Genomic DNA, 72089 nt, shown 5'->3' on the forward strand with positions numbered 1-72089 from the left:
ACGACGCAGGTAAGAAGAAAGACGAGGCATGACATTGGAACGCTAAAACATGTCACCGTGGAGACAGCTTTTTGATGTCGCACAGTAGAGCACATTTGACATTTTACACCTTCTTGACTTGGATTTTTCTTCCCCCCGTCGCCCTGTATCCTAATGTGGCAATCCGGAAATGACAGGTAGCGTTTGACGTATGAGCAGTGCTAACCTCTTGTCCCCCCTCAGCCACTCTCCGTCAAGAACTCTGTCCCCCCCACCCCCCACCCCCTCCACACCACACTCGCTGGCCTTTAGGTTGCCATGGTAACAGGTGCCAGAGCTAATATGAGGGCGCAGTCATTGATTTGATTTGGCGAAGATTAATATAGACATTGCCGGGAGTGCGCCGTAGGGAAACGGAAAGTCGACCCGATCTGTAGACTCCGTGGAGGTGACTTCAGTATCTCGTTGTGTCAGCCACGCGACACAATATTAGCTTATGATTTAATTAGTCCATGAGGCTTGTTGAATACGGAGACTGTGAGAAGGTGAAGGAGTAACGGATAAGTCAAGGGAAATCCCATTGCTGGTTTAATTGGTTTGCTTAATTTTCCTGACCAAATACCTTGGAAGTAATTATTAAAATCTGGCAGCACATGCCTTATCCGGACTAATTAAATAACTTGTGAATGGCTTGGTTTATGAATAAATAGTCCCACTTAGTTTTTTTTAGGATAAAATTCTGCTCTACAATATTATAAAAATGCACACAAATACTATATTTCACCTGGTTAATTTTATTTGAATGAAAGTATAATCAGTTTAAGCTTATTGTGCCTCTGGACCGCTTCTGGAATAATTACAAAAAAGCCCATCTACAAAGGCTCCAGGTGCCTTTGAAGAGCCTGCGATACACTTGTGTTTTACATGTGGGCTGAATAAGTCAGACAATGAAGTCATATTGTCACTCACCAAATACAACATCAAGTGCGGTGCACCACCAGTCTAAAATGTGGAGCTACTGGTGTGATTGGCTTTTTCAATCATAAGTGTTTATTTTATTGTCATTGTGTTTGTCTGTTTTAATAATGGATCATGGGTCTGGAATAAAGTTGAATTGATTGTAGACTTTGCATACCAAAATGTATAATGAGACCCTAAGGAAGCAGGAGAAAAATTGCTTTTCCAATATGAACAGCAATGTTTTGCTATGTTTTGTACTGAAGCATTAGAGGAAATCACTGGCGATCATAAAAGCACAGCCACAACAAAGAATGCGCCCCCCTCTGTCCCTCTGTCTTGAGTGTACTCTCGCCTTACGGGCTTAAACTGTCTTTTATTTAACAATGCGATTTTCTAACTCTGGTTAAATCAACAATTTGCGAGGCGACTGCTGTTGTGTTTTTGGGCTCTACAAAAATAAATAGAATTGAACAAAGGATGTGTTCACATTTGCACATGCACAAAACATCAAAATTGGGATTAAACTCAGAAATAAACGTGTATTAGACCATATTAAATTGTCATCAGTAAAAGCTATATTTGATTGTAACATGTACACAAATAGGTCAACTTTATGAAATTTAAAATCTAAAAGTTTCTTGGCAGAGGATTTTCAAAAGTACATTTTTGTTTTGTCTAATTGCTCCTCATCTGCCTTAAAAAGTTAATAGGCTTCTCTTGACCTTGATCAAGATTCTGATTAAGCTTCAGATCGGTGCTGATTCATAGCTGCCTACGTGGTCTAGCAGGTTTCCCAGCACAGGATGATAAATAACTTTAACAACTACAACACTCATCCACATCCTAACAATGGGTGATTTATTTGTATGGTTGAAAAATTTAAAAATTTCAGTAAATTAATTTGTTGAAACATCAGCAAAGACAGTATCAGTGCTTTGATCTCATAATCTGGATGCAGAACACTGGAAACGGTCACCAAAAGTTTGAGAAACATTTCTGCATTTGTTGTTACTCGCAATTGCAACAAAGCTGGCAAAGAATTCTTGCAGCCTCCATGTGATCTTTAAAATGTAAAAAAAACCCCCACATCTGATTGATTTGTTGCTTTGTGCATTCGAAATCCCCCATTTAAAAGTTCAAGTGAAGTTGGCGGCCCACACCAAAAGAATGATGAAACCCGTCGGAACCGCTCCTTCTAAGCCACTTTGCGATTACATGAATTGTCTATGACGCCACACCCTCGCTTCTTTAAATCAAAAAGCACCGAACTTCAAAGACCTCAACCCCAAAACTTTAGCTTCAAATTACCATAGAAATGACAAATCAGTGCTGAAAACTCCTGCAGTTTTCTACCAACAGACCCGGGGACATGAAGTGAATGCGAGAGTGTTTTAGCCGCGGGTCATAGTCTGATCGCAGCAGCCTTCAAAGGAAATCGCGGCAGAAGTTTAGGTAATTAGACAGAGAAGCTATCTACGGCAGGCATCATACAGTACTGCGCCATCGTCTCATCTGGCTAGCTCCCTTCTCGCTAGCTCATATCAAAGGGAATTTCAAGGGTGATTAAAAGTGAAAGTGGGTTCTTAAAGGGAGGTTTGGGCATACTTCACTCCAGCGCCCTACAGTAGCACACTTCATTAGTGCAAGAGGTGCCGTGGAGTTCAGGTGAACGTACTGTACTGTCCACACACGACTGAGCCAATAGTTATTTCAAATGGAGGTTCTGATGGTTAGAGACAGGAGGGGGAGTCTGTGAACTTAACAGGGGGGCAGAACTTCTGAGGGGGTTTTAAGTTACTGTGGGCACACGTTTTAGGTTCTGAATTTAAATGTTTTATTTTTTTTGTGAATAAAAAGTATAAATTTTTTTTAAATCTCCTAAATAAACTAGAAGCATCAACCTTGTCAGGATTTGCCTTAGTCCTGTGTGTTTTGTTCTATGTAACATTTCAACCAAAAATAGACTAAAATGAAAGCATGTTTTTTTATTTATTATTATTATTATTATTATTATTTGGTTGTTTTTATGACATGGAAAAACTTATGACATACACAACAAACTACATGTGTGAAAAAGCAACAGCGCACCCTACTGACGCAAGACATTACATAATTAATTAGTTTTAAACGAATTATGCAAAGAATGAACATAGTGTGTTAGCAGCATTGACTAAAATAAATATTTAAAGCTGATACATAAAACTGAGCTATACTTTAACTAAGAGTGTAAAATGAGTGTAGATTAAAAAAAAAATGTAATACTCTTAATTCAAAATGAAATTAAAAATTAAAGCCGCAATCTCCACAAACTCTCTTATTTGGCTTGGAGCAGGGTGACCTCCTGCTTCCATGGAAATGTTGTACCTCTTGTTATATCTTATCTTATATCTTCAACATTATGGCATAAAACATATATCCAATGGAACCATGCAGATAATGTATCACCTCCAGAATTTTACATACTGTACCTTAGACATCTTGAAATTGTTATAGATTTATTCACTAGTATTTTCTATGAAGTTTTGTGGCTTGTTGGTGGTTTTAGGGGAAAAAAGCAAAACAAAAAAAACTAAATGAAAGCCCTATATTTTGCTATATTCAGTTGTTTGCTTCGTCTCTGTCATAGTCCTCTTCAAGTTAACTACACCCAGTTAGGGGATCTACAAGAAATGTCAACAAAAAACATACTCAGTAATACAACTTGATCACTTCTTAGAAGAAAATGGCTAGAATGGGTTTATGACTCACTGCGCTGCTAAAAAATGAATTTGTTCAACTGCCCAGGCTTCCAGCTCTTAAGAAAATATGGGCTACTTATTTCAAACTTCTCAAAGGGCTTCATCAATTATTTCTGAACCTTTCCAAATCCAGCTGTGACTCAGAGTCACATATTCCTAGTTTACGCCGTCCTGCTTCACACGATCTTTACAGAAGCCTAAAAGACAAATATTCAGAATGTCAATCCCGTTTTGAGTAGTTAAACATTAAAATTTTGCCCTAGATTATTTGATTTCTTTCAAGATACTTCGACTGCTTTCTTTAACCCACTTGCAGTTCTTTCAGTTCTTACTCTATCAGCAGATATATTTGATGAATATAACTGTAAAGGAGTGCCATGTAACTTTTATAGAAGGGGTCTGCTACCTGCTCCTCTCCATGACAGCTGCTTGAAATGTTCCGCAGTATTACATCATACATATTTATCTTGCATTTACTCAATTGAAGTTTCATTACAGTATTTAAATATCCCTTGAAAAACACACATTGTCATGCACAGGGTGATCTCTCCACAGATCTGACAGATAAACTTGACCCAGTGGCGTCTCCTCCTTCACCCCACGGAAATACGTTTTATGCCATAATGTGGAATATTCTAGGCAAGTCCACCACATCTCCATGGAGACAAGCAATTAGCAGACCCTCCACAGGAAAAGTTCCACAATGCACCTTTAAATAAACAAATCCAAACTACATCAAAAGGAATATTCTGGATTTAAGTCACTTTTGTTTTGTGCTGTAAACATATCTTTGCTCTCATTTGCATCAAACCTTTCACTCTCTGCATGCCTTTGTGTCCAATAAAACCTTCTGGATAATAATTTCACAGAGGAGGGGTTGTGAACTATTTCCCCTCTTCGTTGTTACTCCTTCATGTCTTCATATCTATACCTGAGCTTGTATAGGTCCTTGCGTGTGTACAGAACTTGCATGCTTATATGGGCTGTGTTTGGACCTATTGCTGAGCTAACACCCCGCTGAGCTGCTGCGTTTCTGGTGTCACCATGATGAAAGGCACCTGCTGCTCTCAGCACAAACCGCGCTCCGGTCCGACATTGCTGACATCCTTCTCTGCATTATTCATGAGTGCTCCCCCCAGTGCGCGATCAGAATGGGGGAGTTTCAACCATCACATGAAGACGAGCATGTTCCGTTCAGTGTACATGTGAATACAGGGTTCACTGGGTACAGGATGACTTCATTGAAAGCATTTGATTGAAGTGCATGTCATGTATAGTGTAGGAGGTCACGTTTACCTATGGAGCTCAACAGTGACTGCCTGCTCCCCTTCATTTTTTCCATTGACTTTTTCAAAAACTTCAAATATTAAGAGTTCAAAGACATTGCGAAGGCTAACCAGCTGTGTGGTAACTAATATCCATAACGCAGTTGTTTTAAGTTTACAATGAAGGACTCAGCAAAATTTAATAACTTGGTGGTTTATAAAGTTTCAGAAACAGATTTTAAATAAAAAGGTCATTGTGGTCATTAGTTACCACAGAGCTGATTAGCCCTTAATCTTTTAGGCCCGAGCCCCTTAGGGCCTATTGCTTTTGCAACAATGATATGCATATTTTTTCTTGCTAATATATCAACAAGTCAATGAGCAAATATTGACAAAGGTACCGTGAAGCACACATGTTCCCAAACACACTCCTGGCACTGAGCCCTATCCAAGCACCATGCCAATTTCTGTTAGTACCTATCACGATCTGCGTGCAGCGAAGCCGCAAATTTCATCGTAATTTTTGCTATTTTCCAGTTTCTAAATTTGCTCCCACTTGTGCATACAAAGTCCGAGCTCTGGGCTCAAATTAAAAGTTGTTGTTTCTTGCCCAAACCTAATCACTGTGAAAATTGGCACGATAGCGCCCCCTACAGAATAACAAATACATTTGCATGGAGGGCAAAAAAATTGTTTTCCCAAATGTTACAACATTTGACACAAAATTCCATTTGGTCATCCCAATCAAAATGTCATAACTATATCCCATACAGGGATGTTAAGCTAACACATTTGCTATGGGATTCCCTAGGAGTTCAAGCACATACACTGATGATTGCATGTGTGAGCCCGTCGGACAGAAGCATAACCGAAACTTTAAGTGTACTACAGTTTGCGTCAAGAGAGCGACATCAGAAATCGTCTGCTATTGTCCAACAGTGCAGACAGAAATGGAACTACAATGCACTGGGACCTTTTGGAGGTTAAAGTGAGTGAGCTGGAGTTTCAAGTGCAAACCTTAAGAGAGCTTTTGAAAGACAAACAGTGAACTGCAAAAAGAACGAAAAGGATAAAGCCGGGGATGGTGAAAAGTGTAAACCAGCTGTGTGTAATTCTCCAGATAGGATGCCAGGGTATTTTAAATTGGTGGAGGAATCTGAAGTGCTATTGGCAGAAGTGGCGCCCTCTATTGCCGACAGTTTCTTCCAGAGGTGGCTGGAGAGATGGCACAAAAAGTTTAAAATGACTAACACATGCCAAAGCAGAAAAGAGGATAAAAAGGAGGAAACACAGTGAAGAAGCTCTGAAACTCAGATGCAAGGTAACAGGGGGTCACCAAAGAACACCTATTATTTTTTCTGATATTTAATAATAAACTCTTTGTAGGTAATCTCAAGATGAGGATCTTTTTAGAAAGATTATTTTACATTTCATTGTTACTCACAAAACTGATCTAAAATGACTTAAAGTGGGACTAAACACCTAAACTCCGCCCACAACCACATTTCAAATAGAGCTGTTAAACTGGACCTGGAGGCCTAAAGGGGACAGTGACGGGGGAGGAGGGGCAGGGTTTGGAGGTATAAGGAGCAGTGTGATTGGTCTAACATGTATCCACACTTCAAACTCCGCCCCTGCAGTCTGGTGTTTATAATCAGAAACACCTAGCTGTAATCAGAGCAGTCCTGTGTGATGTCACATAGTGCTTGAAATGGCAGTGGTCACTAAAGGCAGCACACTCACTCACTCAGTATACATTTTTGACCAGAAAGCTGCATGTTTATCTAGTTTGTCCTACTTTTGAAACATCAGGTACACCAGCTTTAAGTTCAGTTTTGACAGCAGTACTTGTAATTTTATAGTTTTTGCCATGTAACTGTACTTTTACTTAAATACAAATATTTGGTACTCTTTTAATGAGGAAAACCCTTTGCCCTTTCCTCTCATGTTTGTTAGTTTCTGCTAAGACAAACAATAGCCTTGACCCAGAGATGAAATCCAAAGAAGAATTTACTTAATCAACCAGTGAAGAGCAATACTTGTACAAGGAGTCTTTGCTTATACAATGAGTTCTAATTTATTTTTTATTTTCTGAAAGTCTTGGATGAATGGAAAATTTAGGGGGTGGGTGGTCACTGTTGATCTCCTTAGTAGTAAATTGAGTTTCATAAAAGGTCACGGTTTCACCTTTAAATAGGTTGTGTTCACTTGAGGTTGAGGGCCTCGTTTGTGGTTATATAGAATAATTTACATGAAGCAAACCCGGGTCATAGTTAAAGTAGAAACACGCACACATATCCATTTTTTTTTTCAACTAAACTGCATACATAGCCAAATCTCAGTGTGTGCTGCCTCAAGCGGACACTGCACTTTCAAGTACAACGTGACATCACATAAAACTGCAGTGATTACAAATGCCTGGCTGCACGGGGCAAAGTTTGAAGTGTGGATACCTGTTAGGCCAATCACACTGTTCCTCATATTTCCAGACCCCGCCCCTCCTCCCACCTCAGTCTTTTCTTTAGTCTTCTAGCACAATATTATCATGGCCTATGTACCGAAAATAAAATCAAACATTAGACCTTACAATTAGCCTACTTCTTTTTGTGTTTGCGAGTTGTTATTACGGGGGTCCGGCCTGAAAAAAAGTTCCGAAACACTGCATTCAATTACACCATCTATCTATCTGTGAAGAAATTTGTCCTCTGCCTTTAAACCGTTCAACTTTCTTAGCAACTTTCTTTGCTTAACACAACCCCACTGTCACCAGGATCATTTTCACTGTGTGGTAGTCTGCTCTGATTCACTACACAAGCCCCTCCAGTAGGCTTTCTCCAGCTCCGATTGCTGTCACCATCAAGCCCACCTCCTGTTTACTACCGTGTAGCTGACTGGTTGACAGACAAATATGTGGCACCATGGGCTTATTCTGGGACCAGGATCCTGAATAAGTTATGGCCTTCGTAGAATTGTATGACCGAATTGTGTCAAAAAGTTTGCTTCAGTATTATAGTAAAGTCTGTAGTAGCAGCTCTAGCACTTGGATCTAAATACGCAAAGGTGTGGTGACAAAAACAGATGATTTAGTTTCATATGGACTAGTTCTACAATCAACAGGCTCTTATAATTTTGCAGTTTTACTTTTTAATATTTTGCGATGAAATAATGGCCTGAAAACTATACGTTGTAATAATTCATAAGGAAAATTAACTATTCACTGTAGTGCCAAGAAGTATTGATAATGTTCCATAAAACATTATTCCTGTCTTTGAACCATAGTCTGTGAAGCTGATTCCAAACAAATGAATTTTGTGAACTGAGACTTTGTTGTTCCTCTGCTTTAAAATGAGACAAACATCTAAACTCCTCCCACAACAACATTTCAATAAAGCTGCTAAACTGGTCAGTACCTGGAGGACTAGAGAAGAGAGTGAGAGGAGATGAGGGACGGGGTCTAGGGGGTGTAAAAAACAGTGTGATTGGTCTAACAGCTATCCACACTTCAAACTCTGCCCCTGCAGTCTTTTGTGATGTCACCAACTACTGGAAATTGCAGAGGGCCACTGGAGGCAGCACAAACGTTTCATGTTTTGACCAGAAAGCTGTAAATTTTCCTAGTTTGCACAATAGTGGCCAAAAATGACTCGGAACATCTCGCACTCTGAAGACTTCAGGGACCGGCCTCCTGCTGGTGCCCAGAGTCAGGACTAAACATGAGGAATCAGTGTTTCAGTTTTATGCAGCTAAAACCTGGAACAGTCTTCCTGAAGATGTGAGACAGGCCTCTGCATTGACAATGTTTAAATCCAGGCTCAAACCGTTCTGTTTAGCTGTACATACGACTAAAAGGTTTTTATTCTGCACTCTCTCCTTTTAATGTAAATTTTATGATGATTATTTATGATTATTAACGTTTTGATTTGTTGTATTGTGATTTTGTTGTATTTCATGTTCTGTAAAGCACTTTGAACTGCTTTGTGTATGTACTGTGCTATACAGATAAACTTGACTTGCCTAATGCTATTAAAACACCATATGCACAGTTTAGTAGTGGATTTAGTGTTTATTTCCACTTTAAAAATGTCTGTATCTGTATTTTCATGCTTCTAATTTTGAAGCATTGTTATTGTACACAAATCAGGAAGTAAAACTGGTATTTACAGTTGGCATTACTGTCACAGCAAAACTCCCCCTGGGTCCCTGAAAGTTGTGAAAGGCACTTATAAACTCATTGTGGTGAATAATTAGATTAGGAATGCTTTAGGAATACATTTGGACCGCTGCAAATCATTTAAAACATACATATAACTCAAGTACAGTAATGTTTGTGTTTTAGTGGTAGGTACAGTATTTACAGGCTGCAAACTGAGAACATAATCTGACACTGTTCTTTTTGTGCATATCTAACATCAATAAAATCTAAACGACATGGTCTAATAGGCTTTTGCGATGTCTGTTTGCCTTCCAATCCAAACTAAAGTAAAGTGTATTCATTCATACGCTTCAATTAGTATGTAACTAGGACAGGAACAATTTCTTTTCAGGTCTTCTTAACACTGAATGGCGTACTGTATAACACCAACCCTTCTCTTATCCCATTTACTTTTATAACAGACATCTGAAACAAAGTGAATGCGTTTTAAATGTCACAGTAAGTTAAATCCCTCCATTGAGCCTAGCTAGCACTCAGTGTTAGCGGCCCGTGAATAGCGAAAGAGAGTCCCAGCCTTTGTCTCTCTCTGCAAATGTTGAGTGACGGAGCGATGTGGCAGCAGAGCGAAGCAAAGAAATATTTTAAAGCTAATGTTCGGTGATGTTCGTCTTTGACATTTAAATAAGGTGTCGGGGAGTGAAAAGAGCTTCATCTGTCCTGCTGTCACCGTGGAGCCGAGATTTTAATAATAGACAGCTCCCTCTTCATGTCTTTATGTGTGGAGGGGGACCGGTCCTGTCATGGGTCCCTCATGTATTGTGCCAGGAAAGAGACAATAATATCACTGTGATAGTTTCAAAAAATGGTAAGAAAGGTATCAGTGGTTCGGAAATGATTTTGAGGACTGCGTAGACTTGGTGCGGTTTTCAAAGGGATTCAGCTTGAGTTTTGACATTGGCGGTTTCTCATAGTAGCGGTTTTGACTAAGGAGAAGATTATGAGATCGACGTCTGGAAATAGGTTTCTGTTACAGTTACAAGACAGAAGTTAAACGTGTATTATGTAACTTTTTAGTGGAGTACATTGGCTATACATTGTGATACCAGCTCGTAGGGTCAAAATGAGATCGCTGTGTGCTGTCTGGATCTAATTATAAAGCATTTTTATTACCCGTGAATCAGGAAGTAAAGCAAGCAGGTAGCATGCTAGTTGTTGTTGTTAGCATTACAGTGACGGTAAAACACTGCTCTGGCCTCTGAAATCGGTGAAAAGCGCTCGTAATCCCATCGCAGAGAATGATTAGGATGCAAGGAATGCGTTAGTAGTGAGGAATAATTTATGTAAATTGGTGTCTGGTAAATTAACAAGATAAAAATTGAAGGTGCATTATGTAACTTTTTTAGTCAAGGATATGCCACTCGCTTGTCTTCATGGAGATGTTATTGCTTCAAGACATTTTTAGGCAATAAAAACTATTGTAACTCAATACATGTAAGATAGATTAGTTATATAATACTGAGGAACATTTTATGAAGAGCAAAAACGAACCCTCTGTCAGAAAAGCTGCATTGTGCACCTTCAAACATGATTTTCTTTCCTTTCTGCAGTATTTATTTGCTTATGTGCAAGTGTTACAACCGGCTCTGCTAGGGAAGAGGGAAGTAGCAATTAACCAGATGTTAAGTTTAACTAAAAATTTTAACGTGCAATTGACAAAAAACAGGTAACAAAAAAATAATAATTTAAAAAGTCCTTTATTTGGTCAAATATTTTCTACAGTTTTTAAATAATATTTTTTACAAAGGATTAATTGACAAATGAAAAAGAAAACTAATAAACAATTCAACCTTAACTGAATTAGACTCTAATTACAAACCCTTTTTAAATTGCTCAAAGTTTGTAATTATAACAATAACAAAGTGTCTCAAAGAAAATGATTACACAACTCACTGCAGCTTGTCGCATAACAATTTAAAGGGTAACAAGAGACACAGTTGATGGGTGGTGAGCTGGCAACAGAATGATCCAGCCGCCCAAGCCAGCGGCAGACAGGCTGTTTTAATGGACGCGCCCAATCAGGTGGAACTCCCGGGACTGGTGGGGCGGTAAGGTGCCTGTCCAAACCAGCGCAGGGACAACTACGACAAACTAGAGTCCAGGCGTAAGTTAAAGCAGCGAATTAGGATGTGTTACGCACCAAGAGAATTTGCACGCACAGAAATTAATGCAAAAGAGAACACAGGAGTGACAAGAAGGCCGTGGCATAAACAGGCATAATTTAAGTAATGGACTGCTTCTCACTTTAAATGCATAGGCTTCTAAATCCTGCGGTATGTGATGTATGCATGTGCTCATGAAAGTTTCACATTAGGGCAGGTGAGGTGGCAGGGTATTCTTTTTAAGACAAATGAATAATACAACGAACAGCAGTAACACCGACCATACAGATTTTCACTTAACACATGTACAACTCGCTGATCATTACAGTTTGTACAGTACATTTAGAGCGATTCTAATGTTATGTTATCTTATCATAAACACATAAATGGCTTTTAATATGAAGGTTTACAAACAAAAATATTCAATTTTATCCCACCATATATTTCATTTTAATAAATTCTCAATCATTTCCAGACCAAGGTTTAGTTTGTTTTCATACTGCTCACGAGCGGTCTTCCTCAGGGTGGTCACGGGATGTTCCTGTGGCGTGTCCGGTCTGCTGATCTAAACAGGTTTTGGTGCTGTCGTCCTGCATCCACCGTTAGGAAGGTGCAGTCTGACTTCTTCAGGACAGTATCCCAGGTGTGAGAGTAAAAAGGCCCCCTCGTCTCGGTTTATAGTCCCATGGGCACGTTTCCATATTTCAGTTGACTCCTTAATTGAGCACCTCACCTCATTGGACTAATTTCCCACTATAGCTTTCACTGACTGAGTAATGACTGTAGACCTCTTGATTATAAATGCGTCTAGCTGATCACTGACTATTTCAAATGATTAAAATGACATTGCACCGCCCATAATATAACATGATAAGCAGATATGACTGAAATCGAGCACCATCATCCCCATACATACTTACAAACCTAATCATTTTTATTTTTCATTCCAAATGTCCATTGTCATTCGCAATCGCGTCTCCAGTCTTACTCCATAACATCAGCAGCCATGCATACAACCCATAATGTGTTTTTGTCTTGTATATGATGAGACACACAGCTGGAAGTCTACCACCTCTGCACCTATATACCTCCAATATCTCCGACTCCCTTTTCTCATTTAAATGTATGCAGAAAGAGGCTAGAAGGCAGCCCACGTGTGCCTGTGGAGAGGTGGAGATGTCGGGGAAGACTGAGGCTCACCCCGCGAGAGCCAGACTTCACTGTCAGCCATTATATCTGATGTGCTGGGGGGATTTGAATGAGAATGCATGTGATTAAGGTCTGGAGGTTTGATACTCATTCACCGCATTTGTGTTGTATGTAGAGACCGGGCATGTATTTGATGTAAGCTCTTGTAAATTTCCTGAGATTAAATCCGCGTAGCAAATGTGCATGTGCAAGTGTGGAATACGTTAGAGAAAATGTGCTGTTTTACCATAGAATAATCAAAATGAGTTCTGACATACATTGATATCTTACAGAGATATGTGCAATTTCATGGATATTCTGCTCTCTGTGTGCAGTGATGCAAACAAAGATTTTATGTCAGATGCCCTTCCAGAAGCATTCTTTTCTTGTGCTTGAATGTACATTTGATTGGATTAAAAAAAAAAATAATGATAATTTTTTTATTGTTACTTTATTTTTGCAAACATCAATATTTATAACATAGAGTGCATATTTACAAGTGGGAAAGAAATATAAAGTGAACATACAAAAATGAAGGAAATATGGGATACAAGAGGAAGACACAACCATAAAAGGCATAATGATGATGGCAATGGAAATAGAAATGAATACTACTACTACTACTACTGCTACTACTACTACAAAGAAGAAGAAGAAGAAGAAAATAAACTACAAAACTTCATAACAGACACATACATATACACACAGACACGCCCACACAAATGAATATATCATACACACATGCATATGTCCATAAAACCGTGAATAATCTATAATTGTGTTCCGCTGACCCGTGAGGCGCCCGGTGAAGCCAGTACCAGTTGGTTGGCACCAGATCCACCTCAGATATATCCAAGTCCCTCCCTGAGATGAGACTAAAGACTAATTAATAAGATAACTATCATGTTGCCTGTAGTATCTGTCTCCCTGTGTGCTTTCCCCTCCCTCACCTGTCTGAGCCTGGAGCTGGGCGGAGTTCCTTCTCCTCCCGTGCGCACCTGGAGCGCATTACCTCCACCTGCCACCAAGTATTTGAGGGCTCGGCAGAAGACACTCGGGGCCAGACCGTCCGCGTATTCCTGCTCGTCTTCACCCTGTTTCCAGGACCGTCTCGGACCAGACGCTTGGGGCCAGATCACCTGCATGTCAACGTGAATGCTCCAGCTTAGTTTTTGCATTTTGTTACCTGTCTGCCTGTTATTCATTGGATTTTTGCCACCTTCCAGATTCCTGCTCTCGCTCGTGCCTGCTCCTGCCTCTGCGCTCCAGCTTCGGTATAGTCCACCCTTCTGCCTTGCCTCCTGTCCCGTCTTGGTCTCCGGCTTACTTTCCGTCTCCAGCCCTGGCTCCTGCTCTCTGGGTTACTCCTGCTGGGTCTTCCCTGGTCCTGTCCCTGGTCCCGTCGTGCTCCGGCCCTGGCTGTCTCCGTGCCCGCTCTGGACAACCCCTGCTCGGCTTGCCCTGGTCTCGTACTGATCCTGTCCTCATTCCGCTCCTGGTTTTCCCGTTCCTTTTCTGCACTACGCCCGTCTGGTCTGCCTCCCACTCCCTGCTCCCCTTGTGTGTTAAATGAACTATTGAAAACTGTTTTAGCACAAACTTTAAATAAACACTGTCAACTTGCCCCGAGTCTGCACTCCTTGGTCCGCACCCGCACTAGCCGTTACAACAATAGCTGTAGCTTGAAATGGGGAGAGAGAGGGTAGAGACATTCAGCAAACAGTGAGGGCCGGTAACAACCACAGAAGTGCAATGTCTTAAACCAAGCGTGCACAGTATACTTCGAAATATTTTATTTATATTTTATTTGTATTTGGTAAGCAGTGATGACAAGGAAACAAATAATGTTTTCTTGTCATCAGTGCTTGATAAATATAAATGTCTTAAAGGTGCTTTACCTGATTTTTACTGTCCTAAAAACGGGGAAGAAACAAAACTAGTTCATTCTGAGCATCCTGATTTTTCACTGCAATTAATACGCACTTTCACAATAAAGGTGAGTGGGGCGGAGTTTTACCATGACAACAACTAGCACATTAACGCACACTTCCTGATTATTGAACAATTAAACGCTTTGTAATTAGATACAGACAGAGGGCATATATCAATGCACCCAATAATGTTCAGATGCATGTGAGTGCTATTACTATTACAATGTTTGCCTATGTAATATCTAAAAAAAAAAAAAAATGTACGGAATTGTTTTAGTGGTTTATATCGTTTTAGAAAGTGAAGAAATACCACAGAGAAATAGTGATGTACCTACTATTTGCTTGTTTACTATTAAAAGGCAACTGCAATTATTGAGACATAACTTTCCAGGTACTTTGAGCTGATGTAGTGCAATCAGTTTTTGAAGGCAGCTCCCACAAACTTCCCCTGTTTCAATCACGCAAAATCAGTACAAAAATGGAACAGATCCCCTCTCCGGATCGTCCCTGGACACGGAGGACTGCAGCAAACGCCTCAAGGCTGTGTCTGAACAGTGCTGCCTTATAAAAGAGCTAGTGACATTTTCATGAACCTTCATAAATGCGTTTGTGCCGTCATAATTAAATCACAACGCGGCGATATGAGGTGATTATTATTGCATCTCCACCTTAATGCATTTATTACCAGGTGCAAATTAAAAATGTACCAAATGATCATCTATATTTATGCTTAGAGAAAGAGGCCGTTCAGTAGTGATGGGACTCTTGGCTCATTTATGGGATCTGAATCTTTTTGATCTGCTCATGTCAAAGAGCCATTCAAAAGATCGTCTTTTTTATTATTTACTACTATTTACATGACAGAAGCCAAAGTGTGAACTCATTTTATCTACAAACTAATCACCGAGAGAAATGACCAAGGCTCAGTGTTTAAAATGGTTCAAATTGAGAGTGGGAGTGTGTTTGACCTTTGAAATTACTCAAAATCTAAATAAAATGTTTCACTACAATAACAATCATTTTAAAAAATAACTTATTGCGATGAAATATGTTTTTTTTTTTTTTTTTGCACAAACCTCTGTTTCTGTGCTGATTCAGCGTTAAACAGGATAAAAATGTGTACAAATTTAAAAGAAAAAGATTCTGTTCTGTTCAAAACAGATCCAGTTCCAAACTTTCACGTTAAGGAACCGTTGAAAAGAGCCGACTCGTTCACAAACATCTCATCTCTACAATTCAATTGGAGAGCAATACTGAATATACCAGCATTAAGTAGTTAAAGGTTAAGATAAGTGTCATAATTATAGATTTAGATTAGGATTCTCTTTTATAACACTTAATTATGTTTAAATAGGAATCAGTTGTTTCATTTAATTGAAACCGAGACCTGCAATTTCTTAAAATTAGATTATTATAGATTGTTTCTAATCTATGACACCGGTGGATCATTATTTTAAATCAGATTGTTCATTTAAAACAACTTCATAAAAGAAAGAATTGTGCTGACGTCGGCGTAAATGTCATCCCAACAAAGACACTGCCGAATCTATGTGTGCCACTGATTGAGAAAATAAAATTGGAAAACAGTACTACACGTTTAACTTCTACTACAGACCAGTGGGTGTACACTGATGGTGGTGAAAATGGCAATATAAGCATTTAAAGATTGCTCAAACATGCATGAATCAATCCAAATACAACTATGAGAGGCGAAATGAGAAGGGGAAACATGGTCAAATGCTCTGATGGATTACAAGTCAGGTCTATGGAGACGTGTCCTGAGTTGAACCCAGTTTAATTCCAATGTAGATTATTGGTCCTTTTCTAATCTTGGTTTAGTTCTGGTCTAGTTTGAGTTTAGTCCCGGTTTAGTTGTAATTTGCTGCTGTAAAATCAGGTACAGCACCTCTAATACATTATAAATGAAGTCTTTTCGGTGTAGTTATTAGTTACTCATGATTGGATGATTCTGCCAGTTCCAAACATTCCAAACCAGAACTTACACATCTTTTCCACTTCTTACTTAATTTCCCCACTCTCTAGTCTAGATACATCAGTAGCAGTACTAACCAACATCACATTTAAACTCATACGCTTTCCACACTTGCTAGCGTAGCCGTATACCCCCTCCCCTGTGTGACTTGCAGAGAATGAGCGCCGCTATTGCCCAGCCCCGCTCCTCCCGAGGCATGCTAATGGACGTGTTTGGCAGCTGGCCTCCGGAGGCGCGGGGGGAGGGACCGGTTTCACTTGATGTCAGTGTGAGGATCTGGAGGAGAGCACAGAATTACAGGTTGGCATGGCTTCAATTGGCAGCAACGGAGCAAAAATAAAAGACGCCGAGCGATGTTTTTCAGACGCGGCAGAAAGAGAGCTGAGTGCAGATTATTTGGGGGTTTGTTGCACTTCCATTTATTCAGGGGATGGTGAGGTTACAGCGTCGTACAGGTAAGGTGGAGAGCCTTTGAACAGGGCACGTAAACAGTCAAATAGAGAGGCTGTATCAACTAACTAAAACACAAGAGCTATAACTGCTGCAAGAGATTCTCAAAAAAGAAGCATGATTCATAAGTGTACAAGATTGGTTTATTTCAAGTTTTGTACAGTTTTATATGGTTAAAAAAAACAATTTGGTCCACAAACAAAACTCCAGACCCTGTAGTTTAGATTTGCACAAACTGAATGTTCTGAAAAGATTCTTGTATTAGTTTGCCAGTTAATGTTTCAGTCTTTTTGTCAGTTCTTTTGGACACGATTAAAAGTGAACTTTGAACAGAATTGTAAAATTTTCACAAAGTGTTCAGCCCTAGCTATGACTACAATATTGTACAGTCTATTTTTTATGTTGGTATGCACCTTATATATAAATAGACCAAAGTCGCTTCATTCTAGTGGAGGGTCCGTCACCAACTTGTCTTCATGGAGATGTTACTATTTTACCTAGAATGTATCTCAGTGTGGCATTGAATGCACCTATGTATATCCTAGAGAAAAGCAGATGACACCACCCTGGCCAAGTTACAGGTCAGATCTGTAGAAAAGAGACCCTGCTCACAGAAAGAATTCATGTTTTTGTAGCTATTTTCAGCAACAAAACACCTGTATTAAAGTCAAAATTACCTCAGTACCATAGTCTGTATATACAAATGGATGTAGCCAACCTGCTACCCATCGCATTCCAAACAGGAAGTGATTATGGACGCACGTCCGGCTCCATCGACTCTGGCTCCAATTCACTTTACATTAGAAAACTGTCACCTCTCTCTGTAAAAACTGCTGCCAGACTCGTCATTTTAGTCTTAAAATGTTCGTATTGACCTGCTCTATATGATGTTTTAATTTCGCTATTGAGTCCGTAACTCAAGATCCTCACTCACTTAGTCCACATCTTTATATGGTCTATGCCCGGTACAGATATATTATATAAGCAGCTCTTGAGGTCAAAATAAGTGTGCTATGCATCTAATTGTAAATGCTTTTCTTGTCTAATAATCAGGAAGTGGGTGTTAGAATGGTAGTTATTAGCATTCACACTGGTCTCTCGAGACTTGTGAAAAGAGCTTATAAACTCATTGCTGTGAATAATTAGAAATGCATAATGTAAGTGAGGAATAACTTTGAACTACTGCAAATCGCTTAAAATGATCTAGTTGTTTTTCACATTTTAAGACAGTAAAAATCTGGTTCAGCACATTTAAAATGTCACTAAAATATAGCCCATATTAGCCCATATTGAGATGTGGCCCTCGCCATCTGCTACAGGTGAGCCACCCCTAAGTACCTATACATTACAGCTGTCCCTATATAGACCCAGGCCTGATTTGTACCATAATTAAAACATTGGCCGATAAGGACTAACACATATGGCTGCTTTTCCATGCCTCTTTGTGTCATGTGGTGCAAACAGCTGGGAGAGCTCATTACCAGCTCTGGCCTTGAAATGTTTTGCCAGGAAGTAATTTTTTTCATACTCTCTTGGCTGGATGACGGTCACCTCTAGTTGTTTGGGTGTCACCTTCATGGAGCCAGTACTTTCGCCGCTCTTATAATTCAACTTCTCATTCCACTCATGTCAAATGCACTGGATTCGCTGTGCCCTAAAGATGATGAAGACCCAAATGAAGCAAGACTAATACCCGTGCATATGACCGGTGTGGGACATGGGGGTATAGTGCAGACAAAGTGCAAAGATGTCCTGTGTAGAACAGAGCTGGCAGGAGCTCTAGATATTGGGGTCATTCAGGACTTAAGCTATGTAGTTTTACAAGATTCTCCAGGTTTTATTGAGTGTCCAGCCAAGACCACATGTTTTTAAAGATGTTTGGTTCTGTCCCCGTGATTTCATGACACTCATGACACACCGTGTGGATGCTTAAAACGTGCCATGGAAATGTTGGACTAGCCTAGGCATAGACTTTGCATGTAAACCTGATGACCCTAGTGCTGCAGTCTGAAAGCAGCATGAGTTGTGAAAAGCACTTATAAACTCATTGCGGTGATTAATAAGGCTGCTTTGAATGCATAAGGTTTTTCATATTTTTACAGTGAGAATCAGACTTTAAAAAACAGGTACATTGCTTTTAATCAATCAGAAAAATGCATGATCCATTTGTGTCTAAACAAACATGTCATCTTCCAGATTTACTATTAAATTATGAAAATGCTAGAAGATTCTCAAATCAGCACAAACAGTATCTGGTAGTTGAAGTTTTGTCTGATAACCAAGGTTGGAATTTCAAGCTTTGAATTTTCATCATTCATCATCAGTACAAATGTGGTATGAGTGAGGGATTGGTCCTGCTGAAGTAGCTTATCACTACCACATGTGACAAATGATTACTTATGCAATGCAAAGGTAAAAAAAGCTTTCAAAGGTTGTCAAATATTTCAACCACCATCTGGAAGTCATTTCAAATCTGAAAGTACTGTTTGAGAAGCAAGAATTTATACCTTAATAATTTATAGTACAAGAAAAATTCTAATCTGTCACTGACAAAAAGTTGTAGAAGTGAAGACGTTTTGCTGCTCATTCAGGCCACATCTTCAGTTCTTAATAATTTATGCATATATATATATACAGTTAATATCTTGAGCGAGGCTTGCTCAGGACTACCATAACTGGAGAATTTTATCTTTACAATATCTCAAGTTTTAAAAGTGTCCAGATGAGTACAATTCCAGTGACTGTTAGGTGTCCAATAAAAAAGTACAATGAAAGACCTATTTTCTTCATGAGTAAATTGCCTCCTTCATTATATTCGAAGCAGTATAAAAAAAACCCAAAAAAAAACAAAAAAAAAACACATTATTAAAATACAACTAATCAAATAAGGGCAGATCTTAACGTACAGATGACACTTATCATTCTTAAGGAGGATCATTTTATATTGCACACAACAACAACAACACAATCAGGCGCAGCATGTTTGCTCTTCATTGTGGCATTAATTGACAGTAAACAACAATTAAGTCCTACAAACACAAGCTTGTGGTGTTGTATATCAATGGAACTTATATATTTCATTTCTCTGCTTCTTATATGCTTCATTTTCCATTGGCTTCTATATTTTGGACTTAATCAATACTGAGTACTAATTAATCACTAAGTACTCAAATCCAGTTGTTTTGTGCTTGTTTTGTTGTTCGGCCAAGAGGATGCAGCAGACTTTTATCACCCTATAGCTATTCATCAAACAAACTCCTATACTTCAATTAAAGAACACATATTATGCTCTTATAACATACCAAAACATGTATGTATGGTATATAATAACTGTAATGGTCCACAAATACACTTCCTAACAGCACTGACTGCCCAGGACTCATTTTGCTCTGGCTCACATCTCATCACCTTTCTGGCAACTGAGAGTGTTTCTTTACCTGCGCAACACCCCCGGCAGCCATTGTTGTAGTCCTCTAGATAAAAGAATTGCGCGATGTGGAAGTTTTGCTGGAAGTCGATCACTTTTTAACTACAGATTAAAATTGGCACAACAGGAAGGTTTTATCATCCAACCCTACATGTCTGAACCAGAATTTGACCCGATTTATATCTTTGAGCGCACATGTGACTACTACGCTACAGTGCTGACTGAAGTGGAAAATAAATGCGGTCAGAAACCCCCAAAGTTTATAGGATGAAAAAAGTTAGCTGCACCCTGGACAAATGGAGCTGGGTCTGGAAACACCTCTTCGAAGATCAGCTCCAGGATGTCATCAACATAACCTGCAGTAATGGACAATCATCTGTTACTTTTTTGTGTTTATTGAAAGTTTTAAATATTCTTCTTATAATGTGTCTATATATATATATTTTCATACTAATTGGTGAGTTATTTGTGATGTTCGATTTTTGTTGTTTTGCATAACTGTAATTAAGATACGCCTCAAAAAGCTCCAACAGGCATTTTGTGGGTGGGTTTAGCTGCGTCTGGACTACAAACAACAGCAAAAAATATATAACATCTTTATGCAACTATTCTTTTAAGAGGTTAGTACTTAGAGCTTCGACTTACCTCTCATCGGGTAGCTCTGACAAAAACAGTGAATATTCTGGATCATATGTATAATCCTGTGGATCTGATGGAATATCCATACATGAGCTGCATTCTAAGGTAGTGCTACAGTCTCTTATCTCTTCACAAATATCACCAAGCTTGGCCTTTTTACTGGTGTTTGTATGATAACTACATGTCTACACACAAAGCCATCAGAGGAGGTACCAACACCAGCATTTGTGCACTCTGGTTGTCGGAGTTCCTATTAAAAAAAAAAAAGCAAAGAAATACTGATATTAGCCTTACAGTTCTTTCAGCCCAGGGTCAATACTTCAAACTTACATAAGAAAAAACAGACACACAGGGTACTATTAACCTCTGTACCTATTATACTATTCTACTGAAATGAGGCTGGAGTGTTTCATTAGAGAGCTTTGTCCCAATTGTGCCTGTTGTTATTATTCCTGTCTGGCAGCCCGTTGCAGCAAACCCCTAAACAACCATGACATGTTAATTGTACCATATATAATAAATAGCAACATTCCCTTAGTAGCCATTAGGTATTCAGCTTTAAAGTTAGAGGTGTTTGTTATCCACTATATTTAGGTACACACATTATAACATCAAAACAGAGGAATAAAACGAGGTGCTAAACATGACTCCGAGTGAACTAAATAAAGTATTTGAGCTAAATATTTGATATAGCAGTTTATGTCTTCTTACAACTCACGTGTGGTCGCTTGGCTGTGATTTGCAAAGACACTCTTCAACAGAAATATTTACACATTTGTGTAGCTACAACGTAGTGTTACCATCTCCTCCACTCACAATGCATCAGATATTTTCCATGTAGCCTGTGATCACGGGACCGGTTTTTGAAAACCACAGTGTTTATTCTTTGTAGTGGTTGGAAAATAACGTTACACATTAAAACTAGTTTTAAATACCAAATACCGTTGGTATTTAAAACCGTAGACTCTGCACGCCTGACTGGGCGACTGGTGCGTCGGGTGAGAGGCATTTGGCTCAAAGGTTTTAAGAAGTCTCCTGCACACTGTCTCACTCTTGGTTGAGAGGGGCAATTATCAATCCAGTAATGAATCCACAAGGTCACAAGCGTGACTTGGTAGATATACAAACAACACAATGACAAACAGCGTTATTCAAAGTTAACGCTAAAGTAAAAAACACCACATAATCCAAATCAACTTATACAATACTATTTATCTTTATTTTGGTGTAATTTTTGACTTACGCCATCGATTGGATAAAAGGAAATGATCCCTCTATTAATAGAAGCCTTTCAGTAAATCCTTCGCTATACTGGTGCAAGTTTGAGAAGCATTCCTGCTTGAAGTGGTGTGCACATACAAAAAGTGTATTGAGCACATTCATAGGCACATTTCCCCAAAAATAAAAGTGATCCAAGTAGTTGTCAGAGGTTCTGTGACTGGAGGCCGGTGTCACCATATGTGTTAACCAACAGGCAACTAACAGGCAAACACCAGCTTTATCAATGCACACTCTTTTCATCATGCTGAGCTTGGACTACAAACCAAAAACAAGATGGCGGACTCGGAGAGAAATTAGAAGGAAGTCACTGAACTTGTGTTGCCTTTTATGGAGATTTCCTTTAAAAACAGTGATGCAACAGATTGAGAAATCGTAACAGATCGCAGAAAATGAAAACAGTGTATCAAAAAGTGTCTAAAAAGTTTTTAAAAAAAGATATCTTTGCAGCTACTGAATGGTTTAAATTGAGTTAATCTGAGTTAATACAGACCCTGTATACACAGGAAAAGAGCTAAAAATGTTGATTTAGTATAATGTGTCCTTTAAATCATGTTCCACTTTAATTATATTTGCAACTTATCCATTCAATTTTGTTTTTTTGTGTGTAACATTACATTTGCAGCAATATTTTATAATAACTACACCTTAATTACTCTCAATAAAGCATGAAGATTTAAAGGCCCTGTACCCGAAGTCACCATGCCCCAGTGCACTTATATTGTATAAGCAGCTCTTGAGGTCAAAATAAGTTTGCTGCATGCTATCTGCATCTAAATGCTGTCAAGTAATCAGGACGTGTGTGTTAGTGTCCTAGTTGTTACCTTTAATCAGGAGGTGTGTGTTAGCATGCTAGTTGTTACCTTTACCATCACAGTAAAGTCTGCTCTGGCCTCTGAAAGTGGTGAAAAACGCTTATAAACTCTTTGTGAATAATTACGATGCACAGAATGCATAAGATAAGTGAGGAATAACTAGACCACTAAAAACATTTCAAATGAACTAGCTCTGTTTTTAAGAGTTTACATTTGTTAAGAGTTTAAGTTAGTAGTTTTTAAGGCAGTAAAACTCAGGTACAGCACATTTAATTCACAATTAACTAATATTTTTAAGCTTAATCTACAGCAAATCCTCTGTTGGTAAAAGCATGTGGGTTGGAGCAGAGTTCAGACGTTGGAAGACACTGGATAACTGTGTGAAATGGCAATAATATTTAAGTATTTAAGTTTGCAATGACTTTTTCATGAACTTATTTTTTTAGTTTGTTCATACATCAGGACATCTCTGAAGTTACTAAACCTTATTTTATTGCGTCTCCGTTTCTATAATTCCATTTCCCATACAGTGCTACCACCTCTGCTTTTGAATGTCTTTCTGAATACATTTCCATCTTAACACACTATCCGGAAGCACATTTTCGTGTCACCGAGTGCTCTCCTTCAGCACGAGCCGGTAATGACATTATAATCTGGTAAAATACTGATAGTCCTAACCTCTTCCATGGCATTTCCCTGGGTGTTTGGCGGATAGTTCAGTACAAGAGTGAGTGGAGGGGGGTGTTGGGGAGCTATGCCATGGTGGTCAAACCTGCTTTTGGCTCATCTATCAGGCTAGCTTACCCTGCTTTACCTCGGCACCTCAGCGTCTTGGAGCCAGGAGACAAGACAGTAACGGGAGATTCATGCAAACACAACATTTGAGAGAGCGCTTACTTCAGCCCACAGGACACATTCTGCTGAACAGGCTTGACATGAGATTTTTTTAAAGTCTAACAAGCGAGGAATTCTTGCCAGCTACAGTATTTTGGGTGCACTTGCAAAGAATACTGAATATCTGTCTGTTACGAATACAAGATAGTGATACCGTGTTAATGTCTGCAGTATAAAATGTCGTTAATGGTGTCTACATTGTTTTTGCACATATTTAGTCTCTCAGTTCAATATATAGTAACCAACCATCAGATTTGAAAAGGGGCTATACCTGATTTCTTTCATTCAAAAAAGTAAAAATTGTTTTGCCCCAGTACATGAGGAATGATTGAATGATGAACCAGGAAGTGCAATGTTATGCTAGTTGTCGTTATTATTAATGCGACTGCTAAACTTCACTCTGGCCTTTGAAAGTTGTGAAAAGCCCTGATAAACTCATGGTAAATATTAGGCTGCTTGGAATGCATAAAGTGAGGAAAAACTTTAGACAACTGCAAGCTGTTTAAAATTTAATCAGATACAGCACATTTCGTTTTCAGCTGATGGCATGGTGACTGAGATCTTTCCTTGAGTTCCTAGGTTCGATTCCTGGGCCTTTCTGTGTGGAGTTTTCATGTTCCTCTCATGTACGGGTGAGTTTCCTCTTTGTACTTAAAATATATTATCTGGCCAAATCCACACGCTCTGACAAAACAAAAACACAAAAAGATGAGTGGACCTGCAACCTTCTCCCGTTTTTCATTTGGGCGAATTAGGGAGGCAAATTAACCAATCAGAAAGACGCATGGTCCAATGAGAATGTTGGAACCGGATCTCACTTCTTAAAAGATCCAAATTGTTTTTCTTAATGCTTTTTCATACTGACTGATGCTGAACCAACAAAAAATGCACAGTCGGCAACATGAGCGAGAGCAAAAATACATCATGTTAAAAGTTACTATTTTTTTTATCATTATTATTATTATTGTGGTGCAAAGTTTTATTTAGACTATGCATAATTTCAATGTGTAAACACCCACTCTGAGTTTGAACCGTTTTAAACAAACCTTATCTTTGGTCATTTCGCTCGTTCGTTGTTAAAATGAGGTCTCACATTGGCTTCTGTCATGTAAATAAATATAAAACGAGCCAGTCTTTTGAACGGCTCTTTGAAATGAATGGATCCAAAAGATTCGGATCCCATAAAAGAGCTGAAAGCCTCATCACTCGTCCGTTCCAGACCCTTCTGGATTCAAACAGAATGTAGAAGCGACTGGCTGGTCACGCAATAAAAACATGCAATTTTTTCAACTAGTCCTGTGAGAGAAATGCTGATGTTTTTGTGCTCCACTTAAATCTAAAACAATATTTTCAAAGTAATATTGTCCTTTTAAGTTCTTGACCAATAAGTTTTACCCCCTACTATGCTGCTGCTGTAGAAATGCCAAGTTCATAACCAAAATCTGCCATGGCCTGAAGACAGGTAAAAAGTCCCTCATATCAGAGGGAGTCCAGATAAGAGCTGCGGATTACCAGGCTGTCTGCGCTCGGATGAGGAATCAGACAGCCCACTGCAGTCACGGGGCCATCAAAGGTCGGCCTTATTAAAGATTATTATGAAAGGACTAGGAGATAGTGTCAGATGAGTGGATTACGGCAAATGTGGTCGACGGGGAGGCAGGAAGGTCAAGATCATCAAGGAAATCGCGCTGGTTTGATCTCACATAGAAGTGCCCTGAAGGTGCTGCTAAATAGATTTCTTTATAGTTCTCTGTTTCCGCCTTCTGGATATAAATTGTTAATGAGACTCAAGGCATTTTTTGTGCTGGCACTTTTTTGTGCTTTTCTAACAGATTCCACTATTTTGACCATTTGAAAAAGTACATTTTATGTGGCAACATTAGGTTAAAAAGAGGGTATTGTGCAAAATCAACTTTTTTGAGCTTTCTACCATGTTATAATTTTTCTTCATCAAAAACATGCCTGAAGAAGTTTTAGATGTCATCCATATATGTCTGAGTATTTTAACAGTCTCTCTCGGGCTCCATGTGAGTCATCCTTACAGTTGCTGTGAGATTCTGTGCTATGCTCAGCTCACATGCCTACGACATCCATGCTCCCACACAACAAAGCTCCCACATGGCATCAGATGTGCTGATTAGTAGTAGTTTAATTAGTAGAATGAACGCCTATTGTAATGTGGAAGTGCTTTGAAGAGGGAGTGGTTTAACACAGATAGCAAAGGGAGGGGGGACTTAAAGCATCAACAATGAAAGTGAAACATTTGAATACATTGTTTTTAGTGAATGTAGCATTTTCAAAACAATGCAAAGGAATCTTAGGCAGAACCATTTTTCAGTTGTTCATATAAAACAACAAAAACAACAATAAAAAAAACAATAGTATGTAGATAGTTTTAACTCTATTGCTGATCTACCAAAAGCACATTGGTCTGATCTCACTTGGGGCTGCTGTCAGAGGTGCCCACAAACAACTTTATGAGATTAGAAACGGCGCAATACGGCTTTGGCTTTATGAATGCCAATACAGATCGCTTAAGGTCCTCCATCACTGTTTACTTAGAATCCAATTTATCATCAACCTGCATTGGAGGGTCAGCAAGCCTCCACCAACAGGAAAGTGCAGCGTCAGAGAAAGTTTAATGGGTGAGGTAAAGTGGGCAGAGCAAACGGTTTCAGAGCTATGGACGAGGAGCAGTGCACAAGGTGGAAAGGTCATTGCATCCATATATAGACATGTTAGTATTTCATGAGACAGAGAAAGTAGAGGCAAAGTCAGTTTAAGGAGAGAATAGGATGCAGAGTTGAGTTGAGTGATCGAGTGTTGTGAGATTGATTCCCAGATCCAACAATCCAAATATCCTTTCAACTCTTCACTCCCATTTTACAAAATACCGTTCAATCAAATTACTTCCACAGGCTGAAAAAACAGGGGCTTGAAATATGGAGTTGAAATTTGTCCAGTTGCCAGCACATGGATATTTATCACTTCCAGGTAAAGACAGCAATTGTGTTCTGCATTAAATACCCAAATAATGTGGTAGATAGTCACCTGGACAATGGTTCTGACATTTCAGCTGCCAGAAATCATGTTTGGATGCCAGTTAAAATGTCTTAGTTGAATTGTATCAGTTGAAACGATTCTACATATTGTTAATTTGGAAAGGCTCTCCCTGAAAGCGATCTGGTGTCATGATCCGCACTGTCCGCTCCTGGTTTTCCTCCCGTCCTGCTCCTTCCCTCCTTCACCTGCCAGATCTGGGCTGGGCTCCTGGCTCCTCCTGCGCGCACCTGCAGCCCATCAGCGCAATCACCACAGCTGCTGTGCATAAGAGGAGCTGGGAGAAGAGACTCAGCATGAGATCATTGTCTTGTTCACTTCATCCCTGTCGTGTCACTTGATTCCTGTGTCCCTGTGTTCCTGTCATGCCTGCGTTCCTGTCGGTTCCTGACGGTTCCTGACGGTTCCTGTGTTCCTGTGTTCTACTCACCTGCTCACCTCTGGATCACCTTCTGTTCCTACTTTGTCCCTTGTCTACAATAACACTGTAATTCTGTCCCGAGTCTGCATCCCTTGGTCCGCTACACACACCCGTTACGACATCTGGACGTTCAAACAAATATTGAATGCTGATCACTCGAAGAATCACAAATGTGGAACAAACCAAGAAATCAAACGTAGGTCAGATCAAGTTAAGAGAAGACATCACAAATTCACAAGAAGTTGTTAGTGTCACTATTTTTGTTTTGATTCATCTGAGCAACTTTAGCTTCTGCCGAAACAAGTCTCATTTTCAGAAGAGGTGTTGGTTGCATTAAGTAATCCCAACAGCCAGGGGCAGAGTGGGGCTCTGAAATCTACTGGATGTGTTTGCAATGCAGAGGTTCATCAGCAATCCACCAGCCTTCTTTTTCAGCGTGGTTGTTTAAAAAGATAGGGGTACATTTCTGTATCTGCTGCATTTTAGTTATATTTTTTTGCCATTAATAATGGGATTATTACAATAACTTGGTGAGAGCTCATCCATGATTCAACCTATGCATCAAACAATAGGCCTGTACTATTCTTTCACATGTTATGTTAAATAGTTCATGTTCCTTTCAATGCAGAATTTACATCTAAAAGTCATCATCTACATCTACATTTTGTCAGTGCAGAAAGTTTTATTTTGAAAGGGCCAAGGGAAGTGTTTAGTTGAAATTAACAGAACCTTGACATAGCAGTACGCACTGGAGGAACTTATCCAAAGTTTTGAGCTACATGGGAATTAACACGCAACTTGATGGCACTCGGCGGCCCGCAATGAAACAAGGCAGAAAAACACAACGCACGGGAATGGTCGGCCACTGTCGGCTTCTCAAAGAGCCATAGAGTCGGTCTGTGCCCCTCTGCGAAAGTCCGCTGGAGAGTGCAGCCTTCAGCCGTGCGCCCCCCTCACATCTCTCCTGTCTTTCATCAAACAAGCCCGACACCAGCCCACGTCCACTGCCAACCGCAACAAGCTAAAGTAGACGTGCATAACCCTTCAGTTGTTGCTTACTAAAGTAGCAATATTCACTAATGTATATATTCAGCTGGCTCTTAAAGTTTTGTCACCCTTCTCTGCTTGTCTCATACAATTTAAAAAAGTAATCGTTCCATGACACTTACCAGCGGTATTGCCAATCCTCTGTCACCATTTGCTTAAGCACTTGCGCCGATATTTGTAAAAGCTCCTCCTTATAAAGTAAAAGAAGTTTGATGGTGTTTGTATTCCCAGACACAAGGCCCAAGATTTAATGCGTGAGATTACAGTACCCACTCGGAACAAACCACTGATTCAAATCAACTATTTTCCACTCTGCCTCCTGAGGACACTTCGGAAATGCAAAAACAGCCCTGGAGCAGTATTGCATGGCAGCCTGGTGGAGATTATCTTGGCTGGAATAGGCGATAGGGGATATTTTCTCCTCTTCTTCTTAAATGGGGCCGTTCGGTGGCTACAAATTGGAGTGTGCGTAATACTGTGCACAACAGTGACAAATGGCTTCCTTTGCAGTGTATGGGCTCATCCTTCGACTTTGGCCCTGCCCTTGACATTTACTGTTAAAGACTGGTGTTCAGCGCAGTTTGACTCACAATGAAGACACTGGGTCTATTCCGTCTCCCCTGACACAAAGTAGATGAGGGATGATGCGATGTGAACTTTCTCCATTTTTCACCACGTTGTGACTCAAAAGTTATACTCAGAAAATAAGACAATGTTTGCATCCAGCTCATTTTAATCAGTTGTTGGTTTCTGATAGCCAGTCGTCAACCCGCTAACTTTGCACCAAACTAATCTACCTTTTGAAGCAATTTGTTTAATGCACTCTCTTTAATGACCTGCCTTCTTGATGTGCTGTTACAACTCCACCACAGCAGCAGAAACATCAGTCCCCTCAGCCTCGTCCATCTCCCTCATCAAGTAGTAACCCCAGTGTCGCAGTAAGTAACTAAATAAATAAATGGAGACCTACCACCACAACCTACACTGTGGAATGAGCTGCCAAGACAGGCTTCTTCTGTACCTGCTTTAAAACTCATCTTAAAACGCACTTGTTCACTTAGGCCCATTTTATCACATCTGTTTTATATGTTATATGTTTTTTTTGTAGCATTTTCTTCAACCTTTGTTTCTAAAGCGTCTTATAAATAACGTTACAGTTGCCGAAACACATCATAAAAACAAATCAATAAATAGTTTACAAATAACAACCTAATCAATACTTTAATGGCGCTGTTCCTGATTTTTACTGTAATAAAAAATAACTACCTTACACATTCTGAACATTAAAGGCTTTTCACAACTTTCAGAGACCAGGCTAACAACTACTGGCATGCTAACACGCACTTTCTGATTATCGGACAATGATGAACATGCACACGATCTGTACTGGACTTATTTTGACCTCAAACGCTGCTTGTACAATATATCTGTACTGGGCCAAGACACATTTTGGGCCTTTAATTAGCACTTTTTTTCTAATTAATGTTGTAATTAAGTAATTACTAAGCCTGAATTTGCATTTGTGATAATTAAGGTAACAGTAAATCATTCTTAATTCACAATGAAGAAAGATTTACTTATTAAGTCTTTGTTCGTGCTTTATTAAGGTGTGGTTATTATAAAATGTTGCCAGATTAGAAAACGACATGAAGCACATATCTCCATTACAGAAAGGAGGAATTAGACCATTGGGAGCCGGCCCAAATGAACAATCACAACAGAAAAACCTCACCCCAGTCCATAATGACAAGTAAATCACTAGCTCTTCTTCGTCGTTACAGCTTTAGTCCAGTGTAGCTGAATGGTGGGATGGATGCAGGCTCTGGCATAGATTCTTCAGCTGGAGCGAGGAGAGAAAGTGCTGACTCAGGGGCACTTAGGGACCAACTCTGTAATGTGCAATGAGGGAAATTAGGTCTGCTGTGAATGAGACAGTAATACATGGTCCGTTTGCTCCTGAAGAAACCACTGTCTGTCTATGGCTGGACTGGAGCATCGAACATGGAAATGTGCAGTGTTTTATTCATTTTTTTTTTACTAGTTTTACTTAAAAGAACCAAAGCACATTAAGGGTTTGAGCGATTACGCAAAATATCACACATCTTAGAGTATTTGAATGGATTTAAACGCACTGTAGCAGATTTTTACTGTCTTAAAAACATGAAAAAGACCTAGTTCATTTTCATTGGTATGCAATGGTTTGAAATTATTCCTCACTTACCTTATGCATTTTGAACATCCTAATTCTACTTTGAGAGTAGTAATACTATTTGTAAGGGTCAAGGTCCACTTTTTTGATCCTCAATCATCCTCTGCATTTGACTGCCGAGCCTTTCTGTGTGGAATCTGCATGTGTTTCCCCGTGTCTGGGTTGTTGGGTTTTTTCCCCTGGCGCTTCTGTTTCCTCCATCAAACCAAAACATGCACCACAGGTAAAATCCTCCAACTAAGGTAGTCCTGACCAAGACTAGCAACAAGATCATAGAGATGGGTCTCCAGGCACCACTGTTCCTGATGATTCAGTGGTGATGAGGTCCTGATGACGCACTGAAGGATGGGTCAAATGCAGAGGAACAATTTCTCTACTGGAGCAATAAAGTGCACCATGTGGGCCAACTGCTTAGCCCCATGCATCTCTTTTATTCAATCAAGGATAATAAAGCTTGATTATGATTTGTAAAGTGAATTATTGTATGCAAGGACTTACAACTTGGAAGAAATTATATTGAACCCACAACCTTATATGTATGTTATATAGAACTTTTTATTTTGACTTCCTAGCCCATGCCTGATATCCAAAAGCAGGCCACAGACAAGACAATGAGAAGGCACTTTTTGAGCTCACAGTAAAACTAAGTGTGCTATCTTCAGTTTTTAATAACTCATGTGACAGGTTTTTGTGATCCCCGTGGGCAGCCCTACAGGCCCATGTCCTCACACACGCCTCTGACTGCACATGAAACAGTTCATTTATTATAAATGCCTCTCTCCTCAGGCCCGGTTAGACAATGGGCTGAAGACATATATGCTCTGGTATGACCGATGAGAGGTGGGAAGAAAAGTAAAGAAAAAAGGTATAAAGTAATAAGGTATAGTATTATTAGTATTAACTACCGCATCCAAGGACCATTATTTTGCATTAATTGTACCACCACTTTTTTATTTTTTATTTTTTTATCGCAAGTTAATACAGAGCAGTGGGTGGGGATAGAGACGTATTGGTACAAAAGTGTTCTGTGCCATTTCAAGATCGAGCCAAAGTTTAGGTCTGAGGTCGTATACTTTTCTTCTACATTAAATACAAATTGTATTCTGTTTTAAAATTGCCCCGACCTCCACAGAGCAAAACATGACCCAGCTCACAGCCCTAACCTCGCTCTACGAATAAAAACTCAATGCTAAGTACGAGACAAGTTTGGTTCATTCTGCTGTTCTTCAAGTTCATTTCTCCTGTAGCGATCGTAATCATCTGAGATTCAACAGGAGATTGAAAGCATTGACTTCTCTCCTTCCCTCCCCTCTCTCTCGCTCTCTATCTAGCTTTTCTCTTTCTTCGTCTCTCTTTCTCTTTTTATCCCCCATTCTCGCTCTTTCTATCTCTTTCTCTCTCTGTCTTTCTCACTCTCTCTCGCTCTTTCCTGTTTCTCACTCTCACGCTCTTTCTCTATCACTCTGCCTTTCTCTCTCCCTATCCCTCTCTATCTCTCTCTGTTTCTCTTTGGTTCTCTCTTTTTTCTTTCTCTCCTTTCTATCTTTCTATCTCTTTCCATCTCACTGTCTTTCTCACTCTTTCTCTCTCTCTTGCTCTTCCTCTCTATCGCTATTTCTCTTTCATTCTCTTTTTCCTTCTTTCTATCTCTCTTTCTCTCTTTGTCTATCAATCTTTCTCTCTCGCCCTCCATCTTTCTATCTCTGTTTTCCTTTCTTTCTCTCTTTTTCCTTCTTTCTATCTCTCTATTGCTCTCTTTCTCACTCTTTGTCTATCACTGTCTTTCTCTCGCTCTTCCGATCTCTCTCCTTTTCTATCTTTCTATCGCTCTCTTTCCATTTCACTGTTTCTCTCTCGCTCTTCCTCTCTTTCTATGTTTCTCTTTCTCTCATTTTCTTTCTATCCCTCTCTTTCCATCTCACTGTCTTCCTCTTTTTCTATCTCTCTGTTTCTCTTTCTCTCTTTTTTCCTTCTTTCTATCTCTCTCTTTCTCTCCTTTTCTTTCTATCTCTCTCTTTCCATCTCACGGTCTTTCTCACTCTTTCTCTCTTTGTCTATCACTCTGTCTTTCCCTCTCACTCTTCCCCTTTTCTTTATTTGTTTCTCTTCTTCTATAATAATAATAATATTAATTAAAACTGCAAGCAGTGATAAAGGCCCTCGCCACCTGACCGCGGGGTACATGGCACCATGGAGTTCTTACCTCTCATTCCCGCTGACATTGCTCCATCACAAATAAGGCCCCTGTGAATTTCTTCACAGGTCCACGACAGCTCAATTGTCTTCTATGAATTTTTGAAAATGAAAGTTGAAGAGGGCACTAGAGAGCCATTTTGTGAGATAATGATATGATTTGTATATCATCACGTTCAGTTTGCAAATGTGCCTAAACGCTCTATTAGCTTTTTCCCAACAAAAAATATGTGAAAGAGAAATATTTTATTGAAATATTCCAAAAATTTAGATTTTGTTGAAAATTTACCATGACCACACCCAAAGTCATATTCAAAATGTAACTGATAATCTTTAATCACACATGGGGTTTAGTGGGATTTGGCCAAATTTGAAGTGTTTGTAATGAAAACTGGGCGAGGAGAATGTGAGGGTGTGCACTTTTGTCATTCCCGGGTTAGATCCAATATGGCCGACTTCTTGTCCTTTTTGGGGCGGGGCCATAATATCATTTTTGTCATGTCCCGACATGTACTATTTTTTTATGTGAGTTTCAGTTTTTTACGTTGACTATTTCCAAGTGGGGCTTGCATTGGCCCCATGAAAATCAAAGTTTGAGGTGGCGCTACCGAGTCATCTTTCGTTATTTTTTGGAGCTCATTGTGTTCTAATTTATGACACCACTGTAGTGTTTACTACTTGATTTTTGCTATTTTCCAGGTTTCAGACCTTGTTTTAAAGAGTCCCTCGCCGTGACGATGTCCCAGGCTTGGGCCTAACAAGCTAACCGCTGTCATGGTAACCAGAAAAATTCCATGGTTGCTAATAGTTGCATATATAAGCCCTTACATTCCCATTTTCTGCCATTTTCTCTCTGCACTCGGAGAGAGAAGCTAAGCTAAGCTAACTAGCTAATAGCATCAAGCTAATCAGCTAATTCTTTGTTTAAAGAGTGCAAGAGAGAGTTTTTAAAGGGTGCAAATGAGTGGGTGAGAGAGTTGCAGATTGGGTGATTATTTATGTTTTGATTTGTGTGATTTTAATGTCTTTCTTATTCTGTAAAGCAGTTTGAATTACCTTGTGTACGAATTGTGCTATTCAAATAAACTTGCCTTGCCTTGCCTTGCCTTTGTTTTTCAGCAGAACTTGAACTCAACCAGGCTCAAATTTAACCACTTCAGCTCTCAGCCTGTCCCAGGTCAGATGACTTTACTTTCTTTTTAATATACTTTGCCTATGTTTAGACATTTAATTTATGTATAACATATTAAATATATTCTGTTTAACGCTAGTAGTTATTAGCTAACTGTGAGAGTCAAATGTTGCTCCCTTGATGTCCCTGCAAATTGGTTAGAGTTGGCCACAAATTGTATTTACAAATTTCTTGGGTTATTCTTAATCTTATGAAGTAGTAAAGAGTATTTATACTAATAAGTATTTGGGGAAACTACTACTGAAGGAGCGGTGCAAGAAACACAAATGTTCAGATCATTTCATATTGTCAACATAAAGCTTTTGTCACTTGTTGACAGTTACTTCAAACTAAATATTAAGTTGGAGTAAAGATACAGTTCAAAAAGTAAAATGTAACTGAGTACTACACATCTCTGCTTATAGACTTCCTCACAGTGGGAAAAGTCATAGGTGCAGGGCTGGTGAGGCGTCTATTTATTCAACATAAGTAACATCATAATAATTGTGATAGGCCTGCTCTAGACTCAATGTGGGTTATGGGTCATGTGTCTCTATTTTTAACCAATTTGATACCTGTTAATGGTAAAGAAAGGAATATATTTTCATTTGTTTAGCTAAAAATACAGAAAACCATGCATAAAATGAGCATAAGGCAAAAATACATCAGCAGAAGTCCCTGAGATTATATAGTGACCCACACGTGAGTCAAGAATTGACAATGTTTAGCGCTCTTTTCACCATGTAAAACAATAACAACAAACCTAAAATTAAATCAAAACAAGCTAACCGCTGTCATGGTAACCAGATACATTCCATGGTTGCTAATAGTTGCATATATAAGCCCTTACATTCCGATTTTCTGCCATTTTCTCTCTGCACTCGGAGAGAGAAGCTAAGCTAAGCTAACTAGCTAATAGCATCAAGCTAATCAGCTAATTCTTCATTTCTTTTTCAGCAGAACTTGAACTCAAATGGGCTCAAATTCAACCACTTCAGCTCTCAGCCTGTCCCAGGTCAGATGACTTTACTTTTTTACTATACTTTACCTACGTTTAGACATTTAATTTATGTACAAAATATTAAATATATTCAGTTTAATGCTAGTAGTTATTAGCTAACTGTGAGATTCAAATGTTGCTCCTTTGATGTCCGTGCAAATTGGGTAGAGTTGGCCACAAATTGTACTAATAAGATTAAGAGTAACCCAAGAAATTTGTCAAGTAGCAAAGAGTATTTATAGGAAGTATTTGGGGAAACTACTACTGAAGAGCGGTGCAAGAAACACAAATGTTCAGATCATTTCATATTGTTAACATAAAGCTTTTGTCACTTGTTGACTGTTACTTCAAACTAAATATTACTTAAGTAGGAGTAAAGAGACGGTTGTTCAAAAAGTAAAATGTAACTGAGTACTACACATCTCTGCTTACAGACTTCCTCACAGTGGGAAGAGTAACCAAAACAGTATTCTCCAGTACTGTTACTTCAAACTTCAGATGTGCTCATAGAACTTTGTTTTTCAGGAGTTGCGGTCGTTGATGGATGTTTGGTCACAGGACGGACTGTTTACATCCCAGAGGAGCCGTTGGAGGAGCCTATAATCCCACATGGGTCAAGTTCATCATGTCCAATTTGCAAATTTCTTGAATGAAAATTCACAGTGTAAAAAATTCAAATGTGAGAGTTACAATTTTGAAAAAATTGGATTCCGCTCAAAATGGCCGACTTCCTGTAGGGTTTAGGGTGGGGTCATAATATAATTTTTACTTGACTTGACATGTGCTATGTTTGTACCAAATATGTCTATGATTAAAAAGGTCTCTCATTGCCGTCATGTATTTTGATTTTTGAGGTGGCGCTGTTGAGTCATTTTGATACGTTAATTATTTTGAACATCAAAGTAATACATTTTTCATCAATCTTGAATTTTAGGCCATAGTTGGATTGGTGTAGATCATTTATCTACAATAAAGACCAGTACTCTAAACCCCATGTATTTCAATGACACATTTATTATGTTACCACGGTAACATGGTTGCAGATAGAGGTATGTTCTCATTGTTTTTTGTTCAGTTTGCCAAGCTAGATGTCCATGCCAAATTTCAAATGTTTATGTCAAAGTAATTTTTGTGGTCCAATTCAAAAGTTCAAGGGGGCGCTGTGGAGCAGTATCATGTCTGACCTATGCAAATTGTATATCTATACGTTCAGATCAACATTTTGAACAAAATGTGTATTAATGCTGGGAAATAGGACACTGCATATGTGAGTTAAATGCAATTTAATACTTAAAAAAAAAATTCTTGCAGGCAGGCCACACCCACATTTTATGAGTTAGAAAATTCCAAAAGAGTTGCCTATAATCCCACATGGGACTAGTTCATTTTGTCCTATTTGAAAGTTTCTTGAATGAAAATTCACAGTGTAAAAAATCCAAATGTGAAAGTTACAATTTTGAAAAAATTGGATTCCGCTCGGTTTAGGGTGGGGCCATAATATATTTTTTTACTTGACATGTTCTATGTTTGTACCAAATTTCATTTGTCTACGATAAAAATGGTCTTTCATTGAGGTGGCGCTATTGAGTCATTTTGAAAGAATAATTTCTTTGAATATCAAAATAATACATTTTTCGGCAAACTTGAATTTTGGGTCCAATAAAATTGACTTTTCATTAACGTTTGGGGGTCAAAAATTGCCTCAAAGCGGTAAGTATAATAATAATAATGGAAACGCATTTTCCACCTATTATTTTTCTCCCAAACCATAACAGCTACAGTTATGTGACTTTCTCACGTTGTGCCACATCACATTTAAGGTCCCTGTGAATTTTTTCATCAGTCCACGACAAATAGATTGTTTTCTATGAATTTTTGAAAACGAAATTTGAAGAGGGCGCTAGAGAGCCATTTTGTGAAATAGTGCCACGATTTGCATATCATTGCATTCCGCTAACAAATGTGCATAAACGCTGTATTAGCGTTTTCCCAACAAAAAATGTGTGAAAGAGAAATATTTTATTGAAATATTCCAAAAATTGCGATTTTGTTGAAAATTCACTCTGACCACACCCAAAGTCATATTCAAAATGTAACTGATAATTATTAATCACACATGGGTTTAGTGGGATTTGGCCAAATTTGAAGTGTTTGTGATAAAAAAAAAAAAAAAAACTGTGCAAGGAAATGTCCTGAATGCGAGGGTGTGCACTTTTGTCGTTCCTGTGTTTGATCCAATATGGCCGACTTCCTGTACATTATAGGGCGGGACATAATATCATTTTTGTCATGTTCTGACATGTTCTATTTTTTTAAGTGAGTTTCAAATTTTTACGTTGACTTTTTTCTGAGTCGGGCTCCCATTGGCCCATGAAAATCAAAGTTTGAGGTGGCGCTACCGAGTCATCTTTCGTTATTTTTTCTCAGGGTCTTTTTTGACAATTAGAGCTCGTCGAGTTCTAATTTTTGACACCACTCACTGCCATGTCAGGGCGTGTTTACTACTTGATTTTTGCCTTTTTTCGGGTTTCGGACACGGTTTTAATGAGTCCCTCGCCGGGACGTTGTCCCAGGCTCGGGCCTAATAATAAATGTTATTGTTAATGCACTCTTCATTCAACAGAATCCCAGAGTGAGTTTTCTTTTTCTCTTTCTTTTTCTTTGTCTCTTTCCATTTCACTGTCTTTTTTTTTTGTCTATCACTGTCTTTTTCTCGCTCTTCCTCTCTTTCTAACTCTGTTTCTCTTTCTCTCTTTCTAGCTCTCTTTCCATCTCACTGTCTTTTTCTCTTTGTCTATTACTGTCTTTCTCTCACTCTTCCTCTCTTTCTCTTTCTATCTCTCTCTTTCCATCTCCAGGTCTTTCTCTCTCTTGCTCTTCCTCTCTTTCTATCTCTCTTTTTCTCTTTCTCACAGTCTTCCTCACTCTCTTTTTCCTGTTCTCTTTCTGTCTCTTTCCTCTCACCCTCTTGCTCTCCCTCTCTTTCTCTGTGTCATTATTTCCATCTCTCTTTCCCTCTCTTCTTCCCGCTATTCCTCTTTAGTGTGTCTTGTATCATGTATCTTGTGAGTGTATTTCCGGTGTGCGTGTGTGTGTGTGTGTGTGTGTGTAGACTTGTATGTTGTGAGTGTATTTCCTGTATGTTTGTGTGTGTGTGTGTGCAGACGGGGGCATCTGATCCTCGCTCGTCTCTTGTGATCAGTGCGTCAGGACGGCCCACCTCCTGCCTTCTCTTTCTGTACGGTTCATCTTTTGTTCCTCTCTTTCTTGCGTCTTTCTTCTCCCTGGTTCAGTGCGTCTCTTTGGTGCAGAAGCAGCTGCATCGTGGCCTTTTCTTGTTTTTATTATAGCGTCTGACTTGGAAAGACTGTGAGGACATCAACTTTTCAACTCCACCTGAAAGACGCGCTGTGGGTTTGTGTCTGCATAATGTATGTGCCGAGTCCAAGGATGGCATTTCAGGTTTTCTTTTCTTTCTTGTTCTTTTCATAAATGGTCTATACTCGGGCTGCAAGTCAAAATCACGGCTTTAATAGACACAATTGGCAAATCGCAAACCCGCTGTTTTTGAAGTACGCGAACAACAAAATACCCGGCCTTATTCTGCATTAAAACTCTGAAAAACATGTGACTCTTGATCAGTGTGTCAGTTCATTTTTCAATATTTTTGTCATTTTTTCTGGACATTGCAGGTAAGGTAAGGCAAATTCGTCCTCTGCATTTGACCCATTCTTCAATACTGCTGGGGCAACCTGTCAGGAGCAGGGAACCCATCTCCAGATCTTGAGCGCCGCACTGAAATCTTATATATTACGACAATCAGCGTTTTTACCAGACTGTTTTTTCAGAGTGAAGGAGTAGCGGCTCTATTCTGATCTTTTTTTGTAATTTAGCAATGCACTTGATAGCAATACTTAATATTTCCCCGATTCAGATGCCTACCTGAACATAAAAATGAACTGGTTTGCTTTGTGACGTCTCAAAATTTCACAATATTCTACATTCTTGTCCAGCAAAATATTGACTAAAAATAGCTCAGTTGGTCGAGTATTTGTCCACTGATCCAAAGGTTACAAGTTCGAATCCCGCTCTCAACATAAACATCATTGGTTGAGCGGTCATATCCACTGACCCACAGGTTGGCAGTGCGATTCCAGCTCCCACAGATGAATGCTGCTGTTGTGTCCTTGAGCAAGACACTTAACTCAACTTGCTCCCAGTGTCTGTGTACATTCAGTTACTGCATCAAAAAAGATGATATATCGGGTGATTAAAACATTATAATACACCAATACTTTTGCCTCTATCCTCAGTTTTAACTAAGAAACCCTACGTGGAGTCAACTTAGCATCAACTTTTATTAAAGCTGCTAAGTTTCCGGTACGCTGCTACATCCGAGTTCGTCATGACCCAGACAGTGACTTCAGACTAATTCTGGCGTGAATGAATGATGAGGAATCCCTTTGAGGATTCAGTGCTGCTAAGTGCTACAACTGTCACCTCACATCAAGAAGGACTAGAGCTTATACAGACGCTACACGACGGGCTGTGACACGAAAATATGTAAACGTTTGCATACTGAATGATTTAGCATTTAGTAATTTTGAGTGAGATTTAAAGGAAAGGTATAGATGCTTAATTGGACTGTGTGTTGTTTTTTCTTTTCCTATATGGAGGAAAGCGTTGGACTTCATGCAGGGCGGAATTCACCGGTCCCATTGGTGCGATTGGGCCCAGGCCACCAGTGGGTCAGACCAATCACAGGACGGCATTATGGTTTGGGTGAAAGTCAAAAGTGAAGTGCCTAAACAAACCAAAACAAAACATGCAAAAGGAAGTGCTTTTTTTCCACTGGATGTAACAAAAGTTCATCATGACATTCCATCTTTTCCTGAGAGCTTTAAGTGAGACATCCCAGATCGATAAATGTGTAGATAAACTCCATTCTGAAAGCTACACATATCAGTCTGCTGTGAGCCAGGTGAGGGACAAGCGCCTTATCCCTGCAATCTGTGTTTAGACTAGTACATAGATAGTAGATAGTGTAACGTAGGCTGGCCTTTAGCAGTAGGATGTGGGACAGAAGACAGCAGCACGGGTGTGGTCCACAATTTTTATTTATTTTTTCATCAATTGTCAAAGTGCACCGTGTATTGCACAAATGGAGGTTAGAGGAGCAGCATCTCCTCCAGCAGCAGAACATTAAACTACTGTTAATTAATAGGGGTGTTTAAAAAATAACAATAGCTTTTTAAAACTCAAACTTCCACAAAACCAAATAAACCCATAAACCAAATCAAACTTTATACATATTGAACACATAAACCCTAAACCCAAACACCAAATATACTTAAAACCCATAAACCATTTAAAATACCCAACATGCCTCCCCTACACATTCCCTGCCTTGGTCCTGCCCCGGAACTTTTTTAAGGGAGCTCGTTTCCCCAGGGACCTCTTTGACACCTGGACACGAGGACAAGGAGGTGGTAAGTTAAACATTTTTAAAACACTATTCACTAAAAACACTACAAATTACACAATACACACAAACAGTGCACTAATGTTGTACATATCCAATTTTATTAATTAGCTGTTAATTAAAATTTTGTCCTCTTTTTCCCTCCAGGTCACGCAGCTTCAATTAAAGTGCCACTGTGCCTCCAGATCTAAACTGGGTAAAAGCAGACAAGTTAGACACACATTTTAAAATACTTTTGTGCAATTGTCTTCTTTAAAGTGCAAATAATGTTCAAAGTGCTGTGTGCTATTAAAGTGTATGTGCAGTTTAAAGTGCATATAGTGAAAAGTGCTGTTAACTTGGTAACAAATGGGCTGTTTGTTACAATAGGTAGTACTGGACTGTGACAAACACTTGCTAAATATGAAAAACGTGGAAGGAGATGATGGACTGTACCACGTGTGTCCGTGAGAGGAAATGGAAAAGGTGAAGCAGTGACTGAGCAGTGGGAGAGCTTTTGTTTCCACGTGTCTGCAACTGTCTAAATGTCTTTTGTGTTTTATGTTAATTTCTTTTGCTGTTTTTGCTCTTTTGTGTTTTGCTCTGCCTTTGCTCATTATGTGTCAAACTTAGTAAATATCTGAATATATATTAAAAAATAAATCAAAGGCATGGCTTGATGAAAGAAGAAGATGAGGAGGAGTGACTCATATTCGGCTGAAAAGTTCCGGCAGTAAAGCAGTAAATGGTTTTGCAGATTTGACGAAAGCCTTGAAGATTCAGCTGAGCCAGAGGCAGCCGCTGTCTGAGTAATAGAGTCACGCTTGTGTTATTAAATGTGTTCTGTTAGGACACACTCTGAAACTTTGGAGCTCCGTCTTGTTCAACAATCTCTATTTTTCTATTATTCTCTAGGTTTTCGAATTTTCTTCCTCTTTTTGGCACACGTTCATGGAGTAGTGTACGCAGACTGGAGGTTAAGTGTCTTGCCCAAGGACACGACATCCAAATTCATAAAATAAAGCAATAGAAATATGCAATAGTGTTTCTCAAACTGCGCCTTTAAGTGGTACTTGGACAGCTCTTCAGTTTGCGAGTTTGCTTAATTTAAAGTTCATTTTATCCACTTATTTCTGTCCTCCCAGGGTTAGTTTCTTCTTTAGAACTGCAGTAGACATGACGTAGTCCACTTTTAGACCTGGTTTAGCCCTAGATTAGACCTGGAATAGTCCTGCTTTATACTTAATTTAAGTCTGGTGGTACTTGGAAAGAGGCATCTTCTCTTTGGTGGTACTTGGTGTGAAAAGTCAGAGCCACTGCAATGAATTACTGTGAGCACGCTTGCCTCTCCAAAGAACTGATCTATAATTTGGTAATATGGCGTCCACAGAGATATGTTTAATGCCATAATGTGCAGTATTCCTGGCAAAGCAATAACAGCTCCATGGAGGTGGCAGACCTTTCACCGCAAAAGTTACATAGAGCACTTTCAAAACTTTGTAGTCGTTTGTAGTATCTTGAAGAAAAATGAAGTGGACTTAGGTGGACATATTTTTCCAGCCGTTTCGTTTATACTAATTGGCAGCCAACACTGAAGTACATTAACTTCAAATTTTTGCTTTGGATCAATATAACTGAAATGGTGAAAACGTAAGACGTTGTCAGTGGTGGAAGATACAGACGTAAAAGTAGTAAAGTACTGTATTTAAATTTTTAGGTATCTTTAGTTAATTTATAGTGGATACTTTTTATATTTACTTTTACTTCACTACATTTGTGAGCAGGTATCTGTACTTTCTACTCCACTGCATTTTTTAACTGGACTGAAAAGTAAAAAGTACTTTTCATATGATTTGAGGGCTTATTTTGACAATTTTCATGGTAACATCCTGACCAAAGATTTCAAGTTCAAGATTCGGCTTTGAGCAAATGAAAATAAATACACAAAAATCATATGAAAAATGAAGGAATTGATTTATATCATTACTGTTGACCAAAATATGTATAATTTTTAATCAATACCACTACATTTAACACTTAAACAAATGAACAAGACTTGTGTGAAATACTTTACTCTTTAAGTACATTTTTAAACATGCACTTAAATACTTTTTCTTTTACTGATTTTTTCATGTGGTCCTTTTACTTGAGTAACTTTTTGCCTCTGTATCTGTACTTTTCTGTAATTTTACTGAAGTACCAGATTGACTGAGTACTTCATTTTGAGTCAACATTTCATTTATTTCATAGAATACTGCTATAGACTGAAACTTTTATATACTCAGTACAAGTCATTGATTTAAATAATGCAGCTTGGTTGTCACTTTGATTTGTGCACAAAATTCATACAGACTTCAAACTTAACATTTGCTTTATGCACAGCAACACAGCCTCACTTCAAATTCATTTAAGCTGCTTATATTTCAACTCAGAGCAAAATGGCTACTGTAATGACCTTGCGCTTATGAGTTCATCAATCCCAAACTTTAATAACTGGAGGCTAATCTTCCGACACAGGCATTTTACTCATAAATCACTATAGCGACCATGTGCTAGTCTACTAAATTCACAGGATGGCACGAGACACACGGCAAAATTATGGGATGGCTCTCACTGCCCCCTGGTTGTGAATAACCATCTATATTAAATACATGAAAATTACACATCAGATGGACACATGCCCAGAAGTCCTGCATAAGTCTGATGACAGAAATTTGGGGGACTGAGGCAAGAAGGTTCACATGGGACCTCCCCTAATAGTAATTAATAGGCAGAGATTCCAATTCTGGGTCTAAGGGGCCCGGGATAACAGACTCCTTTGTCCCCCTCTACCAGCTCCTCTGGTCCTGCATGAGTGTACTTGTTCTTTTTAAAATTTGGTGCCATGAATCTGTATTTCTTTCTGTAGTTCTTTTCTGATATTGTTCCCAAGAATGTGAGGCAGCATGCATGTTTAACCCAGGATTGAAGTCCAGTCCATTTGATTCCAGTCCTGGTTTTCCCATATTCTCCTTCCTCACGCCACATGACTAGGCACATGATTCCAATCAGCCAGTCATTTGTTTTGGAGGGTATATTTTAGATACCCTCACTGAGTCTCAGTTCAGTGTTACAGAGAGGCCAAGGGACAGCAGCTGCAGGTCTGTGCCTCCAAACTGTTTTTTTAAAAACATTTAATGCATCATGTTAATTTGAACTAAGAGATTGTTCTGCACTCTCTAGAACTAGAGCATCTTGTCAAATGGGCCAATTCGTCTTTTCACGTGTGCTGTGGGAATCCACTGAACTGGTGAGTCTGAAAACTGAACACTGAGTGCAACGTCACTGATTTAGCATTAGTAACATTGCTAACATACTAATCTTAACATAAAGTGTTGCCTGTTGTTCAGTTGATTCTTATCAAGAATTTAATGTTCTTTTGATTTAGTTCCTAGTAATGCTAAAATACTAACTCATGCTCAAATTCATTTGAATACATTGACATATAATTGGAAGATGTGGCATTTAATGCTAGTGCTATCATCCACTTAGCAACTCGGCTAGTCCGGCAAGATTTTGGAACTCTGGAGCCAGTGTCCTGTATATCTTATAGCTGTTAGCATTAGCTTGCAAAAATAAGAAATTATGAATAATCAAGAGGGTGTGAGCTGATCCCAATCCATCAGGTGATGGATTAGAATCAGATGACAGATTTGGGTGATGACAAAGCCTAGTTTAAGGCAATTGTTGAGTGTGTAAACATTTTGGTGTTTTATTTTAGATGTATATAGTAAAATTGGCATCTGAGTTGAGATTCCTGAAGTGTGGAGTTCTGGTAAACATCCATGATACTGGTGAGGAGACCAGACAAATCTTGAAATGAAATGTTTTATATACTTTAATATGGAGATTGACTTCACCAGTCTTTTGTATGTGAAAGAGCATTCAAACTGATGTAACTCCTTGTAGCAGCAGCTTGCCAAGTGATCTGAGTTGCAGCAATGAATATTTTTGAAATATCCCGGTTTGTTCTATACAGGCCAGGGGCCCTCTGTTGGGGGTTGTGTCGATGGCAAGCTGGAGAAATTGGTCTGAAGTTGACACTGTTCCCTCTTTATCTTTACAAGAAGCTAAACACTTGTTTGACATGTTAAATTTGGAAGATGGTGAGCTTTTGTGTCTATTGCAATAGATGGTGTAAATGTCTCTTGTTCATACACATGTATACAACAATCTGAAATAAAACGTTAAATGTCCATTAACTGCAATAATATTCTGTGTATTGCAAGACACTTAACATTTCGCCACATCGACAAACTGTGGAAGTGGTACACGTGGAAAACCCAATTCGGGTCTGATGCCAATAAAGAGCTTTTAACTACAACTAGTCCCTTAGGGTGTTGAGATGAAATGCAGTAAATCTGCTTCTTTAAATATTGAAGGTGCAACTGCCAAAGACGAGCCTAGAAACTCCACTACTGAGGAAATGTAGGTTCTATATCTTGCCTACAACAAATATTTCTTTGGATTTACATTATAAACATCTGCTAAGTCTAGTCTATTTGATTTTTATGTACTAAATATTTGGGGATTCCTTGCAGCTTAGGGAGAAATTGTGTTTGATTAGTGTAGGGCCGGATCAGTTGTATCTGATCGTTAATGATCAGCCTTAGTTTTTTTTTTTTTTTTTTCCCCCAATTGAGGTGTAATCCTCTGAAGTTAAGACATGGTTTTTGCATAATTTAACTTAAAAAAAACAAACAAAACAAAAAAACAATGCCTTTTTCATGCAATAAAATCCCTAAAAAAAACAAAACGACTGAATCAACTCAATCATCAGCCCTACGTTGTTAAATATTTTTTTAAATGGCATTGATGAACACAAAGGACTGTACATCGGCACTCAAGTTAAAGATACAATGTGTAACTTTCAGGAGGTGTCATGGAAAGTTTTTAAATCATACATTTTCCATAGAAGTAGATGAGTTTTATGTCATACTGTTCTGGGTTCGATCGACTAGGCCTTTCTGGGTGGAGTTTGCATGTGTCTGGGTGGGTTTACTTTGGCCACTCTAGCTTCCTCCACCAACCCAAAACATGCACTATAGGTAAAATCCTCCCTCTAGGGTAGTCCTGACCAAGCCTAGCTCAAGATCTCACAGATGGGTCCCTGAGTGCTGCACTGCGGTGCTCACTGCTCCTGAGGAGATGCCCCAGCCCCATTGCATTTGGCCCATTCTTCAAAGGACAGTGTCCCTATGGAGATAATGTACCTTAATATTACAGCCAAAGAATTTCTGTGGAAATGAGCAGGAGACTCTCCTCCAGGCCAATAAGGTTTGTGGAGATTGCCCACTGTATTCTCAATTATCACGAGACTTGGTGCATCAAGCTCTTTTAAACATGGTCGCCGCTGCTGTTCAGTCATGTATCATCTGTCCCGGGTGTTACTGAGCTGCTGCCAGTAGGCGCTTATCCCTCTTTAGCGTAGAAACGGCAGTAACTGTTAGGCTAATGACAGCACTTCATCACAAAGGCAAGAGGCATCTAAAAAGTTTGGCAGCATGTCTGACTAAACTAAGTGGAAATGGTGAGTGCTAACTTTTGTTGTTGGGAGCTAACATGCTAATGCTAGTACTCCAGTCTGTCAGCTGTGGTGTAAAGGTGGATAGATGGGACCAATGCTCTTTATTGATGTTTTGCTAAACTAGTATTGACAATAAATTATGAAAATAAAGTTGAGCTAAAATGTATTGTTACTGATGGGAAATGTTTTTCTACTCACACTCACCTATAGCCCTCTGCTGTGGACACTTAATGAACTTTACTGGACTTTGCGCACATTGCTCTCTCTGGATCTCAGGTCAGTTGCGTGGCCCCTGTGGATTATATGAACTGGTTGTGGCTTGTGCACTCGAAATATGGACTCTCAAAACACGTGGAATTCTCATACATGTTCTATTTTGAACTTAATACTTTCAAAGGTGCACAGCTGTAAATATTGTAAAGATTGTTACTGCAAATACCACCATAGCTAAGCACTACAAACACTGTCATTAAACACCCAATTTTCCACCAAACCAGGGACTTCTGAACTGTCGTGCTGCTACTAGTTTTAGTTTTATTGCCGTTTTCTTCTATTGTTGCAAAGTCCTTCTGATCCATATTGCAACACTATACATGCTGCATCAACAAAAGCAATCTTTCACAACCGCTAAACACGCATTGAACTTGTTAGAAGTCTATTTTTCTGTTGTATGTCAAGTTTAAAACCACAAAAAAATGCCATCAAACTTTTAAGAATATCTATTAAATTCTCTGCATGTCTTTTCTGGCGCACACACTGCTCTAGCGCCTGTGTATGTTTGGGTGGGGACTTAACTAGCAATTCATCTGAAATCAAAAATAGGAGCTTGTTCTATTTAAGAGAGAACAAGTGGTTTGCTTTCAGCTGTGGGTTCCCTGCAGAGTTTTTCTTCTGAAAGAATAGTGCGTCGTTACCCAGCCCGTTCAGTCCCGTTGTTCGGCTAATTTCATGTTACGAAAAGCTGTGCAGTGACATTCTGAGTAGTTTTTTGAATTGCATATACACAAAGGTAATTACTTAAAATGTAAGGCACAGCGGAAGAAACCTTACACAAGAGTTAACCTACAGAAAGACCTGTAAGAGTATTTTAAAAGGGGGTTTGCTACAAGTTACAACAAAAATGCAGCTGCTTTTTTTTTGAGTTGCCAAAAACAAATATTGTGTTTTTAAATTTAATGTAGAGTAGTAGAGTAATTCAAAGTACGTTAATCTTCACATCAACAATGTCTAATATTAATGTGTTTACTTTTAGATTATGAAACCGCATTTAATGAAGCATCTCACGTGCCAATGACGCCCTTCCAGTTGGACTCTCTACTTTTAAGGCAACGCTGTCAAGACGTTTTTTGGTTGTAGTTAATATCCGTGAGCGGGGTGGGGGGGAGTTACATTGAAGGTCACATTGGAGGGACCTCATTAAGAGTGTCCGTCTTCTCCGGCTAAAAACAGCAGCTGTCCACCGCTTTGGGGAATACGATGAGATAAGACTCTGAGAACACATCTTCAACTTAAGCTGGAAACCAAATCAATTCCTGATTTGTTTGTCAGAGGAAGAAATTCTATTTCTTGAAAAGATAATTTTGCCAGTATTTTATGTTGCTATTTTGATTTCTATGAATATTCCAGGTTTACAGTAAAAAGAAGACATTATCATTGCAAAATATTACTATGTAAAAAGGTTGTCGAACAGTTACTATAGAGTAACTTGGAGCTTCTGCAGTATTTACTAAAACCAAGTAGCTATTTAAACTAAAATCTATATGGAGTCCATTTTTTTTTTTTTTTTCTTGGTATATACCCGAGTTAATTTGATCTACTTTATTTTTACTTACAGGCTGAATCAATTAATTGTACTTTCAGGCATCTAAAGTATAACACAATTGTTCATATTGACACTAGACCATTGCGTATCATATCCAAATGCAAATCTAAAATACCTTTTATTACATACTAGCTAGCGTACAAAGATTCCTGGAGTGTGTGGTTCTAAAACCTTAGAAAGACGACACCGACCGGTCATTTCTCAAACAGAAGTAAATTGGATATATGCATAATTATCTTTTGGCAGAACAACATTGTAATTTATCTCGAAACGTCTCAAACATTAAGAAATTATAGAATGTACCTCTTCAAAGGCACTGTACCTGACTGGATGACTGTAAACTGTTTAAAATGAACTAAAGTTATTCCTCACTTATCTTGTACATTCCAAGAGTCTTAACTAGTCATAAACCTGTACTGGGGCAAGACAGATTTTGCACAGATTCTTGGGCCTTTCACATGTTCTCCCTAATCTCAGGCTTCTTTCTCTTGCCTTCAGCTTGTTCTATTTAAACATTACCCTTCTCAGTTCCCCCTTCTCTCATGCGTTTTTACCTGTGAGCCTTTCGCTTGACTTTGGCCCTTTGCCCACAGCAGCTGTTTCCTCATTTGTAACCCACTGGCCCCTGGTAAAGAAGCCCCCCTTTCCACACCTCTGATTAGGCAAACAATAGACAACATTTCTTGCACAAAGGGAGACCGTTGCATTCTACTTTTGCCCAATGAGCGGCAAAGACATGTTCAAAGCACACGAGGGCTTCTGGGGAAAGAACAAGCAGATGTCCTCCCCGATGGCACGTTCATACTAGGCATACGGTAGTACGGTTCAGGGGGGATCGGGGGAAAACCTCTGGCTGAAGTGCATGCACACAAACAAATGAGCATGGAGCATCTGTAACACGGAAGATGTCTTTTGTTCATGTGGTGCACAGAATAGAAGCGAATGTAAAACGGCCATTGTGCTCCAAAATCGCCTTTACAGTGTACTGCAATTGTGGCAAGGGGGCTAAATAAATGTTAAATAAATCAAGAAAGCCAGTGGGTATGGCTCAGAAAATCTAACTGAAAAGGACACAGGTTTCCTTAATTGACTTATGATTGAGTACTTAACTATAAATACCATTTTCATGTCTGTCTATCTTTAACTGGATTACAGTCGCATGATGCATGTTCATATTGCAGGGAGATCCAGGCTTCGGCACCTTTTGACATAGTGAGTCAGAAGAAATGCAATTTAACAGGGACAATAACCTGGAACAGAAACAAAGCCGCAGTTGGTGCTCTGACCACCCTGGCTCCATCAGCACTGCTTACCTAATGAGTGCAATTAGAGCTAGCGTAGCGTACAGTGTCGGTCTGGTGCTAGAGTGGCTGGACAGACCTTGCCTACCACGTAAGAGCAACAACTCGGCAGGTCATGACTTAAAGTGAGCGGCCACATACAACAAAGACGGATTACTTTAGCTGTCCAGGTAACTAAGCTGAACAATATTGCAATTTTTACATATTACAACAGCACAACAGGCACAGATTTGAAGGGAGTAAATTGGTAAGTAATACAGAAGCTAATTGAGTCTTTTCTAAGAAGCATTTCCGACTTCCAATGTGTAAAATGGAGTTCAGCACACGGCATACAAAGTTATACCATCGCTAAAGAAATGCATATTATAGAAATAATGACTTGTCTGAATATAAGGAAGCCAAGCCAATGCATAATTTACATTTTGTCACTTGAAATGGCGTTTGGAAACAACTATTTAAAAAGTCCATTTGATAAAGTTTCATTCAGCGTCTTTCCCGCGTCAAGCAAAGCAAGGGATTTTTCACATGACTTGCAGAAAATAGTGTTTCTAATTGATTTTTATGAACATCTGAGTGGAGAGGTATTGCTTCCTTTAATCTGCCTGAGGTTCAATGGATGCAATTAACCTCGTATTGAACGCTAGCACACATCGTCGACCTGGAGACGAGCACCGGTGAATCTCTTTGTGTTGTGTTTTTCACTTAAAGTTAACTTTTGCTTATCAGATTTACTCCTCTAGTTGTTAACAGCTTTAAAAATAGAAAAAAAAAAAACAACCTCAGGCTTATTTTAGATTTTTGCATGTCTAGACAAACCAATCTCTAAATGAAGCAACAACCCTTCTAAATCTAATCACCGCAGCAGTATCATGCCGCTCTCCTCTTCATCACTAGTGTCTTGTAACCAGAGCATGCAAATTGTGGTTGAAAGACAAGGCTATTACTAGGGTGGTGGCAGAGCTTGTATTGGTTTATATTGCCAAAAAAATAATGCACACATCCCCTAACTGTTTTTTAATTCACAACTGGTGGTATCTAATCTCTATATTGTTGCATTATTTCACTTTTGGAGTATGACACTTCCTTGTCTGTCTTTATGAAAATGCTTTGCTTGCCCAGTATTTCTTTTTACATAACATATTATACATTCTTATCGCATTAATTCCACAACAATGTATAATATCAAGGTATGAATCAGTCACCCATAAGGGACTCACCATTGTGTTTAGTTTGATGTCAGGTCTTTGTTCTAAGCTAAAATTGCATTAGCCTGGCACGCTGTTACATCAACAATGCCATGAAAAATAAATACATTTGGCTCGAACAAGCTTTATAAATATTGTGGACTGAAGGAATGACATGATTTATGTAAAGCAGCAATCGTCATGCAACATGGTAAACCACGTCCCATCGCTAACGCCTGTGCGACCTTTCATGCTAATTCCAGACAATTCATTAATGACAATAGAATCTCGCATCTAAATAAGTTGCCGTGTGATTTCCATACGCAACACTTAACCATTTATCTTTTTAATTGTGTCAGAGAATTTCACGTTGGCGGAAATTAATATGGGCTCTTAGAAAAGCCCTGCAAAGTCAAGAGAATTCTTTTGCATAATCAAAAATGCAAATGAGGCTCAGCAGACAAGTCCTAGATTAGTGCCGGAGAACAATGCAACGCGCGCATGTTGACAGACGCCATGTTTGGTCTTTACTCTTGTATTTGCCCATGAGATGAGCTTTCACTGGAAATGCATCTAATTGTATACTTAATGTGACTTTGACAAAGTAAATATTTGAAATGTACACAGATTTTTGGGGTCTGCCATATTGGGAGTAAAAGTAGGGGTAGATTTTCAGTGAATTGTTTGGAGACCAGACTGAGAACCACAAGATATTGAACATTCTGGGGAAAATCTGCCATGTTTATTGTAGGCAGGCAATACCTTCACAGAGATGCGTTAGCAAGAGAGTATACAAGAGTTAAGACGCAATCATATTCACTGAAGATATTTAAAGATGCCAGGGCTGTGCAATATGGCAATGAAAAATTAGAATTCTGATTTTTTTTTTATGAGATCGTCATATTGCAATTAAGCACTTTTTTTGTTTTGTTTTAAAGCACACTTTTCTCCACCCACTCCTCCTATTGGTCAGCATCGCGTTCATAGACTGTATAAAGAAGTGGACTAAAGGACGCCATCCGTAGCGTTCTGCTCCAGTCAAATGAAGTTGTTGAAGGTAACATTCCCTCCTGCCCGCACCGCTGGTTTGGCAGGGGGCAGGAGCTTAGCAACGCTGTCAGTCAAACCTGTTGCTAATGTCAACGGGAGTGACCTTGGGAAAAGAAGACGGCTGATTTGTCTGTTATTAATGTTCATATCTTGAGTTGCGGGCACAATAGAAAAATGAAAATCATGTAGAGCGGGTTAATACGAACATTTTAAGACCAAAATGATGAGCCTGACAGCAGCTTTTACAGAGCGGGGCAACAGTTTTCCAATATAAAATGGATTGAAGCCAGACTCGATGACCCAGAAGTGCACTCATGCTCACTTCCTATTTGGAACGCAGGTTAGCTATGTCCATATAGATATATACAGTCTAGTGTGAGTGTAAACTCTTAAGAATCATCATGGCTTTAGTTTAGATTTAATTGTGTATAAGAAGGCAATAACTGCATGAATCAAGATAAATCAAAACTGTGATCAAGGCTTCTTTTTTTTTTTTTTTTTTTTCGCACATCGTCCACCCTCATCTTGCTGTTCCAATTTCAGTTTTCTGTTATAGAAGACTGAGTGACTTTAACAGTAGTGTAGATGCAAAACAATGGGGGTTTGATGGACAGGAAACTAAATGTATATGTGCTTTATGAAAATGAGGGTAATGAGTGGGGGAGGTGGATTATACAGTTGAAATCCCATGATACTAGGAGAGGTTTTACACCACTGGAGAGAATGGTGCACTCATTGAATATTAAAACAGTTATGAAATAAAAATGTGTCTGCTTTTTATCTTTGTAAATTTTGTATCTTTGTATCATGTTTTGTCTTAGTGTGTCTGGATGGGATACTCCTTACATACTCCCATAGCACCATTGCAATTTCCATCTGCCCTTTAAACACGCTTTTGCACACGTTTCATTACTTGTTTTTAATGTTTTACAACAAAAAATGTATAGCACCCACATGATTTTCCATTTGTAATAAATACAATTTGTTAGTAAAATAGTGCGATGATTTATGGACTTAAAAACAGCACTGGAGATTGATCTGTACTTATGATGTGAGGCTCGGAGCAAGACCACCTCATAAACAGAATAAAGCACAAAGCACAACTCCAGGTATGTTTTTCATGATTTCTATTATTAAACTCAAGCCCAAACTATTAAATTTTGCATAAGAAGAAACAACAAATTCTTCATTCCAGTCAGAGAACCCTGTCGGATCTACTCACGCGTTACAAAAACATGCCGTTGAAGTCGCCGTTCTCTCCATACACGATTTAAGAAGTACCCTTGAGTTGGCTTAGCTCCGGTTTTATTTCCAAGTGTCTATCAGAACGAAAGGCGTGTTGACACATTAACGCAGTCAGGCTTGATACGACACTGCACCCACGTTTATCTCATCGCTGCGAGGAGATATTAGCAAAACCATAATGAATGCAGGATGACACACACGCTACAGCTTTAATTCAGAGAGGTCAAATTAATAGTCATCCAATTCCGCCACGGGGCATTCTTATTCGCGTTTGCATATTTACAATTCATGCAGAAATCATCGCTCTGACTGCTTCTTATCTCTGTGCGCGCGTTCTTTGACCTCCAGAACCCACAAAAACAATACCCAACGCGAATAATGATGATTAACTGCAGGCGTTTCTGTAATTAATGAAAATTACCGGTGAATCTATAATTAATGTGGAAGAGCGAAGAAAAAGTCATTGCCAACTCTGGTGTGATTAGCGCACAGAAAGAGGCACTTATCAAGGGAGAAATGAACGAATTGGGGACATGCATCTCTGTCATGTAATCCAAGCCCTCATCGTTTAGTGCTCAATAAAACCAAGAAAAGGCAAAGTTGTAAAGGTCGATATGACTTTCTCAAACGACTGTGGAGAAATTAAAATCCATTTCTGTTTGTTATTAAGAATACACATGCACTTGAGACGGAATGTAGTACAAAAAGGTACGCTAAGTGGTTAAAGCCATAGTGTGCAACTTTATGGAGCAACAGTAGCTCAGTTGGTAGTGTTCGTCTACTGACTGGAAGGTTGGTGGTTTGAGCCTCGCCTGACATAAACATTGATTGAGCAGTCGGATCCACTGACCCACAGGTTGGCGGTGCAATTCCAGCTCTCACAGATGAATGCTGTCGCTGTGTCCCTGGGCAAAACGCACTTAACACTTCTAGTATAATATTCTACAGTATGGCATGAAACTTGACTATTTCCATGGAGAATGTTCCAAAGTATCCTTTTAACTTTTCATTTCCTTTTAAAAAATGTAAAATGTGTTGACCTTATTCCACCTTGCCAAGTTTTGCCTCTAAATGCTACTAAACTGCACGCTCGTTGTGGTGGCATAGGAATCCAACTCATTTCAATGGGGAATTTGAGAAAGGTTTGCCACTAACATGATATAAAGTAGGTTGATTTGTGTAAAATATTGCGAGGTTTTAAAACAGCTTTGTCGTCCGTATGGAACTTATTTGCTGTTAAGATCCACAGCCCCATGTTAAATAATCCCCAATGCAACTTCCTGAATAAGGTGAATTGTGTCTAGTCATGTCATATTGTGGCATGATGCATTTTTAGACCTCCAGTATAGCATCTGACGTATCTATCGCCGTGGAGACAAGCAACTGATGCCACCAAGTTATGGGTCAGATCTGTGGAAAGACACCATCACCGTAAGAATGCATGTTTTTTCAGAGTATTCTTTAAAAAAAAAAGTTAAGATTTGTAAAACTATGTAATAATGTAGCTAAAGAAACAACATTTCCATGGAAACAAGCAGGTGCAGCCCTCCTTCAGGTCAAGCAAGTCCGTTCAAGGTAGGGACTAAGGAGACGAGATCCAGCTGACACAAGATGAGACAGAAGAGTCCATGAGAATGAGACAAAAGCTTTTAGCATAAATTGTGTGCCCAATTTTGGCCAACTTTTATTTATTTTGGTTATTTTTTTGTTATCAGAACTGCCTTTTGTAACTATAAGAGAATTAACTCAATAGTACTTTTATCCAATCCAAAAAGAAAATGCACATTCTTGTGGCAATTGTCTTGCAAGATCTTATGGCACAAGATCTTGTCCCATCTGTAGGACACAAGTTTTTTTATAGGCAATGCAATAACACATCCAAATGCTATTATTTTTGTCTATTTTATTCTAAGAGGTTACACGGTGGGGCTTGCACTGATCCCTCTAGGTTAAGAATGTTCCCTGTCATCTTCATCCACCGTGCACTACCACAGATTTCCTGCAGTGTTTCTTTATAGCTGAAATAAGCTTATACACTGGAGCTGAAAATACAACTCGCACAGAGCCAGGGGTCAATGGGATTTGTAAGAGCCCTTGACAGAAGAGAAATGCCTGCTCTGCATGTTCCCTGAGCCGGGCCCGCATTACAGAACTACTCCGTGATTGTCTCCAACCCTCTGCTTTCATCTGCTTTAACAGGAACCACTGTTTACCTTTGTGGCCCTGTTCACAATGTCTGCTTCCTCTCTGCGGGGCATCTGAGGCAATTCCGTCCAATCAGAGACCGGCTGTCAATCGAAGCGGTCATGAGTCTATGACCAGCACAAGGTTGATTGATTTTTATAGGAGCTGTACCTGATTTTAAAAGCGTGAAAAAGAGAAGTAGTTAATTTTATCTTTTTGCAGTGATCCCAAGTGTTTCCTCACTTATCTTCTGCGTTACGAACATCCTCAATTATTCACGCCACGCTTCCAGATTATCAGACAATAAAATGCTTAACAATTAGATACAGCAGAATACAGGGGACTTATTTTGACCTCAAGATCTAAGGTTCAGATGCACTTTATTGTCCTGTAGGAAAATTTGTTGCATTTAGCCCATCTTTCAATGCTGCTGGGCCCTCTCCACAGGAGCAGAGAGCACAGAGTCAAGGGTCAGGAGTGCAGGGCTTGGAGACCCATATCCATGATTTTGTTGCTAGTCTTGGTCAGGTTAGTACCTAAGCTGGAGGATTTTTACCTATGGTGCACATTTTGCGCTGACAGGGGAAATCAGAGGAAACCCACCCAGCCACAGAGAGAAACATGCAAACTCCTCAGAGAAAGGCCCAGGAGACCCAGGGATCAAACTCAGAACTTTCCTGATGTGAAGCGTGAGTCAATCTGCTTATAATAATAATAATAATACATTTTATTTGTTAGGCGCCTTTCAAGGCTCTCAAGGTCGCCGTACACATATACACACATACACAATACAAATAGAACAATGTAAAATGATTAAAAATACATTTAAAAACAAATATAGATTAAAAGACAGAGCAGTTATGGTCAGAGAGGTCAGGATTATATAACATATGAACAACAGAAGGTGCAAGGTAAACTTTGCTCAAATACATGGAAAAAAAATCCTGTACCAGCTCTTTATTTGTTTTTAAATGATCTTACAGGTTACAGAAGGAACATGGAAAAAAAAGAATAAGGGTGTATAGATACCGGTTAAGTAAATTAAAAGGATTTGCAAGTAGCAGACTCGCGAATGGTTTTCAATAAGGCAGAGATGGATGAGTAGGGCCAATTGCAAAAGGCTGCCGCTGGGTCCATTTGTTTGGAATCCTTTCTGTGAAATTAAATCCTCAACTGATTATGAGAGAATGGTATTACATGGTCGAGGAGGCAGGGATGGGAAAATGAAATAATTCCAAATGGGGAGAAGAGCCAGTGTTTTCTCTTAGTGGAAGTAATGCTCCCTGCTGATGACACTATCCAGGGCACAACGGGTCTGCACACGGCTTTAAATTGAATTCATTATAGCGCAGAATGTTGGTAGTTGTTTGAGCTGTATGCAAGGCTGAGTGAGTGTGACAACCCTACGCTTCCCCTAAGCTACCGTTTGCTTTTAAAGACATATTTTCAATGGACAAAAAGAAAATGTAGCCATCAGTGAATCAGACTGAATTAAAAAAAAAAAGACTTGCTTCGTTTCCGTAAACAAATTATACTAGGTGTAGGTCATGGCTTTTGTAACCATTCTGTTGTTAAACCCTCTGTACCTGATTTTTTTTCACATGTATTTGAGCAAAATTTGTCAGGAAATGTACGTTTGCATGCTAGTTGTTGTTAGCTTCACTGTGACAGCAAAACTCTACTCTTTATAAGCGCTTATCACAAATTTCTGAGACCAATTGTTGCAAATAAGTAGGACGCTCTGAATGCGTAAGACGAGTGGGGAATAACTTTGGACCACTGCAAACCACTTTAAAATGAACTAGTTCTGTATTTCAAGTCAAAGACAGTAAAACTTGGGCACGTTTAATGCACTATTTTTACTTCCTAACCAATCACCGTCATTCAGCAGCAGAACCAACATCTTTTCTTTACCAAAAATGCCGTAACTTCGGGTAGATTTTGTACGTAAAATACATCCTTCCTCATCAATAACATCTCAACCATCTCAGGTCAAAGAACGTTAGTATGTGCCTTAGTTGTTTGTTTAAAGCAAAACGTGAATTCAAGGTTAAACCATTTCAATACCTATGACCGAAACTAAATGCCAACCAGCGGGGACACAAGTAACTAAATCAACATTATATTTTCACTGCATGTAGTATATCCAAAAGCAGCAAGCGTAAGGTCAAGGTCAGTAAGTTAAATGATACAGTAAGCAGCTGGCACAGATCCACAGTGCCCACGCAGAGGTTTAAAAGACACTGTTGGAGGGAGTTAGAGATGATCAATGTTACAGTGAATGCCATAAACTCCCTATGGCATTTACTGGTATGAGCACTGATTTATAGATGATTTTTATATAATTTTATTTGCTTAACTTTTGAACTTAACCTACATCATAAATTAGGAAGACAGTCAGTAGTGCAGTCCAATTTGAAAATACTTTCCAATTACATAGTAAAAGCTGAAGATAAATCTGTCAACTGGACAAAACGTTGTAACTCCTGCAACGTTTTGTCTAGTTGATAGATTTTACTTTGGCTTTTACTGTGGATCAGACCTGGACGACTGAGGGATTACACATTTGGCAGGGGCGACAGTGGCTCAGTGGTTAGAGTGTTGGTCCCCCAACCTGAAGGTCGGAGGATCGAGTCCCGCTCGGACCAAGTTCTGTCCTTGTGTCCTTAGGCACACCTAGTATGAAAGTGGTGTGTGCGTGAATGATAGGTGGTGGTCGGAGGGGCCGATGGTGCAGAATGGCAGCCTTGCTTCCGTCAGTCTCCCCAGGGCAGCTGTGGCTACAATAGTAGCTTACCATCACCAAGTGTGGAAATGAATGAATAATGACTATAGTGTAGCGCTTTGAGAGGCTTTGACAAGCCTGTAAAGTGCATTACAAGTGTAAGGCATTATTATTATTACACAGACATCTTTCCAATTACATAAATTAAAGTATTTTTCTTAAATTGTAGATCAGTCTAGATTAACATGTTGATTACAAACAGTATAAGGAAAACACATGCTTAGAAATGACCAGAAGAGGTTATGATCAAAGTTCACAGTGACACCAACTCACTGTCCTGGTGGAGGTCTCTGATTGTCTCCATGGAGATTTTAGTGCTACTTGAATATTCCACAGTATGGCATTAAATTTATCATCAGGCATATTTTGGATGCAACTACTTTTATTTATCATAATCATGCATTCTTGTTGTGAGAAGGATAGACTCTCCACTAATGGGATCTGCAACTTCACTTGTTTGGGTCCATGGAGATTGATAACTTTAATGACAGTGGAACTTTCCATTCAAAAAAAAAAAAAAAAAAAAAAAAAAAAAAAATCTCAAGGGCAGTGGGTTACAGTTCAGCCATTTCATATTTTAGGCTTGGATCTTGGGCAAAATATTTAGCTCGAGGCCACCAAAGTTAAGCACATGCAAACTCCACACAGAAAGACCTTGCATACTGAAGGATCTTGGTCTCCTGTGAAAAATGGTGAAAAAAACACTGTGCTAAGAAAGGCTCAACAATTTTGGGATTAAGGGCTTGAATTTTAAATGATTATTGAATTCCTTGATAAAAATACCATCTTAAACCTCTTCCTCATTTTTTGCAATGCTTTTGGCAGTCGCCGACGTCCCCAAATCTTGGCCAGGAGGCAGTGTGTACAGAGCTGGTATTCGGTGTTAATCTGATTAGAGCCGCAAGATAAGGAACACTTGGACTATATGTCATCAGCCGGGCTATTGATGAAGCGAGCGCGCACCAAACATTTACACAGAAACGCATACAGCTATTCCGGACCGATGGCAGATGGTGGTCCGATAGTGGCCAGTATACGGAATTCAAAATTTCTATTCTTCTTGCCAATGCTGTACAGGCTGTCCACTTTACCAGCAGACCGCGAGCAATAATGCACTGGAATGAGGACAGATGCCTCTCATCCCATAATCAACTCAACCCATAATGGAGTCAAAATGAGAACCCTAGACGACCGTAACAAGTGTTGATTACCAAGGCCGCGCTAATTCAGATCCAAGATGGCTCCTAAAGCTGCCAGCTCATTGCCAATTGCCGTTCGAATTTTAATCAAAAATTTTGGAAGGGTCTCGCGATCGTCCCACTATCTGTCCACACCTACTTGTTACCCGATTAAAAGCGCATCATTCTACAACATGGAAACATCCATCTGCTGTGGAAAGAGGTGCCATGTGCGCTCGGACTAGCTTGTGTGCGCGTGAGTAAACATTGGAGCTTATTTGCCCAAGTGAGGATTACCCAAAAAGTGTAAGCAAATAGCAAGTAATCCGTCAGAGGGGAAAATGGCTACCCCGAGGGTGAAATGTCCCTAACCGTGCACACTTTATTTGTGTAACAATTAGGAGGCGACATGCGCTTGTAATCACCAAATGTTGTTGACTCCTGACAGAACATGGCAGGGAAAGCTGTTTGGGACGATCAGCACCGTTAACTCCCAGTCAGAACTGCATGTACTGCCACGTTCCCGCTCAAAGTCCATACTTCCGTGGGAAATTTACAATCTGCTGGTAAATATACTGACAGAGTTTAGGCTGTGAAAGTGAGATATTAGTTTCAGGCATGAGAAAAGTGTGCAGTTAGTCGTTCTGTCTAGCAGAAAACAGCGTACTGAGATGGTATGTTGGCATTGTTGTTCAGGGATGAACTAAATCCTTTTTATATTTTCATTTTCAAATAAATCTTGATCAATTTCATCAACTTCAATGCTTATAGGGTCACTCCTCCCATCATTTACCTACAAAGATAATCTGCACTGAAGGCATTTATACATTTTAAAACTTTAATAATCTCAGGAAGTCTGTGGAACTTTCATTAAGGCTTCAATTCAAGACATATGTACATGCAGATGTGCCTGTGATTTTTGTGGTTTGATCAATTTTAGATAGTAATCACTCACACCTTTATCGAAGCACTATTGAGTTCTACACATTTATCAGTTGGGAACGGCTCTTGCTGAAAATGTTCAGGAAAAAGCAGAACATCATGATGAATATTTGAATCCGATTGGTCGAAGCTTCTCGACAACTGGATGTAACAAAAGTTAGATTTTTTAGCTTTGTCCATTGAGAGAAAAGCAGAGACATCTTTACTTCTACCTGTCTTCTGCACTTTTTCATAAAGAAAATAGTCTGTATTTTCCCTAAAATAGGCCACATTTGTTTTTGTTTGGTTGAGCACTTCGCTTTTGACTTCCACGCAAACCTCAATGCTGCTCTGCGACTGGTCCACCAACCAGCTGGCAGGCCCTAATGCACCAGCAGGAGCATGTCAAGATGGATTCTTGTGAGTTTGCGAACTCACAAATAATGAGAAAATTCATCTTGCTGGATATTGTAGAAACCCGTGAGCAAAGACATAATGCTGGTGGGCAGGCTAGATGTTAGCAGTTGTGTGAAGCTCAAACTCTGTTTTGGCATCTGAAACTTATGAAACCACCACAGTCAATGAATTGGGATGCTCAGAATGCATTAGGAAAATGAGAACGAATTTTGGACTGCTGCAGTCTAAAGATTACTACCCCTGTTTTTTCAGTTTTTTACAGCACATTTAAGGTGGGTGGCATTGGCTCAGTGCTTAGAACGACTGGTATCCACCCCGAAGGTCAGCTTTTTTTTCCCCCCTCTGTATAATTGAGCAAAATGTGTCTTACTGCAGAGCAGACGTGTTATATAAGCAGATCTTGAGGTTAAAATATGTCTGTTGTATGCTCTCTGCATCTGATTAATGTTTAATAGTCTGATAATCAGGAAATGTGCATTAGTATGCTAGTTATCAAAACTCTGCACAGGTCACGTTTTTAAGACAATAAAAATCAAATACTGGGCCTTTAATATATATGTCTGACCAGTGTATACTACTGTCATCTCCTTGAGCAACTGAGCAGCCTGGTGGTCTGAGGGGTCAGTACTGTAGGCTGGGAGGCTTATTTCTATCAGTCTACCCCAGGATGGCACCACCATGTTTGGTGTGCATGAATAATGCAGGAAACTGCAAAACATCTTTGACCCTCTGGAAAAATGTTATAAACTTTAATAATAACTTGAATGGATTAGTATCAAAAGTAACTATAAGCTGTTATTATGAATTTGGCTGAAAGTTATGAAGAAATTCCTTTTTAAACCTATATGTTTCAAGCTAAATACGAGATTGCAGCACAGCTCATAACCCTAAAGCTAACATGAAGATGCCAGTGGGAATATTGTAGCACTTCTGGCAGGGAAAGTGAAAGAAAGGTTGAAGTGCGAAGATATTTGAGACTCTTGGAGATTCTTTGGGGAATCCAGTCCTCATGTGAGCATTTAAATCCATTAGAGAAAGGCCAGGCGCAAGTGTAATTGAAGCCAACTCCTCAGAGGCACTACTCAGGCCACTACTGGAAACACGCACGATGTTGCACAGGCTTATCAAATAAAGTTTTAATGATTTCTTATTTTCCCCGGTCCCCAACGTACAGGGACGCTCAGCCGATAAAGGAGGGGGCAATGCTAGAATGGCCATCAGATAGAGATTCACTGTCTGGACTGGAGGGAGGAGAGATGGTCATTAGTCAGAGAACTAATCTAATCAATGTTGTTGTGCAGCACAGTGGAGACAGCCGCAACGCATCACCAAGCGCTATTATTCTTAGTCATGTTCTCATAGAGGGGGGAAACAACCAATCAAAAAGCACCATTCGACGTCCTTCTCTGAGTAGGGCAGACAAAGGTGGCTACAAGCTCATCTGACACGTAATTACAGATGGACGTCAAGGTGGGACAAAGTACAGGATCACTGGAAGTATCCATAAATCAAACAACGGGTGAATCGGATCGAAGCTTGGACAAAATTAGCTTTGTACTTCTGACATTTTTGTATCATAGAGAGAAATTGAGGTAAAGGAGGCCACACAATGTTGAAAAGACAGTTGGAGTGCACATCAATTTAAACATTAAACACAAGTTCTCTTGTGTGTGGTATTTGCAATTTTTCCATAAGTTTGCATTAAATCTTTGAAATTCTGTATTTTACACCAATTTAGCGTAATAGCACTGCTAGCTAACAAATGGCTGGGGTTATTTAGTTGAGGCAGGGGCAAATACTAGCTAAATATATTCCAGTAAGTTGGTCTATACTAGCCAAAAGTGAAAATATGTTTGATTGTCGTTATAATTAATAGGTTTTGAATTGTGCAACTGGACTTAAACAGGAAGTTTAGGCCCAAGTTTTTTTTTTTCTCCCAACATATGCATGCTAAGTAGTCCTGGAAAAGATTCTGGTGCAGGGTCCCGAGGTACTGCATTGCAGTATCTCTCTGGGTATAAGGACAGATTGCCCCTATAACACTGAAAGATGAGTCAAATACAGAGGACACATTCCCCTTAAGAGAACTTACCCCTTCCCCTTACCTTGAACTTAAGTAGTAAAGCCGGTCGTAAGAGAGTTTGAAATCTGGACTTTTACCTTCCTGGCTATAAATTCTTAGGCTATTCTGCCCTGTGCCTGCGGAACAATCATTTTCAGTGACATAAGAGCTAATTGATGCATGCTTTTCTTGTCTTTCCACTCTGAGAAAAAAAAAAAAAGTGCTCTACTGGCTTTGTAGCTTCTTTAAAATCTTCCAAAACAGAAACTTAATTTTAAGCTTTTGCAGCACTCCACACTTATTCCTTTGTTAACACATTTTATAGCATGAATTAATTGTGATGAATAATTATGATAAGCGTGTTTCACAACATTCACAGGCCAGAGTGGAGTTTTGCCGTCACGGTAATACAACTACTAGCATGCAAACAGCACTCCAGCCATTAGAGTTAAGATAGATGCAGGCAGTAGGGAGTGGTCTTATTTTGACTTTAAGAGCTGCTTTTTTACAATATATCTGTACGGACAAAAAATACAAATTTGACTTAATTTCATGAAACAAATGAGTTTTAGGACTACACTGTTTCCAGATTACTCAATAAAGCGAGTAATTAGTCTACACAAAGTTACGTTTCTGGACTTACACTACAAAACAAAATTCACCACCAGTTAAAAGTAGTAGTGTAGATTCTCACTGAAGGCATCAAAACTGTGAATGAACATAGGCCTATATGGAATGTAGTAAACATAAATAAACACAAAATAACTCAAAACTGGTTTTAGAGGTTATATATTTTTTTAAATAGACACTTTTTGCTTTCATCACTGTTTTTTGACCCAGACAACACACATCTGTAAAATGAAAGCTATTTCAGGAGACTTCATTATCAAAAAATATTGAGAAAAGGCCAAGTGTTTGTATATTTTATGATCAAATCCTTAAGTAACTACTGCTTTGTTGATAGCAATGCAAAGTTAATATTTTTTTTTCTTTGCTACATTACTCCATATATCTTGCATCATAAATTAGATGTCTTCTGAATGTAACTGGGAAGTAGAAAGTGGTTAACATAAAGAACTAAAAGAGATGGTGGGTCCAACTTTTGTGCATACTAATGTATGTGTAGGCCTACATCAGTTTTAAGTATGCTTCAAGTCCTTGATAATGATTCATCTAGACTAGTTCAGATCATTTTGATGTTTTCATTCGTGATCTAAGCTCTCTGTCAGAGGGGTTGTTTCTGTCATTTTCTCCATCTGCCATTTTCTCTAATCTACATTCTTTGCTGTATATTTAACTTTGCAGTGAAAGTGAACATGTCCAACCAGGCACAGTGTTCCTTATCAGCTCTTACCTATAAAGCATATTTAAGTATCAGCAGTGCGCCTGTCTCCTGTCGTGGTTGTTACTGTTGTGCTTGGGCTGTGAAAATGCCCAAGGCTGGATGAAAGAAGGAAGAGCACTTTGAAGACTTGGCTCCTCTAGTTCACATGGGGTCACTCTGCGTGGCACACTACATCAAACTTCAGAGCCCAACACCAGCGGGGAGTCGATGCATTAAACAATAAAGTTTAGGAACCAAAGATGATGCGTGGTTCATGCGCTGCGAGCCTTAATGGACAACAATGTTGGCTATAATGACAGACCGTACCATTTCATTCGTGGAGGTTCACTTTTTGGGCCTGTCGCAAGAGTATAGGCTGTAGAAAAGCAGACCTGCCAAGAAGTTTATTCTATGTGATATATTTTGTAGATGTTTTGGCTAATTTTGATTGGCTATCCACAAGAAAAAAGATACACCCATTTTGAGAGTAGCAAAGAGCTTCCTTCACTCAGCTACGTTTATGTTTACGTTTGCTTTAAATTCAGTTTGGAGTATTCATTTTTGCTATTTCTGCTGTTGCTGTCAGCAAATCATAGCATGTTATACTTTCACCTGAACCTGCCATGCCAGTGAGACACACTCTCATCTCACTCATCCTGTTTCTTCTGCTCTATCTCTACCACCGTGAACTCTTCATTTCCCAACACCAAGAGAGCAGGTATTGTGCAGTTGTGGATATATATATATAATTTTTGCTTTCTACCGTGTTATAATGTTGTTCTCTCATCAAAAATGTGCCTGAAAAGGTTTTAGATGTCATCCATGTGTGTTTAGGTATTTTAGCAGTCTTTCTCGGGCTATATTCAAACCCTCCTTAAAGTGAGATGTAAGATTCTGTATAAATCTCAATCCACATGCCTACGTCACCCATGCTCCCACACGATATAATATAAAAGCAAGTAAATATATAAAAGCATGATACAAAACTGTACTGCACATCGCATCAGGTTTGTCAAGTTGATGGGTAATTTTATTAACGGGATGGACACTGATTTTGTGTGATTGTGCTCTGAAGGGGGAGCAACTTAACGTGGAGAACAACGGGAGGGGAGACTCAACATGTTTTGTTACTTTTATTTTTGACATTCTAATACATTGTTTTTGGCAAATTTTCAAAACAATAAAATCTAAAATTGTGATCTAAATGTGTTATATGTTAGTTAATATCCCATAGAAGTAAAATACTCGACCTTTAAAGCCCAAAGGAACCATTTTCACAGAAAAATCTAACATCATGTATCTCTCTTATCTTTGTATCTTTGTACAAGCAGGCAATTAAAGTATTTGGCAGAGAGCCGATGAGGTGTCATCATTGTGTTATCATTCAAAAAGATACGTTTGAAAGTTTTGTTCATTTTCGCACACTGGACCAATGGTGTCACTGCTGTTCTCTGGTCTGGCTGTCAGGCTCTACTAAACACAGAGCCGCTGTCAGTGGGGAGTGTGTAGTTCAAAGTTCAGAACATCTTTTGGACAGTCCAGTTTTTCTTCTGTTGGACTTAGACTATGGAAAGCTCTTCCCACTGACTTAAAACTGCAGACCGACTCTTTTATAAAAGCAGCACAATGTGACATGATCACACCTGACATGTTTATGTTTAGGTGGCCCAGACATCGACTGATTTTTATAGGAGGATTCTCTTTTTGCCCATTTTATTTACTTTTAATCGATTTTAACCTACTTTATTATGGGCTATTATATTTTTATCCTGTTTATCCTGTTTTTATCTGTTGTACCACATGGTTTTTACATCAGTTTTATTTCACATTGAGGATTTTTAATTCAATTCAACCACTCCATATCCAAACCATCCATAACCCCCATCCTCACTTTGACATAGGGATAAATGCAGATTGACTGGACTGACTGGGTGAGAGTAGGAGTTATGAATTGAATCTCAAAAAATGTCTTAAATCTGAGAAAACTGGGCTGTATGAACATTAAAGCTGTGGGAACATAGGTACATTCCCTCCAGCATTCCTTCAATAATTCCTCTTGCAAATGCCCAGTAGTGTTAGCAATGAGAAATGATCTTGTCTTCTGAAATCAACTGCCTCCCCCTCGACATCGTGGCATATGTCTGTCACGACCTCTTCTCCCTACTCTTCTCTTTATCACAATTCAAACATTCCCACGCACAAGTGATTTTCTGAGCGACAATTCATTTGCTCTCAATTCTTCGATGCTGCATGCTATCTCCGGGAGCACATTTAGAGAGGGCACTAAATCATGTCTGACTCCATCATAAAAACACAGAGACGACCCATTGATTTGCCACTGGTTAAGGGCCCCGGCTGTCGTAATGGTTCGCCAATTTCGTCCTTCAACGCTCGACCCCATCTTGATGAGAAGGTTGGTTTTGGCATTTGAAGCAGTGAAGTGACATGTGACTGACAGCTGACTGCACATAGCGGTGAATGTAAGTATGTACATTTATATTCCGCAGGCCTGAGGCAATACAAAGGGAAGTTGTTTTCTTGGAGCAAAAGAATCGCGTTTCAAACTGCACGTGTCCATAATTGCTTTGAATTGTTGAACTCCTGCATTTTACCCCGATTAAACATAATAGTACTGCAATTATGTGAATTTGCCGTATGTATTCAATGATGCACAAAACCTTAAGAATAGCCTTTCTATTGCTCAGTAAATAGAAGCTGACAAGTGGTAGGAATAGTTCGTGTTGGGGCGAATGCTAGCAAAGTGTATCTCGGTAAACTTGTATTCACCACGAGCCAAAGAGGGAAATGTTTGACTGGACTGAAACAGGAAGAACAAAAACAAGTTCTTTCTGCTACTTAAAACTTAAAATGCAGATGTTTTGATCTTGTTTAGGATTAAAATATCTATAATCATTTTTAAAGGGCTCGGTACCTTACTTTTATATTCTCGAACCATATGAAAACAACTGCCACATAAAGTCAATTTTATATTACTAAATAAAACATTAACCTTTATAGTGCTTTGTTTGACACTGAAAGATGCTGATGACCAGGTGGAAACGACTGTCTTGGATATCCCAGTTTCTATGTCATGGTTCAACATCAGAGTGAGAGAAGATAAATGTACACTTTATTGTTCCTGTAGGGAAATTTGCCCTCTGCATTTGACCCATCCTTCCATGATGCTGGGGCATCTCCTCAGGATCAGTGAGCATTGAAGTGTAGTGCTCTGGGACCCATCACCATGAACTGGTTGCTAGGCTTGGTCGGGATTACCTTAGCTGGACCCGGTCGACCCAGGGATGGCAGCCAGACCCTTCTTCCTGTGAAGCGTGAGTGCTAGCAACTCAGCCATATTTAATTCTGAATCCTTTTCTTCACTCATGGTTCAAATTTGGGTACAGACCCTTAAATATATCTATTACAGTAAAATGACCTAGGGTGTGTTTAATGTCACTCATGTATCAACAATGGAATGTGAAAGTGGCCACCTTGAGAACGGATTAAAAATAGCCCATGGATAAAGTCTGATGTGTTTCATGTATATGATTTGTTCATTAACATGCACTTTCCTAGAGAATTTGTGTACATTTAGTTAGTTAGAATATTTATTTCAAATCTGCAGATATAATTCACATAGTAACATAACAGTACAAACACAAACACACACATGGTTTGAAAAGGGGATGGATGAAGCAAAGCTTATACATTTCTAATCCTCTCCCACTCATCACAGAGCAACACTTCAATAATTCAATAGACTACTATATTATACATAACAGACACAACAAAACATTCACCCTCATCCAGACAAGACACTGGCCCAACGCTCTCCCACCCTACACCTCCCTCCCCTGAAGTTACGCTCTGTGCTGAGGGTATCACTCCCTCCTCCTTGTATTTCCTCATTATTTCCTTTTTAAAATGTTTTTTAACTCAACCAGGTTCCTACAAACTTTTAATTGTTCTGTTAAGCTGTTTCACAGACTAAATCCACGCACTGAAATGCACATTGATTTTAAAGTATCGTATTATCCGGACTATAAGTCACTCCGGAGTATAAATCGCACCAGCCAAAAAATGTGTAGCAGAAAAAAACATAAGTTGCACTGGACTATAAGTAACATTTTTGGGGGAAATTTATTTTACAAAATCCGAGACCAAGAACAGACATTTTATCGTTATAAATAAAACGGAGAACAACAGGCTGAATAGCAGTACAGCAATGTTAACTTAACGCATAGATCACAAACTGAATACGCGTGTAGTATGTTTACTTAAGATATTAACAGTTAATCAGATAATCATTAAATCCATTGAATTCTTCATCCTCGGTGTTGCTTCTGAACAACTCCAGAGTTTGATCGAGCGCTGCTTCCATGTGGCTGTCATCAGACTCAGCAGAATATCATTTTCTTTTAGGGGACATCGGTCTTTTAAATTACCGTACATCTTGAAATTTAAAGTTTTCAATGGTACAGGAGTAGTAGATACTCATACACAAGCCTAGAGTGCCCTCGCGCAGTCGTCAGAGTGACAATAACAGAAATATATATTTTAATAATTTTGCATCTGAGTATAAGTCCAGCCAAACAATAAAAAGTACAACTTATAGTCCGGAAAATATGGTAGTTCTAAATTTCAGTTGACATATTTAATACTTTAATAACCCTAACGTGTGTAGCCATGATGAGCATTTCGATGTTGAAATAGATCATGTTAATTAGTGGGCAGAGGGTTAATAGATGCCCTGAACATGAACCTTCTTTAATGATTTTTAGTAAGAGTTTGTGAATATATTTATTTGACTAGTCCATTTAAAATAGTTTCAGTCACATTTTCCATCAGAGATTTTACCATCACATTCTAAAACTCTACAAAACAAATTCCACCCATTATCTTCAAACTGCTTTTAACGCCAACATATAAATGTATGAGTAATTTCACCTCTATTCCTGGAGTCATTTAGATGTCCATTTCCATTTAATCAGCAATGTTTTGCTTGACAACCTATTATAACATTTTCAGGTTTCTGCAAATGTTGTACACTATTTTTATCAACTTCAACAAAATGTTAAACATAAACTTTTACCTGTTCATGGCTTTCAGAATGATGAAAATGTTGCGATTTACAGTTTAAACCAAGGTATTATATGAAACATTTTGATGGCTTTTTACCCCATTCAAAAGAAGCTTAAACCATGAATATATGAATTGGACTTCTGGATACTGGGATGTTTTATTTTTCTCAAAGGTAAATTGCTTCTTCAGTATCACTAGCTATATCTCTATGGGGTGATATGGGATAAAAAAAAATACATCCAAAGGTCAAAGAAAGTGAATACATCCAAATCTCTTCCTGCACAGTAATGTTCCATTTCGCCTCGGCAACTCTGCATTTTCCAAACTTATAAGCCGCTCTCAATCTTTCAAAAGCACCTGACTTAGCTCTGCTCTCCTTCTACTTATTTTTTGGCCCAAATAGACTTTAGTATTAAGTGTTTCGCCTCTAACCTGAAAACAGTGCAGCAGTAAACAACCACAAAACAGGAAGTATAAGGACTGAAAGGCTCAAGCTCTGAACTGCAATGGTGTGGATGCCAGCTAGAATACACTGAAAACTTTTGCCTTCAAACTCGGGGTTAGAAGTCTCAGATTGAGGGCAGGAGTATTCAAAACTCATCATTATTTGTTAGCAACTGGTTCCACAAATCTAACCATGTTAATCTTATAGTTTTAAAGTTCTTTCGTTATGCTAACTCGACTTTTATTAGCTTTTAAACCCCAATGATTTTCCCTCATTATTAGCTTACTCAGATATGCTCTTTGACCCATTTGTGCATGTTTGAGTGATCCTGTGTTGTCCTGCATTTGAGGCTTGAGTGTTCAGACAATTTCTGTTATCACCTACCCCCTATCCACCTACTGCACTGTACCTAGTTGCATTTATTAAAAAAAAAAAAATCAATGTGGGCGTCAAAAATGTCATGTAGCATTTTTTTCCCAACAATAAAAACTGTGGGAATCTGCTAATTGCTACTGTGAAACGTAATGAGGAAAATGCGGGACCTTTTCAGTTCTCCAGTTTTCAAGTCAATGAATTTGGTGTCAGTTTAATTTTAATGAGCGTAGACCATAGCCTGCATATAGAAGTGGACTTAAGACAACATACTGTTTGTCTCCAGCCAGTTGAAGCCAGTCGAGACTTGCAGTTATTCATTTGGAGCAAGTTTCTTATTTGGAATTTCAAGTGAGCGTTTCAAAGCAACCAAAGAGCCAGTCAGCATTCAGGTTGTTGAAGGTACTCACCCCTTCCACTAATGGTTTGGCTAGAGGTGGACTTTTAGCAACGAGGCATGGAGTCAATCTATGGAGCCAATTTGCACCCGTGCACTCTTCCTATTTCCTATCCTATTCTACGGCTAGTAGGTTAGCTTTGTTCATCTATCCAGTCTATTGTAGGCTATAGATAAACCACGTCAAAATATTTGCTACATGACAGTGAAACAGTAGAATTACAACCTTCACTCTGCCTAAATTTTAAACCAAGGCAACCCAACTTACTCCGGGTGCAGACAGGGTGATCTTCAGCTCATGTGAAAATAGTGAGTGTTAAGTCTTCTATCCCTCACGGCGCCCAATGAGCCAAGAAGTCGTGTTCCAGATGCTGTCAGGCACAAGTGATCAAATCATCGTGTTGACTAATGGCTGCCTCCCCTCCCTGCAGACAAAACAAATGCAAGGGTGATGCATGCGCTGTTCTCCTCAAAAAGAGACGCCATTGGATCTGATTCATTGGTTAAAATAGGGCGCTGTTGGAACAGTCAGCAATTCTTGGCAACAATAGTTCTTCCTTTGATCCCATTGTTTATTCAGGGAGACAATGGAAGTCAATCAGCAGTGTGTTGACAATGAAAATTAATGATTGACATTTTGTTTTCAATGGTGCTATCGATCCAATTGAGTATTTGACTGATTTTCAAGTATGCAATGTTAAGGTACTGTGTGTGTATGTTTAGTTGGGGCTATATTTTAGACAATCAAATGGAGTTTTAAGCTTGACATGGCAAACTGTTATCTCTTCTTCCTTCACCAAGCTACAGTACATTGTGTCAGCGATAGGGGTTGTCAAAAATATCAAAAATCACATCGAAAATCAGATATTAATCGATAAAACTATTATCAAACAATACAAGACCACATAGACCAGTATGTCCATGGACCACCTGGACGATGTAACGCCACAAGGTAATGTAAAAGAAAGTACTATGATTTAATATTGAAATTCACATTCTATTGTTTAAAGGAAGTGTTTTTTTTTTATTAACATAAGCCTCATTTCCATATGGGTGGTATGGGGCAGTACAGTGAGAACCTTGAGTGTTTCCACTGCATAAAGTGATCTGTAACGCCCCCTTTTCAGAGTCCAGAGTGGACCGCTGGAGGTACAACCTTCGAAAGCCGTTTAGAACACTTAACACCTGGGACCAGCTGGTGGGGGACAGTGCTTGTCACGCCTCTGCGCAGTCATTGGAGGACCAAGAGCAACTCCAGCTAAGTTGCCATGCTCCGGGTCCAGGGGCAGGGCTCTCTTATGTGAACAACTGATGTTACCTCAACAAAACTAATATTAACTTATTCTTATAAATAAAATATAAATTCTACCTGAATTATACTCTCATAAGGCTGATGTCAGTGAATCACAAAAAGACATTTAGTATTTCAAGTTTGTGGCACTTTGAAATGAGGCTAAAGCTAAAAACTAGCATAAACACTAAACTAATTCCAGTTTATCATCAGTTTTTTTGCATTTATTTCATTTATCTGCACATCTACGCCACATTTTAACATCTTTTTATTTAATGCATTGGGGTTTGCGAGTGCTAGTTGCTTTATACGCTGCAAATGTAATATTTTTTATCTTAGCCAACCGTTTTCCTTTTTATCGATGCACGCCACTTTGGTCAAGTCAGTTGTGTGAAGCATATTAGCTCAACATATAAGTTGCTATCACTGTTAATATGAATATACTGTACATCACAAGATCAAGTCAGCATCTGGTGAGAAACTATTATTATATATTCATCATTAAGATAGCAAAATTTTTTTTTAATTTATCGTGTTTGAGAAATGTCACATGTCACACTCCGGTACTCGCTGGTCCTCCAGTGACTGGGTGGAGATGTATCTAGTTCCAGCCCCCACATTGATCTGTGTTGATTCTCCTGTAGAAGCGATGTTTCTGTAGCTGTCCTGCGCGTCTGTCACGCCTTTGGGTGTGTCTTGCTAGACCTTTGTCACGCCCAAAAGTGGCCAGGGCCGTTTGTAATCGAAATGCCCCCCAACTGGAGGTGCCCCCTCCCCAACTGTTCTGCAAACCCCAAGCAAACCGTGGCAGTGGAAATAAGGCTACAGTGGATCTATTTGTTAGTATCGAAACTGAATTTGAAATTTTAGTATCGTGGCACTAGTCAGGGAGAGCATTCCAGTACAACTCTGACAAATGTGTGACGGGTTTAGTGAAAGAAAAAATGTCTTTAGTTCTTACTTCTTTGGTAAAACTGTAAACCCAATATTCTATAATTTGGTGCTTTGGATGGAAAATGTAATGCCAAGGCG

The sequence above is a fragment of the Periophthalmus magnuspinnatus genome, chromosome 20, assembly GCF_009829125.3.
Source record: "Periophthalmus magnuspinnatus isolate fPerMag1 chromosome 20, fPerMag1.2.pri, whole genome shotgun sequence".
Lineage (NCBI taxonomy): Eukaryota > Metazoa > Chordata > Actinopteri > Gobiiformes > Gobiidae > Periophthalmus > Periophthalmus magnuspinnatus.